This window comes from Odontesthes bonariensis, chromosome 10 (genome assembly GCF_027942865.1).
Source record: "Odontesthes bonariensis isolate fOdoBon6 chromosome 10, fOdoBon6.hap1, whole genome shotgun sequence".
NCBI classification, from domain to species: domain Eukaryota; kingdom Metazoa; phylum Chordata; class Actinopteri; order Atheriniformes; family Atherinopsidae; genus Odontesthes; species Odontesthes bonariensis.
In genome coordinates, this window is record NC_134515.1 from 38,567,164 (window position 1) to 38,639,156 (window position 71,993).

The window sequence follows — 71,993 nt, forward strand, 5'->3', positions numbered from 1 at the left end:
GCTGGATCAGGGGTTCGCTTAGTTTCTCACTCAGTGCTGCTACCAGCTGCTGGATCAGGGGTTCACTTAGTTTCTCACTCAGTGCTGCTACCAGCTGCTGGATCAGGGGTTCACTTAGTTTGTCACTCACTGCTGCTACCAGTTGCTGGATCAGGGGTTCAATTAGGTTTTCACTGCTGCTACCAGCTGCTGGATCAGGGGTTCATTCAGTTTTTTATTCACTGCTGCTACCAGCTGCTGGATCAGGGGTTCACTCAGTTTCTCACTCACTGCTGCTACTAGCTGCTGAATCAGGGGTTCACTTAGTTTCTCACACACTGCATCTTCCAGCTGCTGGATCAGGGGTTCACTTAGTTTTTCACTCACTGCTGCTACTAGCTACTGGATCAGGGGTTCATTCAGTTTTTTATTCACTGCTGCTACCAGCTGCTGGATCAGGGGTTCACTCAGTTTCTCACTCACTGCTGCTACTAGCTGCTGAATCAGGGGTTCACTTAGTTTCTCACACACTGCGTCTTCCAGCTGCTGGATCAGGGGTTCACTTAGTTTTTCACACTGCCTCTGCTACTAGCTGCTGGATCAGGGGTTCACTTAGATTCTCACTCACTGCTGCTACGAGCTGCTGGATCAGGGGTTCACTTAGTTCCTCACTCACTGCTGCTACTAGCTGCTGAATCAGGGGTTCACTTAGTTTTGTCACACACTGCTGCTTCCAGCTGCTGGATCAGGGGTTCACTTAGTTTCTCACTCACTGCTGCTACCAGCTGATGGATCAGGGGTTCACTTAGTTTCTCACTCAGTGCTGCTACCAGCTGCTGGATCAGGGGTTCACTTAGTTTGTCACTCACTGCTGCTACCAGTTGCTGGATCAGGGGTTCAATTAGGTTCTCACTGCTGCTACCAGCTGCTGGATCAGGGGTTCACTAAGTTTCTTACCCACTGCTGCTACCAGCTGCTGGATCAGGGGTTCACTCAGTTTCTTACTCAGTGCTGCTACCAGCTGCTGGATCAGGGGTTCACTCAGTTTCTTACTCAGTGCTGCTACCAGCTGCTGGATCGGGGGTTCACTCAGTTTCTTACTCACTGCTGCTACCAGCTGCTGGATCAGGGGTTCACTCAGTTTCTTACTCACTGCTGCTACTAGCTGCTGGATCAGGGGTTCGCTCAGTTTCTTACTCACTGCTGCTACTAGCTGCTGGATCAGGGGTTCACTTAGTGTCTCACTCACTGCTGCTACCATCTGCTGGATCAGGGGTTCACCTAGTTTCTCACTGATTGCTTCTACTAGCTGCTTAATCAGGGGTTCACTTAGTTTCTCACTCACTGCTTCTATCAGCTGCTGGATCAGGGGTTCACTTAGTTTCTCATTGCTGCTACCAGCTGCTGGATCAGGGGTTCACTTAGTTTCTCAATGCTGCTACCAGCTGCTGGATCCGGGGTTAACTTAGTTTCTCACTCACTGCTACTACCAGCTGCTGAATCAGGGGTTCACTTAGTTTTGTCACACACTGCTGCTACCAGCTGCTGGATCAGGGGTTCACTTAGTTTCTCACTCACTGCTGCTAACAGTTGCTGGATCAGGGGTTCGCTTAGTTTCTCACTCAGTGCTGCTACCAGCTGATGGATCAGGGGTTCACTTAGTTTCTCACTCAGTGCTGCTACCAGCTGCTGGATCAGGGGTTCACTTAGTTTGTCACTCACTGCTGCTACCAGTTGCTGGATCAGGGGTTCAATTAGGTTCTCACTGCTGCTACCAGCTGCTGGATCAGGGGTTCACTAAGTTTCTTACCCACTGCTGCTACCAGCTGCTGGATCAGGGGTTCACTCAGTTTCTTACTCAGTGCTGCTACCAGCTGCTGGATCAGGGGTTCACTAAGTTTCTTACTCACTGCTGCTACCAGCTGTTGGATCAGGGGTTCACTCAGTTTCTTACTCAGTGCTGCTACCAGCTGCTGGATCGGGGGTTCACTCAGTTTCTTACTCACTGCTGCTACCAGCTGCTGGATCAGGGGTTCACTCAGTTTCTTACTCACTGCTGCTACTAGCTGCTGGATCAGGGGTTCGCTCAGTTTCTTACTCACTGCTGCTACTAGCTGCTGGATCAGGGGTTCACTTAGTGTCTCACTCACTGCTGCTACCATCTGCTGGATCAGGGGTTCACCTAGTTTCTCACTGATTGCTTCTACTAGCTGCTTAATCAGGGGTTCACTTAGTTTCTCACTCACTGCTTCTATCAGCTGCTGGATCAGGGGTTCACTTAGTTTCTCATTGCTGCTACCAGCTGCTGGATCAGGGGTTCACTTAGTTTCTCAATGCTGCTACCAGCTGCTGGATCCGGGGTTAACTTAGTTTCTCACTCACTGCTACTACCAGCTGCTGGATCAGGGGTTCACTTAGTTTCTCACTCACTGCTGCTACCAGCTGCTGGATCAGGGGTTCACTTAGTTTCTCACTCACTGCTGCTACCAGCTGCTGGATCAGGGGTTCAGTTAGTTTCTCACACTGCTGCTGCTACTACCTGCTGGATCAGGGGTTCACTTAGTTTCTCACTCACTGCTGCTACCAGCTGCTGGATCAGGGGTTCACTTAGTTTCTCACACACTGCTGCTACTAGCTGCTGGATCAGGGGTTCACTTAATTTCTCACTGCTGCTGCCAGCTGCGGGATCAGGGGTTCACTTAGTTTCTCACTCACTGCTGCTGCCAGCTGCTGGATCAGGGGTTCACTTAGTTTCTCACTCACTGCTGCTACCAGCTGCTGGATCAGGGGTTCGCTTAGTTTCTCACTCACTGCTGCTACCAGCAGCTGGATCAGGGGTTCACTTAGTTTCTCACACACTGCTGCTACTAGCTGCTGGATCAGGGGTTCGCTTAGTTTCTCACTCAGTGCTGCTACCAGTTGCTGGATCAGGGGTTCAATTAGGTTCTCACTGCTGCTACCAGCTGCTGGATCAGGGGTTCACTTAGTTTCTCACTAACTGCTGCTACTAGCTGCTGAATCAGGGGTTCACTTAGTTTCTCACACACTGCTGCTACCAAATGCTGGATCAGGGGTTCACTTAGTTTCTCACACACTGCTGCTACCAAATGCTGGATCAGGGGTTCACTCAGTTTCTCACTGCTACTACCAGCTGCTGGATCAGGGGTTCACTTAGTTTCTCACTGCTGCTACCAGCTGCTGGATCAGGGGTTCACTTAGTTTTTCACACATTGCTGCTACCAGCTGCTGGATCAGGGGTTCGCTTAGTTTCTCACTCAGTGCTGCTACCAGCTGCTGGATCAGGGGTTCACTTAGTTTCTCACTCAGTGCTGCTACCAGCTGCTGGATCAGGGGTTCACTTAGTTTGTCACTCACTGCTGCTACCAGTTGCTGGATCAGGGGTTCAATTAGGTTCTCACTGCTGCTACCAGCTGCTGGATCAGGGGTTCATTCAGTTTTTTATTCACTGCTGCTACCAGCTGCTGGATCAGGGGTTCACTCAGTTTCTCACTCACTGCTGCTACTAGCTGCTGAATCAGGGGTTCACTTAGTTTCTCACACACTGAGTCTTCCAGCTGCTGGATCAGGGGTTCACTTAGTTTTTCACTCACTGCTGCTACTAGCTACTGGATCAGGGGTTCATTCAGTTTTTTATTCACTGCTGCTACCAGCTGCTGGATCAGGGGTTCACTTAATTTCTCACACACTGCGTCTTCCAGCTGCTGGATCAGGGGTTCACTTAGTTTTTCACACTGCCTCTGCTACTAGCTGCTGGATCAGGGGTTCACTTAGATTCTCACTCACTGCTGCTACGAGCTGCTGGATCAGGGGTTCACTTAGTTCCTCACTCACTGCTGCTACTAGCTGCTGAATCAGGGGTTCACTTAGTTTTGTCACACACTGCTGCTTCCAGCTGCTGGATCAGGGGTTCACTTAGTTTTTCACACTGCTGCTGCTGATACTAGCTACTGGTTTAGGGGTTCACTTAGTTTCTGACTGCTGCTACCAGCTGCTGGATCAGGGGTTCACTTAGTTTCTCACTGACTGCTGCTACCAGCTGCTGGATCAGGGGTTCACTTAGTTTCTCACTCACTGCTGCTACCAGCTGCTGGATCAGGGGTTCACTTAGTTTCTCACTGCTGCTACCAGCTGCTAGATCAGGCGTTCACTTAGTTTCTCACTCACTGCTGCTACCAGCTGCTGGATCAGGGGTTCACTTAGTTTCTCACACACTGCTGCTACCAGCTGCCGGATCAGGGGTTCACTTAGTTTCTCACTCACTGCTGCTACCAGCTGCTGGATCAGGGGTTCACTTAGTTTCTCACTCACTGCTGCTACCAGCTGCCGGATCAGGGGTTCACTTAGTTTTTCACTCACTGCTGCTACTAGCTGCTGGATCAGGGGTTCACTTAGTTTCTCACACACTGCTGCTACCAGCTGCTGAATCAGGGGTTCACTTAGTTTCTCACTGCTGCTACTAGCTGCTGGATCAGGGGTTCACTTAGTTTCTCACTCACTGCTGCTACCAGCTGCTGGATCAGGGGTTCGCTTAGTTTCTCACACACTGCTGCTACCAGCTTCTGGATCAGGGGTTCACTTAGTTTCTCACTCAGTGCTGCTACCAGCTGCTGGATCAGGGGTTCACTTAGTTTCTCACTCACTGCTGCTAGCAGTTGCTGGATCAGGGGTTCGCTTAGTTTCTCACTCAGTGCTGCTACCAGCTGATGGATCAGGGGTTCACTTAGTTTCTCACTCAGTGCTGCTACCAGCTGCTGGATCAGGGGTTCACTTAGTTTGTCACTCACTGCTGCTACCAGTTGCTGGATCAGGGGTTCAATTAGGTTCTCACTGCTGCTACAAGCTGCTGGATCAGGGGTTCACTAAGTTTCTTACCCACTGCTGCTACCAGCTGCTGGATCAGGGGTTCACTCAGTTTCTTACTCAGTGCTGCTACCAGCTGCTGGATCAGGGGTTCACTCAGTTTCTTACTCAGTGCTGCTACCAGCTGCTGGATCAGGGGTTCACTCAGTTTCTTACTCACTGCTGCTACTAGCTGCTGGATCAGGGGTTCACTCAGTTTCTTACTCACTGCTGCTACTAGCTGCTGGATCAGGGGTTCACTTAGTGTCTCACTCACTGCTGCTACCATCTGCTGGATCAGGGGTTCACCTAGTTTCTCACTGATTGCTTCTACTAGCTGCTTAATCAGGGGTTCACTTAGTTTCTCACTCACTGCTTCTATCAGCTGCTGGATCAGGGGTTCACTTAGTTTCTCATTGCTGCTACCAGCTGCTGGATCAGGGGTTCACTCAGTTTCTCAATGCTGCTACCAGCTATTGGATCAGGGGTTCACTTAGTTTCTCACTCACTGCTGCTACCAGCTGCTGGATCCGGGGTTAACTTAGTTTCTCACACACTGCTGCTACTAGCTGCTGGATCAGGGGTTCACTTAGTTTCTCACTCACTGCTGCTACCAGCTGCTCGATAAGGGGTTCACTTAGTTTCTCACTCACTGCTGCTACCAGCTGCTGGATCAGGGGTTCACTTAGTTTCTCACTCACTGCTGCTACCAGCTGCTGGATCAGGGGTTCACTTAGTTTCTCACACTGCTGCTGCTACTAGCTGCTGGGTCAGGGGTTCACTTAGTTTCTCACTCACTGCTGCTACCAGCTACTGGATCAGGGGTTCACTTAGTTTCTCACACACTGCTGCTACTAGCTGCTGGATCAGGGGTTCACTTAATTTCTCACTGCTGCTGCCAGCTGCTGGATCAGGGGTTCACTTAGTTTCTCACTCACTGCTGCTACCAGCTGCTGGATCAGGGGTTCGCGTAGTTTCTCACTCACTGCTGCTACCAGCAGCTGGATCAGGGGTTCACTTAGTTTCTCACACACTGCTGCTACTAGCTGCTGGATCAGGGGTTCACTTAGTTTGTCACTCACTGCTGCTACCAGCTGCTGGATCAGGGGTTCACTTAGTTTCTCACGCACTGCTGCTACCAGCTACTGGATCAGGGGTTCACTTAGTTTCTCACACACTGCTGCTACCAGCTGCTGGATCAGGGGTTCGCTTAGTTTCTCACACACTGCTGCCAGCTGCTGGATCAGGGGTTCACTTAGTTTCTCACTCACTGCTGCTACCAGCAGCTGGATCAGGGGTTCGCTTAGTTTCTCACTCACTGCTGCTACCAGCAGCTGGATCAGGGTGTGGCAGTTCTGTGCCACCGTGGGTTCGTCTCAGCCAGTAATGAGCCTTTCTTGGCATTTTTAATTATTTCATTGAACACACTTCTTTTGTGGAGTCTCCCTGCTCCAGTCCGACTCCACCTGCGTGCTCGTGTGTCCTTCCTCCTCCCCAGGTCCAGCACGCTACTGTTTTTAAAAGGGGAAAGTGATTAGACAAATGGTTTCTGGTGTACTAATCACTCACCTGATGCTGCTTCCCTGAGCCCCTTCCACACCTCTCTCCTGCAGCTGATGCACCACGCCCCCTCCACATACCTCCACCGCCCGACTTAGGCCGGGGAGCCGTCCGGCCTAACCCACTCCCCCCCCCCTCCTCCTCATGCGAGCGGGAGAGGAAGTCGGCCACAGCCATCTGGGCCCCCGGCCTATGGATCACCTTAAACTTAAACGGCTGTAGTGCGAGATACCAACGGGTGATCCGCGCGTTGGCATCCTTCATGCGGTGGAGCCACTGGAGGGGAGCGTGGTCCGAGCAGAGGGTGAAGGCGCGCCCCAGCAAGTAATACCGCAGAGTGCCAACCGCCCACCGGATGGCCAGGCACTCCCTCTCCACCGTGCTGTACCTGGTCTCCCTCTCAGAGAGTTTCCGGCTGATGTAAAGCACTGGGCGGTCGACACCCTGCACCTGCTGGGACAGGACGGCCCCCAACCCCCTGCCCGACGCATCAGTCTGCAGGACAAATGGGAGAGAAAAATTAGGTGTGTGGAGAAGAGGCTCCCCGCAGAGGGCCTGCTTTACCCTCTCAAGCGACACCTGGCACTGCTCCGTCCACTGGACCGGATCTGAGGCACCCTTTCGGGTGAGGTCGGTCAAGGGGCTGGTCAGCTCCGCGAAGCTGGGAATAAATCGCCGGTAATATCCGCCTCACCTCCTTTTTTGTCTTGGGCCTTGGGCAGGCTGCAATCGCTGCTGTCTTGTCGACCTGTGGACGCACCTGCCCGCAGCCCAAGTGGTACCCCAGATACCGTACCTCCCTCCGTCCAACTGCACACTTCTTCGGGTTGGCCGTGAGCCCCGCCTGCCTCAGTGACTCGAGCACCGCAGCCACCTGCTGCACATGCTCCGCCCAGCTGTTACTGTGGATGATAACATCATCCAGGTAGGCGGCAGTTTATGCAGCATGCGGCCGCAGCACCCGGTCCATGAGGCGTTGAAATGTGGCTGGGGCCCCGAACAACCCGAACGGAAGTGTGACGAATTGGTACAAACCGTACGGAGTGGAGAAGGCCGTTTTCTCCTTGGACTCTGGAGACAAGGGAATCTGCCAGTAGCCTTTGGTCAAATCCAGCGTCGTGAAAAAACGAGCAGTGCCCAGGCGATCCAGGAGCTCGTCGACCCGGGGCATGGGATAGGCATCAAACCGTGAAACATCATTCACCTTGCGATAATCCACACAGAACCGGATAGACCCATCCTTCTTGACCACGAGAACGATGGGGCTACTCCAGGCACTGTGGGACTCTTCTATCACCCCCATATCCAACATCACTTTCAATTCCGCCTGAACCACTTTTCTCTTGTGTTCAGGTAACCGATAGGGCCGTGAACGCACCGTCACGCCCGGGTGAGTCTCAACCTGGTGTTGAATAAGGCTTGTGCGTCCTGGCAGGGGGGAGAACACATCAGCAAAATGCTGCTGCAACTTGGCTATGTCTGCTCCCTGGGACGGTGAGAGGTGGCTTTCACAAAGGAGCGAGGCTGGATTGGCCGATTTTGGTACCTCGGGCCCCAGCTCATCTCCCTCTGTAATTGTCGTCACCAAGGAAACAGACTCCGCCTCCCTCCATGCTTTCAGGAGGTTGAGGTGATAAATCTGTGTTGCACCTCCCCTGTCAGACCGCACAAGCTCATAATCAACGTCACCCACTCGCCGTGTGACCACAAAGGGCCCTTGCCACTTCGCGAGTAATTTTGAGCTGGAAGATGGGAGCAATACAAGCACTTTATCTCCCGGTGCAAATTGTCTTAGCCGAGATCCTCTGTTATACAGCCGCTGCTGACGTTCCTGGGCCCGGAGCAAATTCTCACGTGACAACTGCCCTAGTGTGTGGAGTTTTGCTCTCAGGTCCAGGACGTACTGAACTTCATTTTTACTGGGGCTCGGACCTTCCTCCCAGCTTTCTTTAACCAGGTCCAAAACCCCACGTGGTTTTCTGCCGAACAGCAGTTCAAAGGGAGAAAATCCCGTGGAGGCCTGGGGTACCTCGCGTACTGCAAATAGCAGAGGATCTAGCCATCTGTCCCATTTACCACTATCCCCGTGCACAAACTTACGGATCATGGACTTCAAAGTCTTATTCAGGCGCTCAACGAGGCCATCAGTTTGAGGGTGGTACACACTGGTTCGAATGGACTTGATTCCCAATAATCCGTACAGTTCTCTCAGTGTTCGTGACATAAATTGTGTGCCTTGATCAGTCAGGATCTCTTTCGGGATCCCGACTCGGGAGATAACTTGAAACAGCGCGTGTGCAACACTCTTTGCAGAGATGGTGCGCAGCGGCACTGCCTCTGGATATCGTGTTGCGTAATCCACCAGGACTAACACAAAGCGATATCCGCGTGCACTTCGGTGAAATGGCCCGATGAGGTCCATCCCAATCCGCTCAAATGGGACCTCAATCAGCGGTAATGGGCGCAAAGGAGCTCTCGGGATGGCCGGTTGGTTAACCAACTGGCATTCGGGGCAGGACGCACACCAGCGGCGTACGTCTGCCCGAATGCCTGGCCAATAGAATCGGGCCATCACACGGTTTAGTGTCTTTTCATATCCCATATGTCCAGCCATCGGGTTATAATGAGCCGCCTGGAAAACCATTTCCCGGCGGCTTTTCGGGACCAACAGCTGTGTTATAATTTCCTCGGTCCGAGTGTCACGACTCACTCTATACAATCTATCCCTGCACAATGAAAAGTGCGGATATGTTAACGCCGCCTCTGGGTGCACCACGTGACCATCAATTTTCATCACTTGGTCAAAGGCACAGCGTAGAGTATCATCACGAGACTGCTCGAGTGGAAAATCTTCCATGGAGTCAAACACGGGAACCTGCGGAGCCTCCTGAGGAGGCGCCGCCGGCTCCCCCTCCCCGTCTGCAGCGTCGGACAACCTCGCGTCACCACTGAGCACGGCGCACATATCCCATGTCCCTGCCGGTCGTGAGCGCACCCCCACACACTGCCCCACTAGTTTATCAAACCCCGGCCAATCAGTACCCAGAATAAGGGGGTGCACCAGGCGGGAGCTAACCGCAGCCTTCACACTATGCTTTTTTCCCTTATAACGAATTTCCACTGGAACTACGGGGTATCTGTGAATATCCCCATGTACACACCTAATATCCACCCACCCCGCCTCTATCAAAGCCCCGGGTCGAATCAGATTCTGGTGAACTATGGACTGCGTGCAGCCTGAGTCCACCATTGCCTGATGTGTACCCCCCTGAATCCTTACCGGAACGCTGTACGTCCCTCCCAGACCGGCAGAGGGTGCTGGAGGGCCGACAACCCGGATCACTTGGCCGACCTCCATCAGTGGGCACTCGCGGTGAAAGTGACCGGGCTGCCCGCACCTCCAACAGTCCTGCACTGCTGCCTGAGGGACCCTCTGCGGGTCGGAAGCAGCACCTGCAGCGGCTGGAACCTGGGGTGGAAAGAGCGGACGGGGGGTGTTAGTGCGAGACAGGGGTAATGGTCGGGCGGGTGTGTGGTGCCCCGCTTCGGCCGTGAACGGTCTCCTTCGGGGCGCCAGTGTGGGACGACCGAGGTCTGCTGGCCGGGCCTCCGGTGTCCGGCCCCGGGAAAAGACCGCCAGGTGATCCTCAGCGAGGGTGATTGCCACCGCCAGGTCCGTGGGTCGGTGGCAGCGCACCCACTCTGCAGTACCGGCCGGCAGCCCCTCCACGAACTGCTCCAGGACCACTTTTTCCAGCATCCCCCGCTCGCCGATGGAGTCCCCTGGCTGCAGCCATCGAGTCGCCGCATCTTTTAGCTGCTGAGCGTAGGTGAACGGACGGTCAGTGGGGCTCAGTTTTGCCCCCCTAAAGCGGCGGCGATGGTCCTCCGCTGAATACCCAAGTCGATCCAGAATGGCCCTTCTGATGTCTGGGTATTCTCCCCGACAATGAGCAGGAAGACCCAGCGCCGCTGTTTGTGCGTCCCCTGACAGGAGGGGAAGCAGTCGCACTGCCCAGTCTTCCTCCGGCCACCTGCATGCCGCCGCCGTGGCCTCGAACATCTCTAAAAAAGACTGCGGGTCATCGGTCGGCGACATCTTGTGGAGGGTCACTCCGGCGGCGAGTGAGGGAGTCAGTGGCGCTGCTCCGGCTCGATCCACCATGGCTTCTAGCAGCTGGGTCTGCCTCTCCGCCTGGTCCTGGAGCGCAGCCAGCTGTTGCCTGCTGAGCACGGCCTGGTCCCGGTTCATCGTTGCGACCCCTGCCAACAGCTGAGCCAGCATGGTAATCGGCTGTTGTGGTTCGGTCATTTTTTTTATTTATTTATTTTTTTTATATCGCTGAGTCCCTTGTCAGGCGCCAAATGTGGCAGTTCTGTGCCACCGTGGGTTCGTCTCAGCCAGTAATGAGCCTTTCTTGGCAGTTTTAATTATTTTATTGAACACACTTCTTTTGTGGAGTCTCCGTGCTCCAGTCCGACTCCACCTGCGTGCTCGTGTGTCCTTCCTCCTCCCCAGGTCCAGCACGCTACTGTTTTTAAAAGGGGGAGAGAGATTAGACAAATGGTTTCTGGTATACTAATCACTCACCTGATGCTGCTTCCCTGAGCCCCTCCCACACCTCTCTCCTGCAGCTGATGCACCACGCCCCCTCCACACAGGGGTTCACTTAGTTTCTCACACACTGCTGCTACTAGCTGCTGGATCAGGGGTTCACTTAGTTTCTCACTCACTGCTGCTACCAGCTGCTGGATCAGGGGTTCACTTAGTTTCTCACGCACTGCTGCTAAAAGCTACTGGATCAGGGGTTCACTTAGTTTCTCACACACTGCTGCTATCAGCTGCTGGATCAGGGGTTCACTTAGTTTCTCACTGCTGCTACCAGCTGCTGAATCAGGGGTTCACTTAGTTTCTCACTGCTGCTACCAGCTGCTGGTTCAGGGGTTCACTTAGTTTCTCACTCACTGCTGCTACCAGCTGCTGGATCAGGGGTTCACTTAGTTTCTCACTGCTGCTACCAGCTGCTGGATCAGGGGTTCACTTAGTTTCTCACTCACTGCTGCTACCAGCTGCTGGATCAGGGGTTCGCTTAGTTTCTCACTCAGTGCTGCTACCAGCTGCTGGATCAGGGGTTCACTTAGTTTCTCACACTGCTGCTGCTACTAGCTGCTGGATCAAGGGTTCACTTAGTTTCTCACTCAGTGCTGCTACCAGCTGCTGGATCAGGGGTTCACTTAGTTTGTCACTCACTGCTGCTACCAGTTGCTGGATCAAGGGTTCAATTAGGTTCTCACTGCTGCTACCAGCTGCTGGATCAGGGGTTCACTTAGTTTCTCACTCACTGCTGCTACTAGCTACTGGATCAGGGGTTCACTCAGTTTCTCACTCACTGCTGCTACCAGCTGCTCGATCAGGGGTTCACTTAGTTTCTCACTCACTGCTGCTACCAGCTGCTGGATCAGGGGTTCACTTAGTTTCTCACACTGCTGCTGCTACTAGCTGCTGGATCAGGGGTTCACTTAGTTTCTCACTCACTGCTGCTACCAGCTACTGTATCAGGGGTTCACTTAGTTTCTCACACACTGCTGCTACTAGCTGCTGGATCAGGGGTTCACTTAGTTTCTCACTGCTGCTGCCAGCTGCTGGATCAGGGGTTCACTTAGTTTCTCACTCACTGCTGCTACCAGCTGCTGGATCAGGGGTTCGCTTAGTTTCTCACTCAGTGCTGCTACCAGCTGCTGGATCAGGGGTTCACTTAGTTTCTCACACTGCTGCTGCTAATAGCTGCTGGATCAAGGGTTCACTTAGTTTCTCACTCACTGCTGCTACCAGCAGCTGGATCAGGGGTTCACTTAGTTTCTCACACACTGCTGCTACTAGCTGCTGGATCATGGGTTCACTTAGTTTCTCACTCACTGCTGCTACCAGCTGCTGGATCAGGGGTTCACTTAGTTTCTCACTCACTGCTGCTACCAGATACTGGATCAGGGGTTCACTTAGTTTCTCACACACTGCTGCTACCAGCTGCTGGATCAGGGGTTCACTTAGTTTCTCACTGCTGCTACCAGCTGCTGGATCAGGGGTTCACTTAGTTTCTCACTGCTGCTACCAGCTGCTGGATCAGGGGTTCACTTAGTTTCTCACTCACTACTGCTACCAGCTGCTGAATCAGGGGTTCACTTAGTTTCTCACTGCTGCTACCAGCTGCTGGATCAGGGGTTCACTTAGTTTCTCACTCACTGCTGCTACCAGCTGCTGGATCAGGGGTTCGCTTAGTTTCTCACTCAGTGCTGCTACCAGCTGCTGGATCAAGGGTTCACTTAGTTTCTCACTCACTGCTGCTACCAGCAGCTGGATCAGGGGTTCACTTAGTTTCTCACACACTGCTGCTATCAGCTGCTGGATCAGGGGTTCACTTAGTTTCTCACTGCTGCTACCAGCTGCTGAATCAGGGGTTCACTTAGTTTCTCACTGCTGCTACCAGCTGCTGGTTCAGGGGTTCACTTAGTTTCTCACTCACTGCTGCTACCAGCTGCTGGATCAGGGGTTCACTTAGTTTCTCACTGCTGCTACCAGCTGCTGGATCAGGGGTTCACTTAGTTTCTCACTCACTGCTGCTACCAGCTGCTGGATCAGGGGTTCGCTTAGTTTCTCACTCAGTGCTGCTACCAGCTGCTGGATCAGGGGTTCACTTAGTTTCTCACACTGCTGCTGCTACTAGCTGCTGGATCAAGGGTTCACTTAGTTTCTCACTCACTGCTGCTACCAGCTTCTGGATCAGGGGTTCACTTAGTTTCTCACTCAGTGCTGCTACCAGCTGCTGGATCAGGGGTTCACTTAGTTTCTCACTCACTGCTGCTACTAGCTACTGGATCAGGGGTTCACTCAGTTTCTCACTCACTGCTGCTACCAGCTGCTCGATCAGGGGTTCACTTAGTTTCTCAATCACTGCTGCTACCAGCTGCTGGATCAGGGGTTCACTTAGTTTCTCGAACTGCTGCTGCTACTAGCTGCTGGATCAGGGGTTCACTTAGTTTCTCACTCACTGCTGCTACCAGCTACTGGATCAGGGGTTCACTTAGTTTCTCACACACTGCTGCTACTAGCTGCTGGATCAGGGGTTCACTTAGTTTCTCACTGCTGCTGCCAGCTGCTGGATCAGGGGTTCACTTAGTTTCTCACTCACTGCTGCTACCAGCTGCTGGATCAGGGGTTCGCTTAGTTTCTCACTCAGTGCTGCTACCAGCTGCTGGATAAGGGGTTCACTTAGTTCCTCAAACTGCTGCTGCTACTAGCTGCTGGATCAAGGGTTCACTTAGTTTCTCACTCACTGCTGCTACCAGCTGCTGGATCAGGGGTTCGCTTAGTTTCTCACTCAGTGCTGCTACCAGCTGCTGGATCAAGGGTTCACTTAGTTTCTCACTCACTGCTGCTACCAGCAGCTGGATCAGGGGTTCACTTAGTTTCTCACACACTGCTGCTATCAGCTGCTGGATCAGGGGTTCACTTAGTTTCTCACTGCTGCTACCAGCTGCTGAATCAGGGGTTCACTTAGTTTCTCACTGCTGCTACCAGCTGCTGGTTCAGGGGTTCACTTAGTTTCTCACTCACTGCTGCTACCAGCTGCTGGATCAGGGGTTCACTTAGTTTCTCACTGCTGCTACCAGCTGCTGGATCAGGGGTTCACTTAGTTTCTCACTCACTGCTGCTACCAGCTGCTGGATCAGGGGTTCGCTTAGTTTCTCACTCACTGCTGCTACCAGCAGCTGGATCAGGGGTTCACTTAGTTTCTCACACACTGCTGCTATCAGCTGCTGGATCAGGGGTTCACTTAGTTTCTCACTGCTGCTACCAGCTGCTGAATCAGGGGTTCACTTAGTTTCTCACTGCTGCTACCAGCTGCTGGTTCAGGGGTTCACTTAGTTTCTCACTCACTGCTGCTACCAGCTGCTGGATCAGGGGTTCACTTAGTTTCTCACTGCTGCTACCAGCTGCTGGATCAGGGGTTCACTTAGTTTCTCACTCACTGCTGCTACCAGCTGCTGGATCAGGGGTTCGCTTAGTTTCTCACTCAGTGCTGCTACCAGCTGCTGGATCAGGGGTTCACTTAGTTTCTCACACTGCTGCTGCTACTAGCTGCTGGATCAAGGGTTCACTTAGTTTCTCACTCACTGCTGCTACCAGCTTCTGGATCAGGGGTTCACTTAGTTTCTCACTCAGTGCTGCTACCAGCTGCTGGATCAGGGGTTCACTTAGTTTCTCACTCACTGCTGCTACTAGCTACTGGATCAGGGGTTCACTCAGTTTCTCACTCACTGCTGCTACCAGCTGCTCGATCAGGGGTTCACTTAGTTTCTCAATCACTGCTGCTACCAGCTGCTGGATCAGGGGTTCACTTAGTTTCTCGAACTGCTGCTGCTACTAGCTGCTGGATCAGGGGTTCACTTAGTTTCTCACTCACTGCTGCTACCAGCTACTGGATCAGGGGTTCACTTAGTTTCTCACACACTGCTGCTACTAGCTGCTGGATCAGGGGTTCACTTAGTTTCTCACTGCTGCTGCCAGCTGCTGGATCAGGGGTTCACTTAGTTTCTCACTCACTGCTGCTACCAGCTGCTGGATCAGGGGTTCGCTTAGTTTCTCACTCAGTGCTGCTACCAGCTGCTGGATAAGGGGTTCACTTAGTTTCTCAAACTGCTGCTGCTACTAGCTGCTGGATCAAGGGTTCACTTAGTTTCTCACTCACTGCTGCTACCAGCTGCTGGATCAGGGGTTCGCTTAGTTTCTCACTCAGTGCTGCTACCAGCTGCTGGATCAAGGGTTCACTTAGTTTCTCACTCACTGCTGCTACCAGCAGCTGGATCAGGGGTTCACTTAGTTTCTCACACACTGCTGCTATCAGCTGCTGGATCAGGGGTTCACTTAGTTTCTCACTGCTGCTACCAGCTGCTGAATCAGGGGTTCACTTAGTTTCTCACTGCTGCTACCAGCTGCTGGTTCAGGGGTTCACTTAGTTTCTCACTCACTGCTGCTACCAGCTGCTGGATCAGGGGTTCACTTAGTTTCTCACTGCTGCTACCAGCTGCTGGATCAGGGGTTCACTTAGTTTCTCACTCACTGCTGCTACCAGCTGCTGGATCAGGGGTTCGCTTAGTTTCTCACTCAGTGCTGCTACCAGCTGCTGGATCAGGGGTTCACTTAGTTTCTCACACTGCTGCTGCTACTAGCTGCTGGATCAAGGGTTCACTTAGTTTCTCACTCAATGCTGCTACCAGCTTCTGGATCAGGGGTTCACTTAGTTTCTCACTCAGTGCTGCTACCAGCTGCTGGATCAGGGGTTCACTTAGTTTCTCACTCACTGCTGCTACTAGCTACTGGATCAGGGGTTCACTCAGTTTCTCACTCACTGCTGCTACCAGCTGCTCGATCAGGGGTTCACTTAGTTTCTCAATCACTGCTGCTACCAGCTGCTGGATCAGGGGTTCACTTAGTTTCTCGAACTGCTGCTGCTACTAGCTGCTGGATCAGGGGTTCACTTAGTTTCTCACTCACTGCTGCTACCAGCTACTGGATCAGGGGTTCACTTAGTTTCTCACACACTGCTGCTACTAGCTGCTGGATCAGGGGTTCACTTAGTTTCTCACTGCTGCTGCCAGCTGCTGGATCAGGGGTTCACTTAGTTTCTCACTCACTGCTGCTACCAGCTGCTGGATCAGGGGTTCGCTTAGTTTCTCACTCAGTGCTGCTACCAGCTGCTGGATAAGGGGTTCACTTAGTTTCTCAAACTGCTGCTGCTACTAGCTGCTGGATCAAGGGTTCACTTAGTTTCTCACTCACTGCTGCTACCAGCAGCTGGATCAAGAGTTCACTTAGTTTCTCACACACTGCTGCTACTAGCTGCTGGATCATGGGTTCACTTAGTTTCTCACTCACTGCTGCTACCAGCTGCTGGATCAGGGGTTCACTTAGTTTCTCACTCACTGCTGCTACCAGATACTGGATCAGGGGTTCACTTAGTTTCTCACACACTGCTGCTACCAGCTGCTGGATCAGGGGTTCACTTAGTTTCTCACTGCTGCTACCAGCTGCTGGGTCAGGGGTTCACTTAGTTTCTCACTGCTGCTACCAGCTGCTGGATCAGGGGTTCACTTAGTTTCTCACTCACTACTGCTACCAGCTGCTGAATCGGGGGTTCACTTAGTTTCTCACTGCTGCTACCAGCTGCTGGATCAGGGGTTCACTTAGTTTCTCACTCAGTGCTGCTACCAGCTGCTGGATCAGGGGTTCGCTTAGTTTCTCACTCAGTGCTGCTACCAGCTGCTGGATCAGGGGTTCACTTAGTTTCTCACACTGCTGCTGCTACTAGCTGCTGGATCAAGGGTTCACTTAGTTTCTCACTCACTGCTGCTACCAGCAGCTGGATCAGGGGTTCACTTAGTTTCTCACACACTGCTGCTACCAGTTGCTGGATCAGGGGTTCACTTAGTTTCTCACTCACTGCTGCTACTAGCTGCTGGATCAGGGGTTCACTCAGTTTCTTACTCACTGCTGCTACCAGCTGCTGGATCAGGGGTTCACTCAGTTTCTTACTCACTGCTGCTACCAGCTGATGGATCAGGGGTTCACTCAGTTTCTTACTCACTGCTGCTACTAGCTGCTGGATCAGGGGTTCACTTAGTGTCTCACTCACTGCTGCTACCAGCTGCTGGATCAGGGGTTCACTTAGTTTCTCACTGATTGCTTCTACTAGCTGCTTAATCAGGGGTTCACTTAGTTTCTCACTCACTGCTGTTATCAGCTGCTGGATCAGGGGTTCACTTAGTTTCTCACTGCTGCTACCAGCTGCTGGATCAGGGGTTCACTTAGTTTCTCAATGCTGCTACCAGCTATTGGATCAGGGGTTCACTTAGTTTCTCACTCACTGCTGCTACCAGCTGCTGGATCCGGGGTTAACTTAGTTTCTCACACACTGCTGCTACTAGCTGCTGGATCAGGGGTTGACTTAGTTTCTCACTCACTGCTGCTACCAGCTGCTGGATCAGGGGTTAACTTAGTTTCTCACTCACTGCTGCTACCAGCTGCTGGATCAGGGGTTCACTTAGTTTCTCACTCACTGCTGCTACCAGCTGCTGGATCAGGGGTTCACTTAGTTTCTCACACTGCTGCTTCTACTAGCTGCTGGATCAGGGGTTCACTTAGTTTCTCACTCACTGCTGCTACCAGCTACTGGATCAGGGGTTCACTTAGTTTCTCACTCACTGCTGCTACCAGCTACTGGATCAGGGGTTCACTTAGTTTCTCACTGCTGCTGCCAGCTGCTGGATCAGGGGTTCACTTAGTTTCTCACTCACTGCTGCTACCAGCTACTGGATCAGGGGTTCACTTAGTTTCTCACACACTGCTCCTACTAGCTGCTGGATCAGGGGTTCACTTAGTTTCTCACTGCTGCTGCCAGCTGCTGGATCAGGGGTTCACTTAGTTTCTCACTGCTGCTGCCAGCTGCTGGATCAGGGGTTCACTTAGTTTCTCACTCACTGCTGCTACCAGCTGCTGGATCAGGGGTTCGCTTAGTTTCTCACTGCTGCTACCAGCTGCTGGATCAGGGGTTTACTTAGTTTCTCACACTGCTGCTGCTACTAGCTGCTGGATCAAGGGTTCACTTAGTTTCTCACTCACTGCTGCTACCAGCTGCTGGATCAGGGGTTCACTTAGTTTCTCACGCACTGCTGCTACTAGCTACTGGATCAGGGGTTCACTTAGTTTCTCACACACTGCTGCTACCAGCTGCTGGATCAGGGGTTCGCTTAGTTTCTCACTCAGTGCTGCTACCAGCTGCTGGATCAGGGGTTCACTTAGTTTCTCACACTGCTGCTGCTACTAGCTGCTGGATCAAGGGTTCACTTAGTTTCTCACTCACTGCTGCTACCAGCAGCTGGATCAGGGGTTCACTTAGTTTCTCACACACTACTTCTACTAGCTGCTCGATCAGGGGTTCACTTAGTTTCTCACTCACTGCTGCTACCAGCTGCTGGATCAGGGGTTCACTTAGTTTCTCACGCACTGCTGCTACCAGCTACTGGATCAGGGGTTCACTTAGTTTCTCACACACTGCTGCTATCAGCTGCTGGATCAGGGGTTCACTTAGTATCCCACACTACTGCTGCTACTAGCTGCTGGATCAGGGGTTCACTTAGTTTCTCACTTACTGCTGCTTTCAGCTGCTGGATCAGGGGTTCACTTAGTTTCTCACTGCTGCTACCAGCTACTGGATCAGGGGTTCACTTAGTTTCTCACACACTGCTGCTACCAGCTGCTGGATCAGGGGTTTACTTAGTTTCTCACACTGCTACTGTTACTAGATGCTGGATCAGGGGTTCACTCAGTTTCTCACTGCTGCTATCAGCTGCTGGATCAGGGGTTCAATTAGTTTCTCACTGCTGCTACCAGCTGCTGAATCAGGGGTTCACTTAGTTTCTCACTGCTGCTACCAGCTGCTGGATCAGGGGTTCACTTAGTTTCTCACTCACTGCTGCTACCAGCAGCTGGATCAGGGGTTCACTTAGTTTCTCACACACTGCTGCTACCAGTTGCTGGATCAGGGGTTCACTTAGTTTCTCACTCACTGCTGCTACTAGCTGCTGGATCAGGGGTTCACTCAGTTTCTTACTCACTGCTGCTACCAGCTGCTGGATCAGGGGTTCACTCAGTTTCTTACTCACTGCTGCTACCAGCTGATGGATCAGGGGTTCACTCAGTTTCTTACTCACTGCTGCTACTAGCTGCTGGATCAGGGGTTCACTTAGTGTCTCACTCACTGCTGCTACCAGCTGCTGGATCAGGGGTTCACTTAGTTTCTCACTGATTGCTTCTACTAGCTGCTTAATCAGGGGTTCACTTAGTTTCTCACTCACTGCTGTTATCAGCTGCTGGATCAGGGGTTCACTTAGTTTCTCACTGCTGCTACCAGCTGCTGGATCAGGGGTTCACTTAGTTTCTCAATGCTGCTACCAGCTATTGGATCAGGGGTTCACTTAGTTTCTCACTCACTGCTGCTACCAGCTGCTGGATCCGGGGTTAACTTAGTTTCTCACACACTGCTGCTACTAGCTGCTGGATCAGGGGTTCACTTAGTTTCTCACTCACTGCTGCTACCAGCTGCTGGATCAGGGGTTAACTTAGTTTCTCACTCACTGCTGCTACCAGCTGCTGGATCAGGGGTTCACTTAGTTTCTCACTCACTGCTGCTACCAGCTGCTGGATCAGGGGTTCACTTAGTTTCTCACACTGCTGCTTCTACTAGCTGCTGGATCAGGGGTTCACTTAGTTTCTCACTCACTGCTGCTACCAGCTACTGGATCAGGGGTTCACTTAGTTTCTCACTCACTGCTGCTACCAGCTACTGGATCAGGGGTTCACTTAGTTTCTCACTGCTGCTGCCAGCTGCTGGATCAGGGGTTCACTTAGTTTCTCACTCACTGCTGCTACCAGCTACTGTATCAGGGGTTCACTTAGTTTCTCACACACTGCTCCTACTAGCTGCTGGATCAGGGGTTCACTTAGTTTCTCACTGCTGCTGCCAGCTGCTGGATCAGGGGTTCACTTAGTTTCTCACTGCTGCTGCCAGCTGCTGGATCAGGGGTTCACTTAGTTTCTCACTCACTGCTGCTACCAGCTGCTGGATCAGGGGTTCGCTTAGTTTCTCACTGCTGCTACCAGCTGCTGGATCAGGGGTTTACTTAGTTTCTCACACTGCTGCTGCTACTAGCTGCTGGATCAAGGGTTCACTTAGTTTCTCACTCACTGCTGCTACCAGCTGCTGGATCAGGGGTTCACTTAGTTTCTCACGCACTGCTGCTACTAGCTACTGGATCAGGGGTTCACTTAGTTTCTCACACACTGCTGCTACCAGCTGCTGGATCAGGGGTTCGCTTAGTTTCTCACTCAGTGCTGCTACCAGCTGCTGGATCAGGGGTTCACTTAGTTTCTCACACTGCTGCTGCTACTAGCTGCTGGATCAAGGGTTCACTTAGTTTCTCACTCACTGCTGCTACCAGCAGCTGGATCAGGGGTTCACTTAGTTTCTCACACACTACTTCTACTAGCTGCTCGATCAGGGGTTCACTTAGTTTCTCACTCACTGCTGCTACCAGCTGCTGGATCAGGGGTTCACTTAGTTTCTCACGCACTGCTGCTACCAGCTACTGGATCAGGGGTTCACTTAGTTTCTCACACACTGCTGCTATCAGCTGCTGGATCAGGGGTTCACTTAGTATCCCACACTACTGCTGCTACTAGCTGCTGGATCAGGGGTTCACTTAGTTTCTCACTTACTGCTGCTTTCAGCTGCTGGATCAGGGGTTCACTTAGTTTCTCACTGCTGCTACCAGCTACTGGATCAGGGGTTCACTTAGTTTCTCACACACTGCTGCTACCAGCTGCTGGATCAGGGGTTTACTTAGTTTCTCACACTGCTACTGTTACTAGATGCTGGATCAGGGGTTCACTCAGTTTCTCACTGCTGCTATCAGCTGCTGGATCAGGGGTTCAATTAGTTTCTCACTGCTGCTACCAGCTGCTGAATCAGGGGTTCACTTAGTTTCTCACTGCTGCTACCAGCTGCTGGATCAGGGGTTCACTTAGTTTCTCACTCACTGCTGCTACCAGCAGCTGGATCAGGGGTTCACTTAGTTTCTCACACACTGCTGCTACCAGTTGCTGGATCAGGGGTTCACTTAGTTTCTCACTCACTGCTGCTACTAGCTGCTGGATCAGGGGTTCACTCAGTTTCTTACTCACTGCTGCTACCAGCTGCTGGATCAGGGGTTCACTCAGTTTCTTACTCACTGCTGCTACCAGCTGATGGATCAGGGGTTCACTCAGTTTCTTACTCACTGCTGCTACTAGCTGCTGGATCAGGGGTTCACTTAGTGTCTCACTCACTGCTGCTACCAGCTGCTGGATCAGGGGTTCACTTAGTTTCTCACTGATTGCTTCTACTAGCTGCTTAATCAGGGGTTCACTTAGTTTCTCACTCACTGCTGTTATCAGCTGCTGGATCAGGGGTTCACTTAGTTTCTCACTGCTGCTACCAGCTGCTGGATCAGGGGTTCACTTAGTTTCTCAATGCTGCTACCAGCTATTGGATCAGGGGTTCACTTAGTTTCTCACTCACTGCTGCTACCAGCTGCTGGATCCGGGGTTAACTTAGTTTCTCACACACTGCTGCTACTAGCTGCTGGATCAGGGGTTCACTTAGTTTCTCACTCACTGCTGCTACCAGCTGCTGGATCAGGGGTTAACTTAGTTTCTCACTCACTGCTGCTACCAGCTGCTGGATCAGGGGTTCACTTAGTTTCTCACTCACTGCTGCTACCAGCTGCTGGATCAGGGGTTCACTTAGTTTCTCACACTGCTGCTTCTACTAGCTGCTGGATCAGGGGTTCACTTAGTTTCTCACTCACTGCTGCTACCAGCTACTGGATCAGGGGTTCACTTAGTTTCTCACTCACTGCTGCTACCAGCTACTGGATCAGGGGTTCACTTAGTTTCTCACTGCTGCTGCCAGCTGCTGGATCAGGGGTTCACTTAGTTTCTCACTCACTGCTGCTACCAGCTACTGTATCAGGGGTTCACTTAGTTTCTCACACACTGCTCCTACTAGCTGCTGGATCAGGGGTTCACTTAGTTTCTCACTGCTGCTGCCAGCTGCTGGATCAGGGGTTCACTTAGTTTCTCACTGCTGCTGCCAGCTGCTGGATCAGGGGTTCACTTAGTTTCTCACTCACTGCTGCTACCAGCTGCTGGATCAGGGGTTCGCTTAGTTTCTCACTGCTGCTACCAGCTGCTGGATCAGGGGTTTACTTAGTTTCTCACACTGCTGCTGCTACTAGCTGCTGGATCAAGGGTTCACTTAGTTTCTCACTCACTGCTGCTACCAGCTGCTGGATCAGGGGTTCACTTAGTTTCTCACGCACTGCTGCTACTAGCTACTGGATCAGGGGTTCACTTAGTTTCTCACACACTGCTGCTATCAGCTGCTGGATCAGGGGTTCACTTAGTTTCTCACTGCTGCTACCAGCTGCTGGATCAGGGGTTCACTTAGTTTCTCACTGCTGCTACCAGCTGCTGGATCAGGGGTTCGCTTAGTTTCTCACTCAGTGCTGCTACCAGCTGCTGGATCAGGGGTTCACTTAGTTTCTCACACTGCTGCTGCTACTAGCTGCTGGATCAAGGGTTCACTTAGTTTCTCACTCACTGCTGCTACCAGCAGCTGGATCAGGGGTTCACTTAGTTTCTCACACACTACTTCTACTAGCTGCTCGATCAGGGGTTCACTTAGTTTCTCACTCACTGCTGCTACCAGCTGCTGGATCAGGGGTTCACTTAGTTTCTCACGCACTGCTGCTACCAGCTACTGGATCAGGGGTTCACTTAGTTTCTCACACACTGCTGCTATCAGCTGCTGGATCAGGGGTTCACTTAGTATCCCACACTACTGCTGCTACTAGCTGCTGGATCAGGGGTTCACTTAGTTTCTCACTTACTGCTGCTTTCAGCTGCTGGATCAGGGGTTCACTTAGTTTCTCACTGCTGCTACCAGCTACTGGATCAGGGGTTCACTTAGTTTCTCACACACTGCTGCTACCAGCTGCTGGATCAGGGGTTTAATTAGTTTCTCACACTGCTACTGTTACTAGATGCTGGATCAGGGGTTCACTCAGTTTCTCACTGCTGCTACCAGCTGCTGGATCAGGGGTTCACTTAGTTTCTCACTGCTGCTACCAGCTGCTGAATCAGGGGTTCACTTAGTTTCTCACTGCTGCTACCAGCTGCTGGATCAGGGGTTCACTTAGTTTCTCACTCACTGCTGCTACCAGCTGCTGGATCAGGGGTTCGCTTAGTTTCTCACTCAGTGCTGCTACCAGCTGCTGGATCAGGGGTTCACTTAGTTTCTCACACTGCTGCTGCTACTAGCTGCTGGATCAAGGGTTCACTTAGTTTCTCACTCACTGCTGCTACCAGCAGCTGGATCAGGGGTTCACTTAGTTTCTCACACACTGCTGCTACCAGTTGCTGGATCAGGGGTTCACTTAGTTTCTCACTCACTGCTGCTACTAGCTGCTGGATCAGGGGTTCACTCAGTTTCTTACTCACTGCTGCTACCAGCTGCTGGATCAGGGGTTCACTCAGTTTCTTACTCAATGCTGCTACCAGCTGATGGATCAGGGGTTCACTCAGTTTCTTACTCACTGCTGCTACTAGCTGCTGGATCAGGGGTTCACTTAGTGTCTCACTCACTGCTGCTACCAGCTGCTGGATCAGGGGTTCACTTAGTTTCTCACTGATTGCTTCTACTAGCTGCTTAATCAAGGGTTCACTTAGTTTCTCACTCACTGCTGTTATCAGCTGCTGGATCAGGGGTTCACTTAGTTTCTCACTGCTGCTACCAGCTGCTGGATCAGGGGTTCACTTAGTTTCTCAATGCTGCTACCAGCTATTGGATCAGGGGTTCACTTAGTTTCTCACTCACTGCTGCTACCAGCTGCTGGATCCGGGGTTAACTTAGTTTCTCACACACTGCTGCTACTAGCTGCTGGATCAGGGGTTCACTTAGTTTCTCACTCACTGCTGCTACCAGCTGCTGGATCAGGGGTTAACTTAGTTTCTCACTCACTGCTGCTACCAGCTGCTGGATCAGGGGTTCACTTAGTTTCTCACTCACTGCTGCTACCAGCTGCTGGATCAGGGGTTCACTTAGTTTCTCACACTGCTGCTTCTACTAGCTGCTGGATCAGGGGTTCACTTAGTTTCTCACTCACTGCTGCTACCAGCTACTGGATCAGGGGTTCACTTAGTTTCTCACTCACTGCTGCTACCAGCTACTGGATCAGGGGTTCACTTAGTTTCTCACTGCTGCTGCCAGCTGCTGGATCAGGGGTTCACTTAGTTTCTCACTCACTGCTGCTACCAGCTACTGGATCAGGGGTTCACTTAGTTTCTCACACACTGCTCCTACTAGCTGCTGGATCAGGGGTTCACTTAGTTTCTCACTGCTGCTGCCAGCTGCTGGATCAGGGGTTCACTTAGTTTCTCACTGCTGCTGCCAGCTGCTGGATCAGGGGTTCACTTAGTTTCTCACTCACTGCTGCTACCAGCTGCTGGATCAGGGGTTCGCTTAGTTTCTCACTGCTGCTACCAGCTGCTGGATCAGGGGTTTACTTAGTTTCTCACACTGCTGCTGCTACTAGCTGCTGGATCAAGGGTTCACTTAGTTTCTCACTCACTGCTGCTACCAGCTGCTGGATCAGGGGTTCACTTAGTTTCTCACGCACTGCTGCTACTAGCTACTGGATCAGGGGTTCACTTAGTTTCTCACACACTGCTGCTATCAGCTGCTGGATCAGGGGTTCACTTAGTTTCTCACTGCTGCTACCAGCTGCTGGATCAGGGGTTCACTTAGTTTCTCACTGCTGCTACCAGCTGCTGGATCAGGGGTTCGCTTAGTTTCTCACTCAGTGCTGCTACCAGCTGCTGGATCAGGGGTTCACTTAGTTTCTCACACTGCTGCTGCTACTAGCTGCTGGATCAAGGGTTCACTTAGTTTCTCACTCACTGCTGCTACCAGCAGCTGGATCAGGGGTTCACTTAGTTTCTCACACACTACTTCTACTAGCTGCTCGATCAGGGGTTCACTTAGTTTCTCACTCACTGCTGCTACCAGCTGCTGGATCAGGGGTTCACTTAGTTTCTCACGCACTGCTGCTACCAGCTACTGGATCAGGGGTTCACTTAGTTTCTCACACACTGCTGCTATCAGCTGCTGGATCAGGGGTTCACTTAGTATCCCACACTACTGCTGCTACTAGCTGCTGGATCAGGGGTTCACTTAGTTTCTCACTTACTGCTGCTTTCAGCTGCTGGATCAGGGGTTCACTTAGTTTCTCACTGCTGCTACCAGCTACTGGATCAGGGGTTCACTTAGTTTCTCACACACTGCTGCTACCAGCTGCTGGATCAGGGGTTTACTTAGTTTCTCACACTGCTACTGTTACTAGATGCTGGATCAGGGGTTCACTCAGTTTCTCACTGCTGTTACCAGCTGCTGGATCAGGGGTTCAATTAGTTTCTCACTGCTGCTACCAGCTGCTGGATCAGGGGTTCACTTAGTTTTTCACACATTGCTGCTACCAGCTGCTGGATCAGGGGTTCACTTAGTTTCTCACTCACTGCTGCTACCAGCTGCTGGATCAGGGGTTCACTTAGTTTCTCACTGCTGCTACCAGCTGCTGGATCAAGGGTTCACTTAGTTTCTCACTCACTGCTGCTACCAGCTGCTGGATCACGGGTTCACTTAGTTTCTCACTCACTGCTGCTACCAGCTGCTGGATCAGGGGTTCACTTAGTTTCTCTCACACTGCTGCTGCTACTAGCTGCTGGATCAGGGGTTCACTTAGTTTCTCACTCACTGCTGCTACCAGCTGCAGTAGGTCCGGACCAAACAAGCGGACCTAGACCAAGCTGAAAGCTCGGACTCGGTCCGGATCAAACGAACCCTGGTGCGGATCTTTTGGAGGTGTGAAAGCAGACCGGACCTAATCCCAGACTTTTTGCTTTTTTGTACCTCGGGATCATCCGTCGTTTGTCTGCTGCTAGGTAACAGAACAGAGCGTCGTTCTTCTAATTACTAGACCGGCTGTGGTAAAGCTAACGAAAGACCGAATCAGCATTATCCTCCGTAGCCGCCTTGCCCTTTGTCGTCGTTATTGATAAATTACTTGTACAGCAGCATAGTAATTACACAGTTGTGAAAATAGCAAAACGTTGAAAAAACATATAGTTTTGATTATATTAAAAGAAATAACGGCACAGAAAGCGTCCATGATTACATTCACTTTTGAACTTAGCACTTTTTATTGCGCGTGTCGATTCTGACCAATAGCCGAACGACTTCAGGGCACGTGGCTTTGTTGACATATTTTGGTCCGTTTACTGAAATGTAGTCTGAAAGCGAACCGCACCAAAATGAAAAAAAAAAGGTTCGGACCAAAGCAAGTGAACTATCATACTTTCCTGGTCTGAATACGCCCTTAGTTTCTCACTCACTGCTTCTGTGTTTGGTCTCAGTTTTTGTTCCATAAAGGCTGATTCATGGTCGTCTCCGTCGATGGAGACCCTCCTGGAGACGCTCTCCGTCGCTTGCGTGCGTCGGCCAGCATTCCGATCTATCCGTCGAGGAGACGGAGACTCGCGGAGACTGCAAGGGTTGTGATTGGTCGGCTAACAACATCCTTTCCAGAATCACTTTTCTGGTTTAGTGCCTTATTCAAAATTATTTGCATTTCAAAATCAACAATTTCCAACTCCAAAAACAGTCTTTCTCTCTCGGTCGCCATCGTTCACTGTGAGTAGTGGAACGGAGCCGGAAGGTGAACAATCAATCAACCACTTTCACCGTAGACGTCAGCAGATTGGGTCGTCTAACGTAGCGCCGCCTGCTGATTGGGAGGGGAACTGCCTTGGGTAGCCGACATCCTGACGGAGAACTTTGAAAGGACGGAGAGGCTCTCCGTAGTCACGGAGACGGACTGACGGAGAGCGACGGAGAAGCATACTGAGGCCTTTAATCATGACGCACTGTAATATGTCATGTGTTGTTCCATTTTAACCCCTGAAAAGGAACAGAGGATTTCTTTATCCTCATGTGATGCGTAAAACCTTCGATTTGAAAGAGGGTGTAATTTCTTGATAAGTACCCATGAACTTTGTGTTGGATTTCGAATCAGACGTACCTGAGAGTCCCAGTTCAGTCACTAAATCCTTTTAGTTTACTCGGTTCTGTACCAAAGGTGTTAAGTTAGTTCTTGTGATGCACCAGTTCTTAAGATCATGTTTTTTTGTGCTGATTTACAGTTTCTTAATCATTAGGGACAGAGTTCTTCAGTATCATGTAATGTTACCTGACATCATAGAGAAAGTGTGTGTTAGTACCCAAGATGCACTGCTGGGTCAATGGGCAGACCTGAAGCCTGGAATCTATTTCATTGAATGGTTATGGGCCAGGTTTTAAATTTTCATTATTGCCGAGCAGAATGAAACTGTCTGAAGATGAGTCAGAACATTGTTCCTCAGTCTCATGTCTACACATGCTGACATTTGCTTTGCAGTTTCCCTCCCCTGTTATACTTTGGTTCATTATTCTACCAACCAAAAGCAGCGAGTCTGCAGTGCTCCTCCACCCCTGGACAGACTGACATCCACCCTTTTTCTGTGCATTGTGCTCCTCCTCTCTGTTCTGCTTTTCATTGCACACAGCATGCCCTCATCCCAGACTTTCAGAACACAGGTATTCAACGTCTTTTCAGTGACCATCACAAGTTTGTGCTCTGCCTCAGTCAGCAAAGAAGAGCCGACCCGTACAGTCAGGTTCTCCTGTTCTAATGGAGCCGTCCATGTGTCCTCAGCAAACGAGGGACATTCATTTCTTCAGCCCACAGATTGGTAAAGGATTTCTCTTTTCAGAAAACAAAGAAGTGTGCCAGCACATGTATGACATCAACCATAATGTGGTTGATGTTCCCTCAGGTAAGGCCTTTCCTTGACCAATCAGTGGTCTGCAGTGTAAACGTGTCACAGTTGAGTATCAGCTTAGCTCACCTGGCGCCTCAGCTGAGGCAGAAGTAAAAATGCCAAAGGTACAGCGTGAAATAAAACAGGAAAAAAGGGGTTTCAGTCCGAGCTCCACTTGTGTTCGGACGGAGACGGTGACCAGCACTGACAGGAGCACTGAGCCTCAGAACAGTTTCTCAGAACAGAGACTCATTCCCACAAATACACAAGAAACGGAGCAGAAAGAGCTGCAAACACTGAGCTGAAATGACCTGAGTGCACTGGGAATATGAGCCCCACAGTGGAGTGAAGAAATGAAGTCATCCAGCTGAAGCAGTCAAGACTTAGACTTAGACTTAGACTTTCTTTTATTGTCATTGCACAAAAAACACAAGTGAGTTTTGACAAGGAAATGTCGTTCCTCGACTACCGGTCAACATCGCTAGATATCCAAGCTATACAGACTGTACAATAAAACGGTGTGGAAGTGCTGTGTGCCAGCACTCGGAATAAAGAATATAAAAAAATATAGAAATAAATAAAATGCACTTAGTGCAAAAGTGTTACTAAAATATTGCACTCAGCCTAAGGGAAATTGCACAGACAGAAGTGTGTAAAGTAAAGTGGGAGTAATTGTCCATGTCAATGGGGGGGGGGGGGGGGGGGGGGGGTTGTTGTTATGTGGGGGAGATGGATGGATGTGCGTTGAGCAGTCTTATGGCCAGGGGGAAGAAGCTGTTCCTCAATCTGGTTGTCCTGCAGAAGATGCTTCGGAACCTTCTGCCGGACGCCAGCAGGGAGAATAGTCCATGGTTGGGGTGGGTGGGGTCTGTGAGGATCTGGTGAGCTCTGGACAGGCAGCGCCTGTCTGCTATGTCTTTGATGGGTGTGAGCGGAGTCCCGATGACCTTCTCCCCTGTCCTCACCACCCTCTGCAGAGACTTCCAGTCGGAGGCCTTACAGCTCCCAGACCAGAGGGAGATGCAGCTGGTCAGCAGGCTCTCAATTGTCCCTTTGTAGAAGGTCAGGAGAATGTGGGGAGGGAGGGAAGCTCTCCTCATCCTACGCAGGAAGTGCAGGCGCTGTTGTCCCTTCTTCACCAGTGATGTGATGTGGAGTGACCAGCTGAGGTTGTCTGTGATGTGCACCCCCAGAAACCTGCTGACGACCTCCACAGCTGAGTTGTTGATGAGGAGTGGTGAGTGGCCGGGTCTGGATCTCCTGAAGTCAACGATGATCTCCTTGGTCTTGTTGACGTTCAGGATCAGGTTGTTCCCTCTGCACCGGTCCACCAGATGACGCACCTCCTCCCTGTAGGCCACCTCGTTGTTGTCCCGGATGAGGCCCACTACTGTAGTGTTGTCTGCGTACTTCAGGAAGTGGTTGGATCTGAAGCGTGGACGACAGTCGTGGGTCATCAGGGTGAACAGCAGGGGGCTCAGGACGCAGCCCTGAGGGGTACCAGTGTTCAGGGTGATGACACTGGAGGTGTTGTTCCCCACTCTGACAGACTGGGTTCTGTCGGTGAGGAAGTCCAGCAGCCAGTTGCACAGGGGGGTGTTCAGTCCCAAGGGGCCCAATTTGCATACCAGGTCCTGGGGGATTATCGTGTTGAATGCTGAGCTGAAGTCCAGAAACAGCATCCGCACGTGGGTGTTCTTCTCCTCCAGGTGCTCCAGGCAGGTGTAGAGCAGTGGAGACTGCATCCTCAGTGCAACGCTTGGGCTGGTATGCAAACTGGAACGTGTGAAAGTGATGTGGTCCTTAACTAGCCTTTCGAAACACTTCATGATGGAAGATGTGAGTGCGACGGGTCGGTAGTCGTTAAGGCACGTGACTGTGGACGTTTTCGGGACCGGGACGATGGTGGCGGACTTGAAGCACCGGGGGACGACGGCCTGGTTCAGGGACGTGTTGAAGATGTCCGTGAGCACGTGGGCCAGCTGGTCTGAGCATTCCTTCATCAGCCGACCTGGAATGTTGTCAGGGCCTGCAGCTTTCCGTGCGCTAACCTTCCTCAGAGCTCTCCGCACAGCCGTGGTTTCCAGTCTGAGTGCCTGTTCGTCGGGGTGTGGAGTCGCTTTCCTCGCAGGGGTGTTGTTCAGCTCTTCGAATCTTCCGAAGAAGTTGTTGAGCTTGTTGAGGAAGCCGGTATCGTTCTGACAGGATGGGGGTGTGGGTTTATAATCCGTGACGGTCTGGATGCCCTGCCACAGTTGTTTTGTGTTGATGGAGTCTTGGAAGAGACCTTGGATTTTCCGACTGTGGGCTCGCTTGGCGTCTCTGATGGCACGGTTCAGATTGGCTCTCGCCGATCTGAGAGCCACCGCATCACCAGATTTGAACGCAGCATTGCGTTCTGTCAGCTTCGCTCGCACCACTTTGGTCATCCAGGGTTTCTGGTTGGCCCAAGTGACTATAGTTTTAGTTACAGTCTCTTTCTCCATACACCAGCTGATATAGTCCGACACAGATGCAGCATACTCCTCCACGTTGGTGAGCTGGTTGTCTGTTGCAGCCTCTTTGAATACGCTCCATTCAGTGCACTCAAAACAGTCCTGCAGTGCAGACATCGCTCCCTCAGGGCATACTCTCACCTTCTTCACCGCAGGTTTTTCTCTGGTGAGCCGGGGCTGGTATGCAGGAATTAGCATCACAGAGAGATGGTCTGAGGAGCCCAGGTGGGGGCAGGGGGCTGCTCTGTAGGCCTTCTTTATGTTGGTGTAAACAAGGTCCAAAGTGTTCTCCCCTCTGGTAGCAAAGTCCACATGTTGGTGAAAATTGGGAAGCACAGTCTTCATGTTGGCTTGGTTGAAATCCCCATCAACAATAAAAACGCCTTCCGGGTGTGTGGTTTGCATGTCCGTGATGTTGTTGTAGAGAACACATTCAGAGCTTGCTTCGTGTTGGCGCTGGGTGGAATGTAAACAGCAACAATGGTGACGCAGGTGAATTCCTGTGGCAGGTAAAAGGGTCGGCATTTTACAGTCAAAAGTTCAATGTCCTCAGAGCAATGACTGGAGACCCGGGTCGCGTTGTTACACCAGTTATTTTTGGTGTAGATGCAGACACCCCCCCCTCGGGTTTTACCTGTGAGCGCGCAGCTCCTGTCGGCTCGGAATGTTGTTAGCCCGTCCAGGCTAACTGCGCTCTCGGGGACTGATTCACTGAGCCACGTTTCAGTGAGAACAATGGCACAGCAGTTTCTTGTCTCCAGTTTGGAGTGTAAATCCAGCTTGAGATCGTCCATTTTATTTTCCAGGGAGCGTACGTTGGCGAGCAATATTGAAGGAAGCGGCGATCTGTACGGGTTAGCTTTTAGCTTGGCCGTAAGTCCTCCCCGGCAGCCGCGCCTCTGCTTCCTGTTGCGCCGCCTCCGGCGTCTCCATGGGCGGCCTTTGTTTGTGGGGGACTCCGCCGCGTCCACTGGATCTACCTGGCTTAGCAGTCCGAAGCTAAGTAGTGTGGTCCGCGTCTCCGTGCAAATGGAGTCAAAATGCCCTAATTTTCTTAGACTGAGTATAAATTTACGGCTATACACTGTTCCTACACTGTACCGCTGAGCTGTAGATGCAGGAGATATTCTTTTAACCGGTGAATCTAGCGTAGAATTAGCGATGTTGTCGGGAGCCGAAGTAGCCGCAGCCGAGCAGGGCGCCGCCATGGCAACGTAATCAAAGTCAAAGAGATACTCTTAATTCTAGCCCATAATTATGTGGTCATTATGGGATACTGATTCTAGCCCATAACAACGTCCTGTGAAGCCCGCCCCTCCAAGCAGCAGAAGGTGAATATGACTCATGATCGTTTCCACATCAGCAGATATCATTCAAGTCTTTAATCAAGAAAAAGGGGGTGGATGCAGCACCTGAGTGCTGTGCCGTGGTGTACAAAAACACAACCTTTTTTAAAACACTTGTCACTTCCTGCTTGGGTTTCCATGACAACATTACTTGAACAGGATTATAAATCATCATGGTTAGGTCTAAAATACGCTCACCCCCGACCACTGCAGGTCACACACTCCTTTCACAGAACTACAGGCCCTCCCAGGCCGTTCCAGGCCGTTCCAGGCCCTCCCAGACCCTCCCAGACCCTCCCAGACCCTCCCTGGGCCCTCCCAGGCCGTTTGGGTGACTGAAGCAGCCATGGGCTCATATCTGGCAGCAGGACAGTCTCCCATGGACCTTTTCCTGATGCTCAGCTCTGACAAGTTACACCCAGCTTTGAAGTGACAAGATTGGTTTCATAGCTTTATTACATTTGAAACGGTGACATGGAGAGGATGACATGTTCAGTCATGGTACTGGCCTTCACCCATCATATCTTCCAGAAAACAACAACAGATGAACAAGATTAAAAACTTGAGACTCACCAGAGGCTGACTTTCACAAAGGGGAGAGCAGGCACTTATCATGTCACAGCCCACATTCAGGATCATTTCAAATGTAGCTTTTCTCATATACATTATTGTTCAGGAAAAAGAAAACAGGAAGGTCTGATGGTCACAGTACATGGATTCTTTTCATGTCTCCAGGTTCACATCGGGATCTGGAATAAAGTCCAGACTAAAATGTGGATTGTTCCTACAACTTATCACAGAAAATTCACTCCAAGCAGGCAGATGCTGTACTTCCAGCACCGCATATTCCACTGAGTAGAAACTAACTGAACCTTTCTCAAAGTCCTAAGACATATGTGAAGACTTGTAGAGGTTTGGAGTGGTTTGGATCCTGGTTGGATCCCAGCTCAGGTGTGTCTGTGTGTCTGGGTGGAGCCTGGGTGTTGGGCCCTGTCCTGCCACAGTGCACACACATGCATAGTAAACCTGGGACAGAGCTCCACCCATCCAGGCTGTGTCAGTATCTAATCATTTGTATTTTATTTCAGTTCACCAGATGACTTCATTCCAGGGTTAGGGTTAGGGTTGGGGTTAGGGTTAGGGCTGGGGTTAGGGTTAGGGTTGGGGTTAGGGTTAGGGCTGGGGTTAGGGTTAGGGTTGGGGCTGGAGTTAGGGTTAGGGTTGGGGCTGGGGTTAGGGTTAGGGTTGGGGCTGGAGTTAGGGTTAGGGTTGGGGTTAGGGTCTGGGCTGGAGTTAGGGTTAGGGTTTGCCCTGTATGACTCCCTCTTGTCTTTATGTACATTTAAGTGTCAATAAGAACAGTATTTTGTTGCTATTTGATCCACACAATAAAATGACTCACAGACTCTGCTGTCAAGTGTCACTGATGTTTTAAATGCACAGGCATTTATATACATTCACACGCAGTACAGTTTTTGCTGATTCATCACTTTAAATGGACAGGAATCAGTTGAACAGTGAGGGAACATCTCTGTCTTTCCTCTGTTTCTTCTTGATTCTCAACTGGTGCTGAACAAATAATTTGGGGGCTTTGTAAACTTTTAGCATAAACTTTTAGACTAAAAGCCACTTCGTCCTTTATAGATTATTTTGACCGTGTCCAGGACTTATTTAACTGACCATTTTCAATGTCCTTCTTGAGCAGCACTTGTGTTTGTTGGTGGCTATTTGTCTGGCTGATGACGTTATTAGTTCTATGTTTAAATATTAAAATATTTTTTTCCTGTTATGAAAAGTCAAGTATGCTCCAAGAATACTTTGGAGTGAAAATGTGTTGGCAGATTTAAGTACATTCTTTGCATTGTAGTATTTTTACCACCACACTCACTGGTTTACATCAAATGCCACAGTACCTTAAGAAAAGACAAAATGCATCTGTTGGCTGTCCCTTTGTTTTCCTCTCGGTCTGTAGACCATCATTTCTGCTTACATGACACAATAAGGCTCTCGTGGCAGATGAGGTTTAGTCCTGCAGCAGGCTGGTAGGTGTGAAAGGAGCCCTTTTCTCAAGTCTTTGTTAAGGAAGAAACAGACAATAGGATTGACCCCTGCTTGGGCAAAGCTCATCCACACAGTGGTAGAGAGGTACCGGTGGGGTATTGTGCAAGCCTTGACAAACACCCTCCAATAGCAAGCCACTATGTAAGGAGACCAGAGCACCAGGAACAGCAATGTGATAACGTAGAACATCCTACCAAGCTGTTTCTCTGCTTTGAACTCCTCCATGCCCAATAGGCGCCGGTTCTGGTTGTGCAAGTTCTGCCGAATTCCCAGCAGAGTCGGTGGCATTGGGCCCCTCCCAAAACCCGCAATCCAGTTAGCTGCTGCTTGGCCTGTGGCTCCTGGCCCGTGGAAGGTCCAGTTCTGACTTATGGCTGGTACCATTTGGACGGGCTTCATCTTGCGGTGCTTGTACTCAAAGAGGAGCAGCTTCATGTAGACAACATGTGTCGCTAAAATAAGCACAGCCAGCATTAGCATGAAGCCTAATGTATCATTAGCCTTGAAGTAGCGATGCTCAAAGATGCACTGGTCCTCCTCTCGGATGAATTTGTAGGTGCCCACGTCAAAAACTGGTGGGAAAGCCATTGCCACAGATAATGTCCACACCATGCACACCACTGCCACACATGTCCAGAATGTCATGCGTTTAGAGTAAAACCGATGGTGTGCAATAGCCATGTAGCGTGTTACACTGATACAGAAGAGCATGAAGGCAGCATGGAAGCAGAAGAGCACTGCCATGAAGGCTACCACTTTACAGCTCAGCACACTGTAGGTCCAGGCTGAGCCATTCTTTATGGACACCAGTACAAAGGGAAAGCAGATGGCTGAGCGGATGGTGTCTGCCAGGCACAGGTCCAGCAGGAAGTAGTACGGTGCCTTGTGAAGGGCCCGGTCCCGCAGTACGAGCAGCGACACCAGCAGGTTCCCCGCCAGGCTGATGCAGATGATCAGCCCCAACAGCACCAGTTTAATGTAGGTAGATACAGCTGAGGAGGAACTCTCCACCACCATACCTGCAGCAGTGGCCACCGCAGCAGCCATGGGCCCTGCAGGCCCTTCACTGCTCTCACTTCCATTTGCCATCCCGAATGGGCTCCCGCTGATACCACCTTATCTTTAAACAACAAAGCCACTGCTTCTCCAACTGCCCTCTGTTCCTTCCCTCTCAGAGTTCACAGGGAACAGGAACACCTCAGTCCACATTGCCCCATCTCAAGCAGGTTCCTATTGCTGATGTCGTTTTTTTCAATGATGCTCTCCAGGAACCTGAAAGCAATTGGAAAAGATCAACGATAAGAGATTTAATACGTCTTGTACAGACATGTCTTAAAAAAAAACTCACCCAAGTGTTACAACACCAGATTAAAAACATGCACAGAAACTTTTACTGTCAGTTGTCCTGCTTCTTTCTCTGATAAACTATCTTATAAAAACATCCTTATGTTGACAGATGCAAACCGTCTGCAGTATTTCGAAAAATTGTGACCACATGTAGTTTTTTCTGTTTGAGTTCTTTGTGACATGATTTGTTGTCAGGATGTGATACTGAACTGTGGCTTGATGAACAACTCAACAAAGTCTAATAAAACCGCACTTACTCTAGCACTAGTTATGCTCTTAGCTGTTTGGTTTTGGAAGGAAATGCACTTATGATTTCTTGTGACCTGAAGTTCTTTTGCCTACCGATGTGGAACACACTTATTGTAAGTTGCTTTGGATAAAAGCGTCTGCAGAATGACTGTAATGTAATGTAATGTAAAACATTGAAACACATTAGTGATAAAATATTGAAATGAATTTGACAGAACCACAGTGGACATTGTTTGGACTGTGTGAGGAAAGCAAAGCCATGCAGTTAGTTAGTTTTAATAACAGCTAATAAATTTCAGAGTAACTCAACTGTGTATTCTCTGGTAAAAGTTTCCAAGCTTTGGGAAAGACGATAGTGACAGAATAACCATAAAATTTAAAGAACAATGACCAAGGTTATTTTTGTATAGGGATGTTAGAACATATCACATTGAGTTGAAATAGTGCTGGGCGGTATACCGGTTCACACCGAATACCGGTTTATAATTTCATTATGATATGAATTTTTAATATACCGCCATACCGGTGTATTTGATTACACAACGGGGGGAACGCTGCGTCGCGCAACATTGTTTGAGACGGGACCCTTTTCAGTGTTGCGCTTCTAAACACGCATGTTAACTGTCTATTTTTAACGCTATTTAAAAAATACTCATATTCGTTAAGCTGCATTTCCTTTCCCTGCTCTCCCTCCGTCTCTGTCAGTCACTCGTCTCTCTCACATAGCCTACTCACACACACACACACACACACACACACACAGCCCCTCCCCTCCATGCACACCGCGTGTGTCTCCATCAGCGAGATCATCCCTGGAAGCTTGCTAGCTTCAGCGTCGTGTCATTAGCTCAACCGAAAGAAGACGGCTGGCGAAATTCCCAAAAGGTTGGCATCACGTGCAACTTTATAAAATCACACATTAAAAAGTCCTATAAAAATATTTTATATTTTTAATACAATGTTGTTCCGTCCCGACCCGACCTATAGCAAACAAGCGATTACGGTTACATGCTGCCATTCCGACATAACGACATTGACGTTCAATTGTCGGAATGGTGACATTTTTTTAAGAAATGAAACGTCTCGTCATTCCGAATTTCATTTTTTCTTTTGTCGGAATGGCGGTATGATTTTTTCTTTTCAACATACCACCATTCCGACACGCGATTTCAGCACCACACGCGTGGACAGCTCGCCATGCAATAATAGGGCTGCACATGCCCGAGAGAGAGACATTCCAACACGCAAGTCAAGCAAGACTGATCGCACCCACTCAGAAATTTACTGATGATGAGGGCTGACGAGGGGCTCGTTGTGTAGCCAATATTTCATTTGGCAGTGTAAAACGGATGCTATTTGTTTTTGTGACAATTGCCTCAATTTATTTTACCTTAAACCACTGAGAATGCTGTCAAAGTGAAGCGGAGATACGCATCGCAAAGACAGCACAGCACCAGAAAACCAGCAAATGCAATGTTTAGCCTATGTTACCGTGGGAGTTAAGATGCAAAAAAAGATCAAATCTTGTGCAAGTTTTTCGATATTAGGCCTATACAAATCAAATGTAATTCAACGAAAAGCTTCATGACGTATTTAAGTCATTAACAAGATCGCGACCCACACAGAATCGGAGATGACTTCAATTAATTCATGCATGCCTTGTGCTTGTGGAGGGGACAGCAGGTTAGATAAATGCACGTGGCTGCAAAAGGAATACCAAATTTAAATGTTGGTTTCAGTTTTCAATTGGGGTGCGCAGAGTTACAATCTTCATCGCGCATTCAAGGCTGTGACAACTGTCGGAAGACACGCAACCTGCTGTTGTTAAAAATATTGCCCGTCGACATCTCCACAAAGGAAGGTGAGCCCCGATCTTAAGGGATAAACTCACACAGAACTTCCTCCCTGCTCGTAAAAAGAGCAACGGTTAAAGAAACCAGTGGGCACCTTAAAGTGCAATCCTCATACAATCACTATGCAAACAAACAACACAACAACAAGATCCACATCAACAACAGCATTTTATTAACTTTTCATTCAAAATGAGGTAAATACAACTAAAATTAGCAACAAAAAAACAATAATAATAATTAATTTCGCCTAAACTGTAGGCTTTCTTTTGTCCCTATATAAACATCTACAAACATCAGGGACATAAAACCCAACGATTTTAAAACAAGGCCTACTATTCCAAATTTACGATGCAGCACTGGGCAGCGCTCCAGTACTGCTCCAGCGTCCCTCCTCCCCGCCTGTACTGTCTGCGCAGCCGCTGAAGGCGCTCCTCCAGCTGTCTCCACTTGCGCCGCTGTGGTGGAGGTGGGTCCCCACCGGCCGCCCTGTGGCACTGGGACTCCACCAGCCGCTGTTCGTCTTTAAGGCGGCGGATGAATACCCATAGCCGATTTTTAATTAATTAATTTAATTAGATTGGAGATACTAATTAATACTGGGAGGGGTGGGGGGGACGATTTTTTTTTTTCCCAGTCCGACCCTGACAGCTCCCAACAAGTGTCGGAATGGTGGTATCAAAGTGTCGGAATGGTGGTATCAAAGTGTCGGAATGGCGGGATGTCGCAGTGCCGTCATGTCTGAGTGACGGGATGTCGGAATGCCGGTTGCATACCAGCGATTACGCCTTCGTTATAAAGTTAACTAGTCGCAAGTTTTCCGTAAAAAAAAAAAAAAAAATGTAGTTGGGTTGTCGAGGTCTAAACACTAGCAGCTGTGAATCAAATAAAGTAGTTTTTTTAAACTCTTACACTGAATGTTTGCTGCTTCAATCCAGATGAGTATTGAAAAATATTTTCCGCGATTGAAAAAGAGACGTGCGTGTTGAGGATGAGGACCAGCCTGAACCGGAGGTATCAGTCTGAAACAGAGCTGAACAGTCCGACCAGTGTAATTAGCTATGTTATTCATTTGTTTACAATGAAGATGTGAATATTAATACAATAAAGTTCTGTGTGACCAATTATTAACGAAGGAATTATTTTGAAGAATTTTTATTTTAATTTTTAATTCTGTTCTCAATCTGTAGAAAATGCTGTGAACACCTAATTATGCATGAAAAAAAAATACCGTGATATACCGTGAAACTGTGATACCGTGAAAAAATACCGTGATATGTATTTTTGGTCATACCGCCCAGCACTAAGTTGAAATAAACATATTCACCAGTGTGTGCATTACTTATATGCTAATGAACTTGTGTACAACTAGCAACATAAGTAAAGAACCAAAAGATACTCATTATAGTACTGAATGCATTCTGAAACATCTACAGATTAAGCCTGGTGACTGGTTTACACGCTCGTCCCGATCTAGTCACGGTCTGACTTGAAGAAGGGGGTGTAAGAGTGATTTCCCTCTACGCTGAGGGGCTGACCTGCTGGTCCCGTTGAACCTGACGGCTGCTCCAACTCAGCTCCCTCCTTGCTGTGTCCTGATGATGAAGGATCTTGGGGTTGTGGTCTCACTGGAGATCCCTGCTGGCAGAGACTGCTGCTTTTCATGATCCAATTTGGAAAGTACAGTGACTCCAGCACTCCTCCATCACTCCTCCGGCACTCCTCCATCACTCCTCAGGCACTCCTCCGGCACTCCTCCATCACTCCTCCGGCACTCCTCCATCACTCCTCCATCACTCCTCCGGCACTCCACCGGCACTCCTCCATCACTCCTCCATCACTCCTCCGGCACTCCTCCATCACTCCTCCATCACTCCTCCGGCACTCCTCCGGCACTCCTCCATCACTTCTCCATCACTCCTCTGGCACTCCTCCGGCACTCCTCCATCACTCCTCCGGCACTCCTCCATCACTCCTCCGGCACTCCTCCAGCACTCCTCCGGCACTCCTCCATCACTCCTCCATCACTCCTCCGGCACTCCTCCATCACTCCTCCATCACTCCTCCGGCACTCCTCCATCACTCCTCCATCACTCCTCTGGCACATAGGACAGGCAGTGACCTGGCTCCTTGCCTGATGTTGTAGTTGAAGCCTCTTTACATTTCTCCCTCCGGTCCTTTTCTCTCACAACAGATCTCTTCGGCCATTTTGGGAGGAGGTTATTCTCGAGTGTTGGGATTGGGGTTTTTATTTTCCTCCCCATCAACAACTCATCCGGGCTGAATCCAGACGTGGAACAAGGTTTGGACCTATGGGCCATCAGAGCCACTACCGGGTCCGGTTGCTTGAGGATTTTCTTTGCTGTTTGCACGGCCCTCTCTGCATGGCCATTTCCTTGCAGGTGATGAGTATGTTTAAAATACTGAGATTGAGAACTGTGGGCCATTATCGCTCGATCTGGCAAAGACAATTTTCTGTCTGTGAATGACTTGGGCACACGTCATTGTTGGCAGATGTAAAATCTCAGTGAATCTGGAATGATAGTATGAGATTCCAAGATAGTTTTGGTCCATTGCAATCCTCTTCCCTGTTCTCTCTGAGAGAGGAATATGAGAGATAAGAGGTTCCTTCAGCTGCATTCTTTTCACTTCACAGCACACCTGGCATGATGTCACAAGCCTTTTTCTATCCAGGCCACCACACCCATGAGCATGCTCTCTCCCTATATTTACTAGGCCTTGGTGTTTTTCATGAATTTTCTGCAGAGTTTCTGCTCTCATTGTCTGCGGCACCACAATCTAGCTGCCCCTGAGAACAAGCCAGCTCTGTTTTCACTTGGACATACGCTCTTGCATCCACTGGTACGCAGCTTAAATGTTCGGGGAATCCTGTCTGTATTAACTTCATCACAGACTGCAGCTCTGTACCACTTGATATGTCCTGATCCGTCACCAGTTTGAACTGCTCCAGTCCAGTCACATGTCCACACGCTGACCAGACCCCCCTTTTCTATAGTGTGTCTCTGCCTCCGAGAGACGTCTGGAGCAGTATTCCACTGGATTCCACTGGTTTCCACTGGTTTCCACTGGTTTCCACTGGTCTCCACTGGATTCCACTGGTTTCCACTGGATTCCACTGGTTTCCACTGGTTTCCACTGGTTTTCCACTGGATTCCACTGGTTTCCACTGGATTCCACTGGATTCCACTGGTTTCCACTGGATTCCACTGGTTTCCACTGGATTCTCTCGGTGAAGGAGGACGCATTTTCTCTGTCTCCCCACCCTCCCTTTTTTTGCCCTGCTTCAGCGTGTCTGAGTTTTGTCTTTTGGAGCCTCTCTTTACATATCGTACGAATTCAAGAATTATGGATCTGGTCAGCTGGTCTCTCAACGCAATTGATCAAATTTTTTCTAATGCAAAATTGGGAGAAGGAGAACCCTCATGCCCTGGCGGTACATTCTTCGTTGGATACTCAATGGACTCCTGGGGGAAGTGGAGGATTGTGTGTTTGTCGATGTTGTCAGTCGAGGATGTTGAAGATTTATACACATTTGGATTTATGATTACTGGTTTCCTGCTGTTTGGAGTTGGAGGTTACCTGGCATATCAAGAAATTAAGAAAACGTGGGCAGTGTTTGAGGGGGTCGGCAGAGCAATCAACACTCAGACTGAGATGTTACGTGAGCAGAATCGGAAGCTGGATGCGACCCTTACACAGGTTCGCAGGCTGGCTGAGGTTCCTGGACTCAGAGAAATGGAATAAATCTGGGAGAAAGCTGATCGCTCGGACCGGCAGAAAGGTCCTGGATTTGGCTTTACATTCCACAATTTGGCTGTTTGGATTCGCCATTGAGACGCACCAGCAAAGACTTCAAGGCAGGCGGAAAAATTAAGAGTCTGCCTGACCCAAACAATTTTGTTATCTCAATCTGGCTCCCCTGTGCTGGCCTTGGCTGCCAGCTGCAACTTCTCCTGGATGTTATGTAAATAAGACGCTCTGCCCTATGTGCTCCCTCCCCTTCCTGAGGACAACTGTGGAAACTGTTTAGGCTGGCTGATAAACTTTCCATCGCATTATCAAGGACAATGGCCTCTGAGACAGTGCTTCATGGACTTACTTGCACACAGTCACACGCACCCACACACATGCTCAATGATTAACATACGCAATTCCCACACCTCCTCACCGGTCCCAATGCTTGATGTTGTGTGTATGTGTTGCTTTTTCTTTTTTGTGCTGAGGTTTTTTTTGCAATCTCAAACTGTATCCTGGTAAGGGTAAAGTGTGAAATATGATTTTTCTCCTCCTCTCACCTAATGTGGTATTTCTCCTATCTGGCAGCGCTCATCACTGAGCTGCATGGCCACGGTCACCCATCTCCCTTGTTTGTTTTTTATGTTGTCTGTCTGGATGGGTGTACTGGAACTTACTTTTTGTTATGCTATACTTGTATATGTGTAATGACAATAAATTTGAATCTCATCATCTCATCTCATCTCATTCCACTGGTTTCCACAGGTTTCCATTGGTTTCCAGTGGTTTCCACTGGATTCCACTGGTTTCCACTGGTTTCAACTAGTTTCCACTGGTTTCCACTGGATTCCACTGGTTTCCACTGGTTTCCACTGGATTCCACTGTTCTTCGTGGTTGCTGTGATCTCATCTACAGTTGGTAGGATATACTGTTCTTTCTTCACAGCTTCATTCTACCTTTTAAGATCCACACAAATGCAGGCTTTATCTGTGCTCTTCTTCAAGAGCGGCACCGGTGCGCAGCAGTCTGTGGGTGTCACCTTTTTAATGATGTCATTGTTCGCCATCCTCTGAAGCTCCTCCTTTACCTTTTGCGGCATGGGGAGGGGTACACGCCGGGCTGTGGACACAGTTTTTGCACTGTCTTTCAGCTGTATCCTCACATCCTCTTTGGCATTCCACGCTCCCCATATGCCTGTAGATGTTCTCTGCCATGCACATTTCGTCTACTTGCCTCACTAGATTAATTTCAACTGACAGTGGGCTGCTGAGAAGGTTGTTTACTGCATTTCCTCTGATGATGTATGCAGTGAGTAGGTAAGTTACTCTGGATTTGGCCCAGACATTGTGACTCTCTACCTGTAGGAGGACTATCCAGAGGAATGTCTGCAGGCTTGAGGGTTTTTTCTGGAGTCTTCTCACTAATAATGTTCACATCAGCCCCAGTGTTCATTTGAAACTCAACTGGCGTGGAGGTCACCAGCAGCTCCACAGACCACTGTCCTGATGACCCGTCAGCTCCCAGAAATATGACTGCAGGTGCTCAGGTTGTTCAGTGAGCTCCCCCTCACCTTTCCTTTTTGGATACTCTGCTCCAATGTCCAATCCTTTCACATATGTTCCACATTTATTTTTAGCTGGGCACTTTTCATCTTTCTTATGTCTCGTTTTGCCATATTTCCACAGTTTCCTCCCTACTTTTGGCTTACTTTGTGCACTGCCGCTGCTGCTTCTCCTTGCTTGGTCATTTGTGAGACAACCTCCACTGATTGGCTGACAGGCTCAACGGTCAGCGGCAGCGTTACGTCCTGTGTGAGTTGCAGCTTCCGTGAAACATCTTTGTCTAATACTCCCAGGACAATGCGGTCACGATGTTCTCGTCACGTGTAACCCCGGCGCATAAATCAGACTGCTCACCTGCACCTTCTTTAGTCAGTCCTGAATCTCACGAAGCGTTGCCTCCAGTCTGCTCACTCTCCAGCCTTGTCAAAAGAAAAGGCAATTAGTGGATTAAACTTCACCATTCAATCCGTTTTACTTCTATCCCCATGTATAACGATGTTCAGGAGGTTTATCTTTGTTTTTTAACAACTTTAATAAAACTTGGAACACAAACAAACAACTCAGTCGTAATGCCTATAATAGAGGGGCAGGGCAATTTCTAAGGCACTATATATGACGGTATGTGTCGGGAGTGTCCCACTGAGCGCAGCGGCTGACCACCACAGGATGGGCATATGCCAATGCAGCAAGACGGCCACCTTTCAGCCTCAGGACTGCTGAGTTGATCTGAAGTCCAGAGATGGAGATATAAAGAAGGCATCCCTGCAGCTTTGACCAGCCTGTGAGAGTGTAGTGTTAGGGAAACAGAGACTGGAGGAGAGGGGGAGCTGAAACATACAACAGCAGGTAACTGGTGGAGTCACAGAGTCTTTCTTTGAGTCAAGCTGCTAAGAGTTTAGAATGATGTGAGGAGATGGATGATTGGACCAGGAGAACCAGGGCTTTCAGGTGAGTGTGGAACTGTTAGAATGAAACTCAAGCCTCACTTTGCAGCTCGCACAAATGCTACCTTTCAAAGATCTAAGTTTAATCAAACACAGCAAGAACCAAACAAGTCTTTCAAGCTTTCATACAGCGCCATATTGTTTTATGGAGCTCTTCATAATGAGAAAATAAGAAAAAGAGGGAGAATTTTGAGCAATAAGGGTTAGGGTTAGTTTTATCTTAATCAAAATCAAATCAAATCAAATTTATTTGTATAGCACATTTCATGTACAAACAGTTCAAAGTGCTTTACATAAAATAAAAGCACTGCAGCAGGGAGTGCAAGAAGCATTAAAAATACATAAAAGAATATAAAGAGAAACAAATAAAATCATTTAAATGAATTTAAAAACAGGCAACAGTCTAGATAAGTTAAAAGATATTTCATGCATAGACACATGAGAAAAGAAATGTCTTTAACCTGGATTTAAAAATGTCTCCATTTGGTGAAAGTTTAATCTCCACTGGCAGTTTGTTCCACTTGTTTGCAGCATAACAGCTAAATGCTGCTTCTCCATGTTTAGTCTGGACTCTGGACTTAACAAAAATGTAATTATTCTAAATTCACAGTATCACTTTAACTTATCTCACATAATGCTGGCTGATACGAGTGGCTTCTAGGGGTGGGCGATATGGGCAAAAAAAAATATCTCGATATTTTTTAGGATTTTCACGATAAAGATATTTTGACGATATTTAAAAAAATAAAATAAAACTTGCATTAAGATCACAATAAAATGAACACAAGCATGCAAGTCTAAGCACACACGGCCGGTACAGTGAAACTGCGAATGGCTCATTAAATCAGTTATGGTTCCTTTGATCGCTCTACCGTTACTTGGATAACTGTGGCAATTCTAGAGCTAATACATGCAAAACGAGCGCTGACCTTCGGGGATGCGTGCATTTATTAGACCCAAAACCCATGCGGGGTGCCTCTCGGGGTGCCCCGGTCGCTTTGGTGACTCTAGATAACCTCGAGCCGTTTCTCAGGCTACTTCTCCCTCCGGAGATAGGAGCCTGAGAAACGGCTACCACATCCAAGGAAGGCAGCAGGCGCGCAAATTACCCACTCGGGGAGGTAGTGACGAAAAATAACAATACAGGACACTTTAAATCCTTTAACGAGGATCAATTGAAGGGCAAGTCTGTTGCCAGCAGCCGCGGTAATTCCAGCTCCAATAGCGTATCTTAAAGTTGCTGCAGTTAAAAAGCTCGTTGTTGGATCTCGGGATCGAGCTGACGGTCCGCCGCGAGGCGAGCTACCGTCTGTCCCAGCCCCTGCCTCTCGCTGTCCCAGCCCCTGCCTCTCGGCGCCCCCTCGATGCTCTTAGCTGAGTGTCCCGCGGGGTCCGAAGCGTTTACTTTGAAAAAATTAGAGCGTTCAAAGCAGGGCGTGGCACCGTGGTAAGGGCAGAGGACCACTGGCGCCGCACTTTATTGATTTTTGGCGATTGAAAAAAAAAAAAATAATTTTTTTTTTTTTTGCCTATATCTCGATATTGCAAAATTACTCATCGTCAAAACAACATTCACGATAATTTCGCAAACGATACATATCGCCCACCCCTAGTGGCTTCCAATCAGCAGCAAGAACTCTACCCTGACTACCAATGCAGAGGTGCAGGCTACATTTGAAACCTACCTCTGCCCATTTCCTCAGCCAATGCCAACTTGGCACAGCATGAATTCTTGTTTTGTACTTTGTAGGTGAGATGTTGTGTTTGCTACATGTGCTTTATGTCTATTGTGTCTTTTTATTTATCTTATTTATTTCCTATCTTTTTTTGTGATGCTTTCAAACTGCAAAGGATGGAATAAAATGGAATTCAAAAACAAACATCGAATGAGTTAAACTTGAATCCTTTAGAACTTTTCCCCCAGCGTGAACAGATATTTTCACCAACTGTTTACACGTCACTGTATATAAAAGGTCTTATATTTGAGCCATGCTTTCCAACCTGTGGTCCCTGCATCCTAGAGGGGACATTAAAAATCACATGGGGTGTGTGTGAAGATTCAACTGGATACATTTGTGAGGTTGTCAAAATTCATATTTGCTCATGTTGGATAAAATCATAGCACATTTACTGGATTATCAAAACTTCTGCGTGAGGATGAAGTGCATCGAACGCTACTGTTACACATTGAGCCAAGGAGGAATAACATAGGCACAATTTTCTCTATTTCAATCACGTAACCTACATAGGCCTACCAAAGAGTGTAGAGGTTGTATTCGCAGGCATTGGGTGCGTCTGTGCATGTTCAGCGAATGGACTGTGTGAGACGCGTAGCGCGCAACATCAGAGTTGGAAGGTAAGATACTGCGGCCCGCACGTCATATTTATCAGGAGATAGTAGCCCACACATTCTGCCGATTGAAGCGTAGTCGGCTATATGAACCACTGCACACTGATGGATTGCTGTCATCGTGGTCATGGACATAAGGAAATTCTTACAGTCAGAAGCAACAAGGAGAACTGAGAATGGAGGGGAGGGAGGTGAGAGATTTGTTTTCTCTGTTGTGTCGACGCCCACACCTACCTATATGCCAGTGTCATTTCTTACACCAAATACACAACGTTTGCATTTAGGCTGAAACAGTGTCTGCTTCCATGGCAGATGAAAAACGCCAGACAATATCCTATTCTGCCTATTATTGCCTATTTACTAAACTATCTTAGGCATTAGGAAATTGAAACAGGAAAACTTCCTTGTGATATTTTTAAAGACTGAAAAGGTTATAGAAGCTGGAATGCATGCAGAGTAAATAGTGTTTTTTTATGTTGCTGTAACAGAGAATGAGGAGCAGAGTGTTGGAGGAGGAGAAGGAATTGAAAAGCTAAATGGCTGAATTCAAAAGTGTTTTTATTTGCTTAGATAGCCTATAGCTCTGTTAAACCTGTTGAGGTCCATGCACATTGGAATAAATGTTCTTACACATCCAGTACAGGCTGATTTTCTGTATACAGTAAGGCAGTGTTGGTGGTGGGGTTCTGGCTGGGGGCCTGTGCCCCTGTACAGCTGTATGCCCAGCAACGTCCCTGGAACAAGGACTTGTGTGTTTGATGGGATTCTAGGAATTAAAATATTTTTCATAAAGAACACAATCTACAACTATGTCAACAGGTGACTGATGTGTTCTGGTTTAAAACACCAGGGGCCTCATGTACAAAGCGTGCCTACGCACAAAATAGTGGCGTACGCACCTTTTCACGTCAACGATCAGATGTATCAAGAACGAAAAGACCGTGGAAATGTGCGGTGACTCACGCCAGCTTCAGGGCTGGCGTACGCACTTTTCTACAGCTGTTGATTCTTTGGCAACACCTAAGGTGATGTTGGGAAACTGTTATAATAAATAAATGTGAAAACAATTTGTCCTCAGACAGTGATGTGCACATCTGAGACACATGAACAATTAATACTGATGAACAATTAACACACCCATGTGTCTGCAGTTACACGAGTGGATATAAAAGCAGCGCAAAGTGGTGCAATGCATACCATTAAAAACAACGGCTGTTTTAGCAGTATTAGAAGACTTTGCAAATGGTGCAATTCGAAGAGAGCGTGTGTTCAGAGTAGGGCTGTCGCGATAACCGCAAAATGCAATCACCGCGGTGCTGAGAGGACCTCCGCGGTGCGTGTCCAGGCCACCGCCACCACCGCACGCCCGCTTGCACGCGCAGAACAACTCGAGAAACTAAAAGAGTTTTTAAGACTGCACAGTAGATACAAAGCGACTGACAGAACTGATACTTTTTTTAAGCCAGCACAGTAATAATGATACATTGTATATTCCCCGCAAGGCAGGAGAAACACATTAACACAGCTTGGTGCCGCGTTTCTGTCGTCATCTTTGCATATAGGCACCGCACACGCACACACGTCTGCATGCTACTCGTTGTGGTCTCATTCTCCCTCAGCAGCTGATATTACAAGAATATGCCTACTCAGTGTCATAGCAATAGAAGTTAAAATAAAATGCAGTGGCCTACCTTTATCTCGGCTTTACTCCTCTGCCTAGTCCGGACACTTTATGGCTTTGAATCTTCCCTTATTATCCATGTTTAACGTTGTAAATGCGACCGTCTAATATCAACAATAAACCACAGAACCACAGCTTGGTGTGCACATTTGCTGTTGGGAAATACCTGATCATTTCAACAAAACTCTGTAGGTGAAACTATTTAAATAAAAAAATTAAAAAAACGTTTAAAAAATGTGCCGGGCCAGAAATAAGCTCTAACAACTTCGCGGAAACAGTTAAAGTTCAGCTTGGGTTGGTTGGTCGGCGGCAGTCTGTTAAAAAAAAAAACTGTATCCCGGACACGTGAGCTCAACTGCTGCGCTGATCTGCTTAGTTTTTCTCCGTCATTACTAAACGAAACGTGCGCAGGTCTGCAACAATGTTGATATTTGCCATGTGGCACTGGCAACAATGTTGCAGAACTGGGGTATGCGCTGCTTGATCTCCGCTATGTTGGTCTGTGAGCGAGTAAATGACACACAAAGCAAAGTGAAATGTCAGAATCGCTGGGGAAAAAAGCCGGATTATGCGCTCGATTTTCATCTAACATTGCGTGTCGTGGAAAGTAGCCTAATGACCAAAAATGCGATATCACCGCATACTGCGCTGTTGAGTGGCTATGAGTCACCGCGGTGGGAATTCCCTCACCGCGACAGCCCTAGTTCAGAGACAGAGAGGATTTGCTGGCACATGATGGCGACTGACTCATTAGCCGTTTTGAGGGAAATCCTCCTGAACTGTGCGCAGAGCTGCGGCCGGCGTTGGAGCGCAACACAGCGAGGAGCCATGCGCTGCCTGTGCTCACAGGTGATGTGCACACTGGGGTTCCAACCGGGGCATTCCAGGGGCAGGTGGCCAACCGATTGGGACTGTGCCAGTCTACCCTGAGCCGAGCCATGCCAGCCGTGTGGGACAGAATTATCCGCATCTGAGCCACGTATATCAAATTCCCACAATGCAGTTGAACAGGACAACATTAAAGCTCAATTTGAAGCGAGAGCCGGTTTTGTAATCGGAGCTATCGACTGTACACACATTGCTATAAAAGCGCCATCACATGATGAATTTGTATGTTAACAGGAAACATTTTCATTCATCTTATGTATTTTCATACATATTTTCATCAGATCATTTGTGATGCGTAAATGCAATTAACCAACATTGTGGCGAGGTGGCCTGGTTCAACGCACGATTCATACATTCTGAGTAACAGCATGTTGGGAACAGACTACAGGCTGGCACTGTGCGTGATGGGTGGCTTCTTGGTGAGTAACTTTATTCTTGTAATGGTCCTAATATTATTCCCGTGACGTGCATTGAGTATGTGCGACCCCAATTTCTATCCCGTCTTCACAGCATCATTATTATATTATATATATTAGTCGGTGGTTGAAGTTAGTTTCTTGCGGTTTTTTGCTGGTTAAGCTTCAGTTTAAGATCTTTCTATGTCTCTGTGGGCATATATTAATAACCCTGTGCGTAAAGTGTGAAATGTCTCAATCAGCCTCACCTTTTCCCCGGCGCACTTCTGCACGTTACTGTATGAACACATTGTTGTGAGTTACACAAAAACATGGGTATTTACCGTGGGGGTAATCAGAGTCACCCACATTAGCTCCCACCACCCCAGAGAGAGCAGTGTCACCTATTGTTGCCCCGACTCTCTGTTCAAACAGAGTCGGTCACCCCCCCACCCGCCTGTTTTGGCCACACTGCAGTGGTGGGCAGCCAGTCTCCGCTTCACATCCACCTTAATGTGGGACCACTTCTTCTTCACCTCCACCTTAATGTGGGACCACTTCTTCTTCACCTCCACCTTAATGTTGGACCACTTCTTCTTCACATCCACCTTAATGTTGGACCACTTCTTCTTCACCTCTGCTTGTGAGGCTTCTCAGACCCCTCAGCATTAACAGCCTCAGGCTCTCCCACCCACTTCTCTTGCGTTTACTGCTTATGCCGGAGGACAGCGTGCCAAAGAACACATTTTTGCGGGCCTTCACTTCAGAAAGTAGCACCGACATCTCGCTTTCCGTGAAGTTCTTCTTTTTTCCCGTCTTATTCATTCTTTTTTCTTTATTTTCTGACCGTACACAGAGGGAAATCTCAGGTGCAGGGCTCATTTGAATATGATTTGCGTATTTAAGTAGGGGCGTGGACAGGGAGGAGTCGGGTGCTCCGACATGTGCGCTCAATTCCACGTTGATTGGGATGTACAAACGAAATGTGCTTGGATTAATGCGTGCGCACAGATTCGTACATCCGACGTTGGAGGGCATTTGGGTTTGAGCGTACGCCATGTTTCAGTAGGAAATCCACGCAAGTCTTTGTACATGAGGCCCCAGGTCCAGTGGACACATTCGCTCTTTACAGTGAGACCGACAAGCAGATGTAGGGTCCACTCGTTACAAGCCCAGTCAGCCAAAAATACAACAGGTGTACATACATATCTCCACAGGTATGGACCCTAGAAATTCAGATCTACTGACTCCATCATGTGGTTAGGAGTGGCAGGAGGAAAGTTCGGAACCCTAAAACTCAGCATAGCCATGGACAGCATACGTGATCTGGTAAGGCCTGCGTTAATTATGAACCTAATCCAGTCCATGGTACTGGGCAACCTGCTGACACATATGATCCTGTTAGCAGGCACTACAACATATTCCAGTTACCACAACAACAAATAAATATCTGAGCTATTGCCACAAACTGTCATCAATCACAAGAACCTCCAAAAAGTTATCCTCCAATGCAACAGTCTGGAAATGCTTTCAGTGAGCTGAAAACATAGTCTTAATGGGCTGATTTTCAGTCCCAGTTTCTGACAAAAGAAACAGAAAAATATGTGAATGAGAGCAGCTTTATCAGGAATTCAGCTGGATTAATATACACTTTACTGTTTTTACTGAAAGATGCAGAAAGATGGAGGTTTGGAGTATATGCAGAGCACCTAGGCCCATCTGAGTCCAGTTAAGTGTATAAATACGGGAGTGATTAAAACTTCAATTGTTTCAATTTCATTATGGATCCAAGCTCAGAACCCTGAGGAACTCCATGACTTACTCTGGTGTGTGAGGAAGATTCTTCATTTACAAGAACAAACTGAAATCTATCAGATAAATATGACTTAAACCAGCCTAATGCAGTTCCTTTAATCCCAATAACATGTTCAAGTCTCTGTAATAAGATACTGTGATCGACCGTATCAAATGCAGCACTGAGATCCAACAGGACAAGCACAGACACAAGTCCGCTATCAGAGGCTAAGAGGAGATCATTGGTAACTTTCAGCAGTGCAGTTTCTGTGCTATGATGCACTCTGAATCCTGACTGAAACTCTTCAAACAGATTATTTCTGTGTAAATGATCACAAAGCTGAGCTGCAACTATTTTTTCAAGAACTTTAGACATAAAAGGGAGATTGGATATAGGTCTATAATGAGCCAACACTTCTGAATCAAGAGTAGGTTTTTTAAGTAAAGGTTTAATTACAGCAACCTTAAAAGGCTGAGGTACATATCCTGTCAACAAAGACAGATTGATCAAATCCAATATGGAAGTATTGATTAAGGAGAAAACCTCCTTGAACAGTCTGGTTGGGATTGGGTCTAAAACACAAGTTGATGGTTTAGAAGAGACTATTGCTGTCGTTAGTTCAGAGAGATCAACTGGGCAGAAGCCGTCTAAATACAAATCAGGTTCTAAAGATACTTCTAAAGCTGCTGTACTTGATGATACATCACTGATAATAGTGGGAAGGATTCCATCACTACTTTCCGTTCCTCGTACCAGACTGAAAACATATGGAGATAGGGCCTTTTGTTCAACTGCCCCTACCCTATGGAACAATCTGCCACTTCACATCCGTTCTGCCCCCTCTCTACTACAGTTCAAAAATAATCTAAAAACACATCTCTTCTCCATGTCCTACTCTTCTTAAACCCACCCCTCCGGCCCTACCCTTTCCACCTTCTTTTCTTTTGTTAAGCGACCTTGGGAACCTTGAAAGGCGCTATATAAGTCCAAGTTATTATTATTATTATTATTAATCTTCTCTCTGATAGAAACAATTTTACTGATAAAGAAGCTCAGGAAATCATCACTGCTGATGGATGGTGGAAGATTTCCACAGGAACAGACACTCACTCCCAACACCAGTGAACATCCAAGGAATGGACATTGAGGTGGAAAAATCTTCTAAGTACCTGGGTGGCCACCTGAACAATAGACTGCACTGGACTAATAACACCACTGCACTTTATAAAAAAAAGGGCTAAGTAGACTCTATCTCAGAAGACTCAGGGCCTTGACTGCAGGGGCCACTGCTAAGGACCTTTTACGACACTGTAGGGGCATCAGCAATTTTCTTTGGGGTGGTCTGCTGGGGCAGCAGCATTTCAGCTGCAGACAGGAAGAAACTGTCTCTGTCCAGGGATGCCCCCTTGACTCGGTTGAGATGGTGACTGAGAGGAGGATGAGAACAAAAGCTCCACCCTCTGAAGGACAGTCTGAGATTACTGACCAGCTGCTTCAGTGATTGGCTCATTTACCCTAAGTGTGTGAAGGAGAGGTATCACAAGTCCTTTGTTCCAGCCGCTGTCTGACTGTACAACCAGCTCCGCTCCCAGTAGCCCCTCCCACAAAGCTCAAACTCATTCTCTAACTGCACTTTACAGAGTTACATAATGCTTATATGTATTGTATATACTATTTATATGTACAATGTTTATACAACATATTGCTGTCACTCATACTGTTGTTGTTCATCAGTACTGCCCAACCAGTCGATCGATCGACCTGGTCCCAAGTCGACTGCGAGGGGTGTAGGAAAAAAATGAAAAGAATCATTCTCACGCTGAAAAGAAATTATAATATAAATTTCTCTGGCGCACCACTATAGCTAAGGAACCGGTAGGAAACAAGCACATCTCCCATGAGTCTGAGCAGAGCAGTTATTGATAACAACAACACTAATGATAATATCATTAATGAAAGACACCCATTCCCGCGACCCGTCCAACCGGCCCGCCCAACGGGGTGGGGGTGGGTGTGTGTCTCACTCTTATCTGCATTTAAAACTTAAGAGCCCTGAGCTAGCAGCTAGCGCTCAGAGCGGTTAGCACTCCTAAAGGTAAACATGGCTGAGGTGAAACGCGCCAAGACCTACCATTTTCACTCAGAATGGGAAGAAGATTATTTTTTTGTTTATTCTCATTCAAAGCCAGTGCGTTTGATCTGCAATGTAATGTGGCATTGGCAAAGAAAGGGAATTTGGAGCGGCATTTGAAAACAGTACACGGGAGCTACGAGAAAGATTTCCCCACAAAAACGCCTTTACGCGCCACAAAAGTGCGGATTAGAAAGCACAGCTTGCAGCACGGCAGTCAGTCTTCACCAAACCGAAGACCCAGGGTAAGGCCGCAACTATTGCTTCCTATCGAGTCAGTCACGTTCTTGCTAAACACAAGAAGCCATTCAAACATGGCGAAATTGTGAAGGAAGCCTTTCTCGAGGCAGCGGATAGCCTTTTTGACGACTTTAGAAATAAAACAGAGATCTTGAAGGTCATTAAAGAAGTGCAACTCTCCTGCAATACTACCACAGGGCGATGTGAGGGAGTGGCTGTGGGTGTGGAGGAGCAACTGAGGAAGGATATGGGCGCGTGTGAGTCCTTTTCCCTCCAATTTGACGAGTCGACTGATATGGTGGATGTGGCACAATTGATTGATTGAATGATTGGTCAGATTCCTGGAGGCAGGGGAGCAGATGTCGATGACTCATTAGTGCGCACTACTCAAGGTTGCACCGGACAGGAAGCTACGACACGTAAATAAAGCAGAATATTTGACAAACACAACATTTTTGAGGCATTCAAACATCTCAAATCCAGCCGTATATGTTTGGGCCAGACTCAGACCCAAAGACAAAAATGAGCAGCACGAAGAACCGCTGGATTACAGAAGGACGTCTCTGTATGGTAAAAGTAGAATGGGAGGCAGAGCCTTCAGTTATCAGGCCCCTCTCTGTGGAACCAGCTGCCAGTTTGGGTTCAGGATCAGACACCCTCTCCACCTTTAAGACCAGGCTTAAAACTTTCCTTTCTGATAAAGCTTTTAGTTAGGGATGTTTCAGGTGATCCTGAAACATCCCATAGTTAAGCTGCTATCGGCAGCTTATGTTATATGTTTGTATGTCTATATGTTTGTTGTCCCCTCTTTTCTGTCCTCACAAACCCCAGCTGGTGGAGGCGGATGGCCACCCTTCCTGAGTCTGGTTCTGCCAGAGGTTTCTTCCTGTTAAAAGGGAGTCGTTTCTCTCCACATCTTAAAACACACGTCTGAATCAATGACTACATAACTCACAAATTCAACACCGAACTCATTAAAAACTGTTTTTGCACTCATCTCTGTACAAATCTGAACATTCAATTTGCACTACTCCAAATCCACTGCATACCATAATTTTAGTCGTAGAATACATCAAGGACCTTTACATTTACTTTGCACACATATATTTGCACATAAACATATTTATTTTACTTACTTCTGCATATGCCACTTTACTTCTGATGTCAATATCAGAGACTTTGTATATATATATATATACACATTGTGCTGTCACTCTGTTTACCGGTTACCATAGTTTATTTCTGCCTTGTATTAAAGTGTTAAGTTAAGTTAAATGCTACCGCTGCGCTGCACTATTGAGTTTGAGAGAAACGTAATTTGAATCCTGTGTATGTCCTGTACGTATACAGATTTGACAATAAAGTTGACTTTGACTTTGACTTTGATATATATATATTCTGTATACTCCCATGTTAATAGGTGCAGAGGGGAAGTGTTTTAAAATGCCAAATAAGGCAGAAAACATCTGCTCCAAGAAGTAGAAAAGGTAATGTTGCTATACATTCCTTCATTGTTGCTAATAGTTGTTCTATGTACCCGATACGTATCTGTTCAGTTGACCCAGGACCTGATTATTAATAACTTATTAATACAATACTAAGATACAAGCCCCCCCACCCCCACCCGATAGCTACTGCTTAGCTGCTTTGCACTTACTGTTCCCATGGTGGGCTAAAATTCACCCAGAAGCCTAAAACCAACACAGCACAGACCTTTGAAACAGTTTCACTTGCCGCTTGAGGTTCAGACTCGTGTTCTTCTAGCACTGAAACATTCTGGACTTTTAGCCTCAGTTTCTCTGCAAAGCCAGCCTGGGCCTTGTTTATGAAAGGGTCTTCTGTAAAGTGTAGGGAACAAGTCCAAACATGTTCACAACTGTGTTGCTGGCATGGAAAGCTTCAACAAAACACACATTCTGAGAATATCTCCAACACAAGTAGTCAGTCCTGCAGTCAGACACGTAGTGCTGGATAAGAGTGATCCTTGGAGCAGATAAACTTCCAAAGTTACAATGGTTCTGCTGGATGACGTGCACGCTCCAGGTGGGTTGCACTGTGTGGAGAATTCCAGCATAAAAGGAAATCCTGCCTTTCACTCACTGTGACGTGTGTGAAAAGGTTGTAAAAAAAAAAGCCTTTGAGTTTGAGACTACCAGAAGAGTTCCTTCCTAAAACATGCAAAACCTCTTGGGTTTTTGTTTTCTTTCAGCCCTGGTCGACATTTACATTAACTCTGCAGATAATCCAGGAAACCTTTAAATGGCCCACTGTTGCCAAGGTGCAGAATCCTGGCATTTTCCTTAATGTGACAGGCCGGGTGGAAATATTACTTTCAACAAAGAGAAAAAGGTGACAGTAAAGAGGATGAACGCTGGTTTCTTTAGAGATAAAATAGAGAAATACTGACAGAATGATTAAGTTGACAATGTACTACAGTACAGATGGAGCTCCTTTCAAGGACAAGCATTAATGCAAAAAGATTATTGTGCTGTAGACGTTTAGCTATTTAAGATCAAACTGATGAAATCAAACATTTTCATTATGTGTCACTTTTTAAGTTGGCTCCCTTGTTCCTCTTCAGGCTGGGGGCTGTGGGGGGCTGTGAGGAAGGCTTTGTGTCTTGAAGGAGGGGCTTTGTGATGCTGGGAGTTGGTTGGCAGTGGAGGGCAGAGTCACTGTCAGGAACTGGGTAGCAACAGCAACCCAATACCTCTGACTTTTTGTTGGTAGGAGGAAGTGACAAAGCTCACTGGATGAGAAGTGGATAGAGCTGCTCTCTGTCTGTGGGGCCCTGCATCAGGCCTCCCAACATGGAGCCCACTGCTCTGATAAGTACAGGGGAGCCACCAGCTACTGCACTTCAGCTGTAAGGAGTGTGGATTACCTAAAACCTCACACCAGATCCATTATTTTCCTTCAGGGGGCACATACACCAAACCATCAGAGGCTCAGTGAGGCCCCATAGTCCCTGGAAATCCTTTTTTCTCACCAACACAACACAGTGGTGTAATGTATACTACAGTGATACATGCAAACACGAGGATTTACTTTGTACTGAACTGATTAAATGATCCCCGTGGGGAGGCTGGGTAGACAAAGCTTTGAGAGAGCTGCATAGTCAGGGCCTACAGGCAGAAACACGCCAAGGCTCCCCTGCACTTAAACACAAATGTGGAGGCTGACAGCTGGAGGACCGAGAGGGCCATGCAAAATGCTCGTCCTGCTTGGAGCCTTACCTGCTGAGGGCTGTCTGTGTTCTGCAGCCTGGGCGTCTGATGCAGTCAGATCCACCTGCCTGTTGCCAAAGAAAAGCGGAAGAGGGACAGGAGCGCAGCACCGGGCGCTGTCAGCCGGACAAATACAAGCTGTCAGCCGGACAAATACAAGCTGTCAGCCGTGCAAATGTTTGTCAAAAATGTTCACAGGTTGCAGACTTCGTTCACGAGAGAATGGATTTAAAGAATCCATCTTTTTTCTTGGACAAGCCATGTCTGCTGCTCTCCTGAAGCAGCCCCGGTAACAGCTCGGAACGAGGCTTCATCGTCATCCTGTGTTTCTGCGTCTCCATTCCACTCGCATCTCCAGTCCGGACACGAGCCTCTGCCTCTGAGACAGTGAGAACATGTCTCAGTAAGCCATGTTCTCTTGGAGCGGACAGACACCAGCAGCCGCCCGGTGAGGCTTCTCCTCCTCGCAGTGGTCGGAAACCGTGAGGATCCGCAGCCGCACTTCCTTTCGCATTGCTCCAGTCAAACCGAAGGAAACCTCGTGTGTGTTCATCAAATATTTTCGCATGCCTAAAGCGATCCAAAGAGTCTACTCAAGAAATGACGAATAGATCAAGAAAATAAGAACAGAACGACTTATAGAATAATCTATTTGGCTGCCCCTCGCAGCTGAATGCACGCGGGCAGCAGAGATGGGGGTAGCATGGAGATGGCAGCATCCTGTGGGCCATCCTCTCCAGACTGGAGAAGGGCTACGGCTGGACATGTCGCGGGAACTGCTGCAGCATCTATTTGTTACGACAGACAGCTGTGGTGTCGGCGGCTATTAACACCGTGCACTACACAGTGTGCAGACAGGGGCGGAGCCGAGCTTTCTGGGGGGACGCGGGCTGAGCCTCAAGGCTCTAGCATGGTTGCCGCGTCTGCTCGCGCGAGCGGTGTTGATGACGTCACGAGTTCGTGCCCGCCATAGGACCCTATATAGTGGCGCAAGTCGTTGCGCCAGTAGTTGCAATTTTCTCCGTCACAGAGGTGGCGCTGCTACGTGAAGGTTACCTCTACTCTACAACCACGAAAGTGGAGAAGAAAACAATGCCGCTGTCAAGAGCAAGAATACTGTAATTAATGATACTGCTGCAGTATTCGGATCATTTTAATTTTTTAATTCAGTTAAAAGAGGTAAAGGTTTGAAGCCCCCGGCATCAACAGAGTGTCTGCCCTCTTCTTTGCCTTCACGTATCTGTCCCGTAGCTTCCTCCACACATTCTTACAGAACTCTCCCTCTTTCCCCAAAGTTCTGCCAATCTCTGTGCACCAGTTTTGGGAGTTTACGTGCTCCCTGTGCTGTTTCACTGCAGTTTCGTACAGCTGCCTGTACAAACGCACCTCCTGACTGAGCCGGTCTCACATCGGTCCATCCGGTTCGTTGTGCTCGGCGCCGCCAAGTTACAAAAATCGACTGGTGCACGACAACGCGCTGCGCCGTCTTTTCAAGGGAAGCGCCAGGCCTGAAACGTCATTTTGACGTCACGGTGCGACACCGCCGTGACAGACGCGGCAACCATGCTACCGCCTTCAGACTCTTTGCTGACAGCCTGGCTCTCAGACTGCAGAAAATCTGGAGAACAGATCCTGTCAACTCTCTCAGCTTCTGTAAGGCTGATCTAACATTACAGACCCATCACTCTTTCATATTGTTGTCAAGCAATTCACAAAAGGGTGGAATGCTCTCTCCGGGTCGGGAATGAGATCCTTCCCCAAGTGGAGGAGTTCACGTATCTCGGGGTCTTGTTCACGAGTGGGGGACGAATGGAGCAGGAGGTTGACAGACGGATCGGTGCGGCGTCTGCAGTGATGCGGGCTCTGCACCGGCCCGTCGTGGTGAAGAAGGAGCTGAGCCAGAAGGCCAAGCTCTCGATTTACCGGTCAATCTATGTTCCTACCCTCACCTATGGTCACGAGCTGTGGGCAGGGACCGAAAGAACGAGATCGCGAATACAAGCGGCCGAAATGAGTTTCCTCCGCAGGGTGTCTGGGCTCTCCCTTAGAGATAGGGTGAGAAGCTCGGTCATCCGGGAGGGGCTCGGAGTAGAACCGCTGCTCCTCCGCATCCAGAGGAGTCAGATGAGGTGGCTCGGGCATCTGGTTAGGATGCCTCCTGGACGCCTCCCCGGTGAGGTGTTCCGGGCCCGTCCCACTGGGAGGAGACCCTGGGGAAGACCCAGGACACGTTGGAGAGACTATGTCTCTCGGCTGGCCTGGGAACGCCTCGGGGTCCCCCCAGAAGAGCTGGAGGAAGTGGCCGGGGACAGGGACGTCTGGGTCTCTCTGCTCAAGCTGCTGCCCCCGCGACCCGACCGCACGGACAAGCGGAAGATGATGGATGGATGGATGGATGGATGGATGGATGGATGGAATTCACATTCAGTCTAATATCTCTGACAAGCATTCATATCCATTCTCATCCAGCAGCTTGTAGATCCATTGATTTTTTTTTGCCTCTAAATTTGTTTCTGGGGTGGCTAGTCTTCAGCTCACAATATGCTTTGCACATTTCCACCCTCCCGAATCATCGCTAGATAAATCTAAATGTTTGGGACAAAGTTTGAAATTCACTTTGAGGACACAGAAAGGTTTAAAAGTGCTTTCTGGCAGAAAATAACATTGGCCAGGTTTCCTTCCACTGTCAAAGGAAATCTAAAGTGACCATTACAGAAAAACCAGAAACAGGAATCAGACACATCTCCATTGATGGGTTGAAGTCAATAAACTCAGCTGTGCAGTGTCACCAGAGGGTGGCGGTATAGGCTCCAATGCACGTTGTTGTAATTCATGAGAAAAAGAAAAAAATAATTTAAAAGATGAACAACAACTGTGGTGGACATCCACAAGAGGATAATAGTGCGAGCTCTTCTTCAGGAATTACTTTCATCTTTGTGTAACCTGGTAGTTTTGTTGTATTGCTGCTGATTACAAGAAGAGCTGATAAAAAGCTAGAGGTGGTGCCAAATGGAGAACATTTCAAAGACTTTTCAGAGCATTTTACACAACGAAAGACTGCAAATCTGAATACCAATATACTGCACAGGACTGTATTCAGCGAGGGACAGTTTTATGCTCACTCCTATTCAGAGGACAATTATCATCACTGAGTCACAGCCATGCATGGCGACAGAATAAGCCATTCAGATTTTATAAACACACATTCACACAATCATTTCACTTTAACTTAACGATGCTGAACAGGGCTTTGGCAGTGCTTCACAAAAACAAACTAACAAAAAAAAATTTAGAATTCTTTTTTAAGAAGCTCTCAAAATGCAAATCCACATGTGATGCAAAGACCTGTTGCTCTCAGTCAGGTTCCATAGCTGTCAACTATCACCATAATCCCATGTTTAAAACACACAAAGCTCCTGAAACTCATAATGTCAAAACTACTGGGTCAACTATTTTCTTAAAATGAAATTAACTAATTTAACCACCAAAGTACTTTGGTAGGCTGAGCAAAGACGTAAGGCTACAATTTCAAAATGCTCACAAACAGCAAACAATGCTGTCTATGGTCTATCCTTTCATTATTGTTGGTTGAAAAACTCACAAATCCTCCTAAACAGTCAAACCCAGACCTCCTCTCCACTGAGAAATGCAACGAATTTGCCAGAAAATCAAAACAATTAGACAAACAAGAAAACTAATCTGTGTCTAAAACCTAGAAATAACTCTGAGGTTATGTCAAAATTTAATATTGTTGATTTAAAAATCCTAGAGGAAACAGTTCGGCATCTGAAATCAACAACTTGTTCTCTGGACATAATACCATCCGACTTTTTAAAAACTGTTTTTCCCTCAGTAGAAAGTGATCTCCTACGAATAGTTAACAGCTCACTGGATTCAGGCATTTTTCCCAAGTCATTAAAGAATGCTGCCATTAAAGGGACAGTTTGCCTCTTTTGACATGAAGCTGTATGACATCCCATATCAGCAACATCATTTATGAACATGTTCTTACCCCCTGCTGCGTCCTGTGAGCAGAGTTCCAGCCTTGTTTTGGTGTTGATGAAGGTAGTCCGGCTAGTTTGCTAGGGTCCCAAAAATAAAGCGTTTTGCTTCTCAAAACAATATGCGTTCAAAAGAGTAATGATCACAAAGCTGAGCTGCAACTATTTTTTCGAGAACTTTAGACATAAAAGGGAGATTGGATATAGGTCTATGATGAGCTAACACTTCTGAATCAAGAGTAGGTTTTTTTAAGTAAAGGTTTAATTACAGCAACCTTAAAAGGTACATATCCTGTCAACAAAGACAGATTGATCAAATCCAATATGGAAGTGTCAATTAATGGGAAAACCTCCTTGAACAGTCTGGTTGGGATTGGGTCTAAAACACAAGTTGATGGTTTAGAAGAGACTATTGCTGTTGTTAGTTCAGAGAGATCAACTGGGCAGAAGCCGTCTAAATACAAATCAGGTTCTAAAGATACTTCTAAAGCTGCTGTACTTGATGATACATCACTGATAATAATGGGAAGGACTCCATCAATCTTCTCTCTGATAGAAACAATTTTATTAATAAAGGCAAGGCAAGGCAATTTTATTTATAGAGCACAATTCATACACAGGGCAATTCAAAGTGCTTTACAGCTACATAAAATCACAAGAAGGCAATAAAACCATTAAAAAGGAATAAAAAAAATAAAAGAAAGAAATTAAAAAAGAAAGAAATTTAAAACCCAGTAAAATAATCCTTAAGTAATTAAAAAGTGAAGACTTCAGATAAAATACTTTCAGGTGTCATATGCACAGCTAAATAGAACTGTTTTCAGCCAGGATTTAAACATTGTCAGAGCTGAGGCCTGTCTCACATCTTCTGGAAGACTGTTCCAGATTTTAGGGGCATAAAACTGAAACGCAGCCTCACCTTGTTTAGTCCTGACTCTGGGGCCCAGCAGGAGACCCCTCCCTGAGGCAGGAGACCCCTCCCTGAGGTTCTCAGAGCCCGAGTTGGTTCATATGGCTCTAACATGTCAGAGATGTACTTTGGCGCTTGACCATGAAGAGACTTGTACACAAGCAGAGCTGTTTTAAAGTCTATTCTCTGAGCGACAGGAAGCCAGTGCAGAGACCTGAGCACTGGACTAATATGGTGGTATTTCCTGGTTCTAGTCAGGACTCGAGAAGCTCATGAAATCATCACTGCTGAGAGTTAAAGGAATAACTGGCTCAGCAGAGCTCGGACTCTTAGTCAGACTGGCTACAGCGCTGAACAGAAACCTGGGATTATTCTTATTCTCTTCTATCAATGATGAATAATAAGCAGTTCTAGCTTTACGAAGGGCTTTCTTATACGTTATTAAACTATCTTTCCAGACTAACTGAGACTCTTCTAAATTAGAGGAACGCCACTGTCTCTCCAGCTTTCTTGCAGTCTGCTTTAAAGCACGCAGCTGTGAATTATACCAAGGAGCCAACCTCTTCTGACTGATTACCTTCCTTTTCAGAGGGGCAACATTGTCCAGTGCTGTACGCATTGAAACTATGGTGCTGTCAACAAGAGAGTCAAGTGCTGCTGGAGTAAAGTTTAGGTAGTCGTCCTCTGTCATATCTGCACATGGCAGTGAAGAAAAGGATGATGGAATTAATTCTTTAAATCTGGTTACAGCATCCTCTGATAGACACCTTCTATATGTACATTTCTTCTCCGAAACTGTATAGTCAGGTAATGTAAAGTCAAAGGTTATCAAAAAATGGTCAGATAAGACCGGGTTATGAGGGAACACTGTTAATCTCTTTGGTTCAAAACATAGAAATAATGCATATGACCTTAACAGATCACCATGCATATGTATGTCAGTTAATGATCTCCAATTTGTCTAAAAGAGCCACTAGGTGGCAGTTTAATCTAACTTTGTTGCAAAATCAAGATTTCTGTGAATAATTTGAACTGGAACTTGCAAAATTCTTGGAGATTAATTGTCACTGTGGATGATGCTAGATATTTTTGGGATTCAATACAGTGGAAACCGCTTATGGTGATCACGTTGGTCCAGAGCCAATTTGAACACTATAAGCGGTTGATTACTAAAACCGAAGTTGTATTACAGTACAGGTATTTCACTTATTTTTTATGGAGAATATCATCTAAATGCCATTTGTATCGTTTTTCAATGAGAAAAATGAAATAAAACGGATAGCTTCAGCATTTACTGAATTTTATTATCATGCAAGTTTAATTACAGTACTGCGCAGTGCGCAGATCTACTGTAGGCTAACTCAAATACAGTACGTTACTTATTCTCTGCTGTGCCGCCGGTGCATTTTTTTTCTTACAAGTCAGAAAAAAAAGTTTGAATTCAATCCGCCTTTCAGCACCCCTGCTCGGATCTATGCTCCTCCGTGCCGGTGTTCTGTCGATTTGTGCTACTTGGTGTGAAAACGAAACTTAGAAAATCGGCTTGGCGCATGCGCAAAACCACAAAGTAGCAATTCTCGACAAGTAGGAGAAATCGAATGAACACCGGCCTCCCATCTTACAAGAACCAGCCTGGAGCTTCCAGCGGCCACACGCGCATTCAATCCGCTCTCCAGCACCCATCCTCGGACACATGCTCCTCCATGACTTCCTTTTTCCAGCCATGATTCGCGCGCTTGCTGCCCGGTGTCAACTCGTTACGTTAGCTAGCGAGGCAGAAGCAGACGTCCAGAAAGGAATCAAGGGAGTAAAAAATAAAATAGCTACACGTAGTTTTAAAATTATTTTTGCACGTTTACATTCATAAAATGGCCAAAAAAGAACATTATAAGCGGATTTCTTGATCACTATAAACGAATTATTTAAACAGCATTTGTATAGAAATGATTCCGTCCCAAGCCTTTTGATCCATATAAGCGGTTGATTACTATATCCGTGACCACTATAAGCGGTTTCCACTGTAAAAGGCTTCATAAGGAATTATGCCAGTTCATATTCTTCTAGACTCAATAAAGCACAGCTTCAAAGAATTAGGGTATTTTAAAACCTTAATTTCTGACAACATGTACATTACTCTTTACAAACAGCAAAGTCCTTAACCAAAATAAAAGCAAAACTTAACTTATTATTAACGCAGAGAGCTGAGTTTGTTATACATAAAATAGAATGAATCACTTCTTTCATGGTAACCGTCCCAGTCGGCTCTTAGCTAATAAATTAAAAGCAGATGATCAATTTAAAAATATAGCAATCATTGCATCAGAAACTGGGTGTATGATATCTGACCCTGATCTGATCAATCAAAGATTCTCTAACTTCTATAAAGAGCTGTACACTTCAGATAACATTTTATCAACATCAGAGAAGGACAACTATCTTCAGAAATGAAAGTTAGCATCAATGAAGTTAGCTTCAATATTAGGGGCTCCTATATCACTTGATGAACTTGAACAGTCTTAAGAACAGTGGTCCTGTTAGGACCACCACAGCTATTCAGAAAGCTGTTCTGGAGGATATGTAAACACGAGTGTTAACACAAAATGACCCCTCCGCATTTAACCCATCCAGGTTGGCACCTGTTGAACACACGTGCACTTGCACACGGTCAAACACTCATTGAGACAGATGCCATACACTGGATTGGTGGGCAGCCAATAACAGTACCCGGGGAGCATGGGGGAAAGGATGCCTTGCTCAAGGGCCCCTCAGCTGTGGTAAGGAGGCGGACTGCCACCCCTCAGTCTATCAATCTTTTTTGAGCAGCGAGTGTGGGAATCGGCCACCAGTTATTGGACAACCCACTCTAACCACATTTATTTGAAAAACAGGCAAGGACCCGACTAGTTGTACTAACTATCGGCCCCTGTCTTTATTGAACGCAGATATCAAATTATTTTCAAACACTTGCTCGTTGATTGGCCTTAATTGAATCATCCAGACCAGAGTGGATTTGTAAAAAAGCCAGTCTCAGACAATTTGCGTCACTTATTACACATACTTGATAATTCTGATAATCTATCATCAAAAGCTTTTTTGTCAGTTGATGCAGAAAAGGCCTTTGATTTGACTTGAGTGGTCTTTTTTATGCTCTGTAATGAGTCACATGGGCTTGGGGTTTAACCCTTAAACAGTTGGGCTATTTTTGCCTGAAACGCATAAAAAAAGCAAACCCAAAGTAAATTGAAAGCTGTTCTTGAACCACTTGGAGTAGAGGGCTGGTTGAGGTCTCTTTTGAAAGAGAACACTCTGAATTGTTTACTACAATTTCTTACATTTATATTAGCATCATTCCATAATGACACCCCAACAACAGATATGCATCTCCTTTTAATTTCTTTTTTGGCCTTTGGTAGAGTAAATTTGCATGTCTTTTAAATTATAATTTGTTTCTTGAGATGAGAAAAACCTTTGTATTCTGACTGGGAGTAACTTTGATTTAGCTCTATACACTATTTGCATTATTTTGTAATATACCAGATCATTGAATTTCATAACATGTGATTTTATAAACAGTGGGGGAGTATGTGCATAGCAATCAACATTATTAATAATCCGTATGGCTAACTCCATGACTTACTCTGGTGTTTGAGGAAGATTCTTCATTTACAAGAACAAACTGAAATCTATCAGATAAATATGATTTAAACCAGCCTAATGCAGTTCCTTTAATCCCAATAACATGTTCAAGTCTGTGTAATAAGATACTGTGATCGACCGTATCAAATGCAGCACTGAGATCCAACAGGACAAGCACAGACGCAAGTCCGCTATCAGAGGCTAAGAGGAGATCATTGGTAACTTTCAGCAGTGCAGTTTCTGTGCTATGATGCACTCTGAATCCTGACTGAAACTCTTCAAACAGATTATTTCTGTGTAAGTGATCACAAAGCTGAGCTGCAACTATTTTTTCAAGAACTTTAGACATAAAAGGGAGATTGGATATAGGTCTATAATGAGCCAACACTTCTGAATCAAGAGTAGGTTTTTTAAGTAAAGGTTTAATTACAGCAACCTTAAAAGTCTGAGGTACATATCCTGTCAACAAAGACAGATTGATCAAATCCAATATGGAAGTGTCAATTAATGGGAAAACCTCCTTGAACAGTCTGGTTGGGATTGGGTCTAAATTAGATCTCAATGTGGCTAACTAGATTCACTGTCTTTGAAGACGATTTTTTCAGACACTCTCATCATTGTTTTCTTTTCTTTTTAAAGAATTGCAGCCAAGTCTCGCCAGAAATAGTCCAATTTGAATATTTGCCTAAATGTCCAATACTTGATCATTTTACAATTGTAGCGTTATTGGGCATTTATATATGTATCAAATATAAGGATTTATAAGACGTTCTCATTGTCTCAAATAAACCTTAAACCTCGAATTTAGGGCACCACCTTCCTTTATTTTAACTTGCTTTAAGTTACAGTCAGGGAGGACGACTGTTAAAATCTTACGATCCTGGTATGTTAAATTAATAATCAATTAATAATCAGTCTCATATCTCGCTACTTTCGTGAAGTTCTCGTTTGGTTGGACAGACATTACGTAAAGAAAGCATACGACACAATCTGTGATTATAACATATATATAGATATATGAGCTGTTTATTACAATGATATGATCTTAGACATGAACCTTTAAACAAACAGGAGATGCATGGAATATGGGTGATTATATAAAACACTTAGTGAATGGAAAATAAAATATGGGGAATGGAGAGATACTGGATGTATTCAAATAGTTCAGGTTGGCTTACTATTTGACGCTAAATACTGACATTTCGGATTAATTTATCATTCTGTGAAAGCCTCGAGACATCCATCAAACCCACTTTAAGGTGAAAACGGGTCGGTCTTACTGTGCTGAAGTTCTGCTTAGTCAGCTCGGAACACGGCAGCGGCCACGCGGGGTCCCAGGGGACTTCTCTTCCGCTCTCTGGGCCTTCCTGGTTGTGGTGGCTGACTTTAGCGGACTTCTCAGTTGCTTCTTTCACTGGGAAACGGGAACGATGGTGCCGAGGGCTGTGGTTAGATGATCAAATCCTCCGAGTGTCAGAGTTGGTCCGTTGCTTCTCTGATGAAGTGAACTTAAGTTCACAGAAGATTAATAAAAGGTTGCTTGGAGTTGGCTTCTTGGTAGGAAAAGGTGATGGTGGCGTGTAACGGCGGAGGATAGAGCGTGTGACGTAAAAAGGACAGGGATGACGATGGACGAACAAAAACACGAAAAACGTGCATCTTCAGACTTCATTCTGTTTCTTTCTTCGAGTCTTTCTTCCTTGGGTCTTTCTGCTCTCTCCTGAGATTATGGGAAAACTCCCAAAACTCTGGTGAGCTCTTCTTTTCTTCTCAAGTCATCTCCAAATCTCTCTGAGCAACTGTGATCTGCGTCCTGTTCTCTGCTCTGCTCTTTGTTCAAATCTCCTTCTTCTCTGTCCTCTTTCTTCTTTTTTCTGCTCTCCGTTCTTCTTGATCTTCTCAAGTCATCTCCAACTCTCTCTTCTCTTCCTTCTTCTTTCTTTTTCTTTGTTCTTCTGAGTTTTTCTGAGTTTTTCTGAGTTTGGATTCGCGGGTTTCGGGTTTTGACTCTCGGAGGCGGGTGCATGACGCAAGCTTACACTACTCTTTCAGCCAATGATATGCCTGAACTGTGGTGAATGTCTGCCTGGGTGTCTGTGTAAGATGATCTGTTTTTATATGGGGATTTCTGGATGAGACAAAGAAACTCTTATATCTCCATTACTCTGTCTCATAGAACATTTGTCTCGGTGATTCTGAAAACACCACAACTTGTTAAGATATGCAGGTTAAAGATATAACATAGACTTGCAATATAAAGACATCAAATAACACACAACGTAATAGAGACGATTTTGAGTTTCAAAATTCAGATGGATATCTATGAAATCGTGACATATGAATAGTGAACCACACAATGTTGATTTTCTGTGTTAACAATGGGGATACCAAACAAATACCAAATAGATACCGAAGGGACATCGTTAAAAGTTAATAGTTGCATATATCTTGTCCATTTTACTGAGTCCTCGGGGATTTAAATGTTCAACTAATCAACACTGCAGACCACTAGGGGGCAATGTGGTTCCATCAGGCAGGTTGGGTATTTTCCACCAAGATCAGTTCTTTGTCAATATTTAAGCCAGAATCGTACAAATTGTCTCTATATGCGTCTTGTGATCAAGCTGGAAACCTGAAAGAAATTGTATACGGTTATCAAACACATTTAATATAGTTTTAAGGTTCGACTAAAAGTGAGTCTTAGTGAAGTCTTCTCAGTTCGTGTGTAGCCATCTGGTCGGTTCTCTGGTGGGAAAGGGTGTTAAAGTGTCAACTTCGATTTATGGTGAAGATAAGATATTGAGGTCTCCCACTTTTCCAACAGAAAGATCCTTTGTTCATTTTAGTTTATCCCAATTTATGGCAAGCGTCTGTTGGAGTTCCCCTCCACGAAAACTTTCAAAGGGCCGAAGGTTGTCGAAAATTAGGCAGTTTCTGTCTCTTTTTCCTTTGTGGAAAGAAAATTAAGATCTGTTTTTTATCCACATACGTAAACATCCCCCACAGGAATGTTGGTTTTGTCAAAGTTTGAAAAACTCTTAATCCACACGGCACTGTGACTGCTACATTCCCCCATTCGAATCGGATCTGAACTCGTGGCTGATCCGAATTGCAGGTGAAGAAGTCCAGTGTGTCCGAGCCTGGTGGTTGCTAGGACTCTCAAGAGGGTTATGGTGGGTGTCTCGAGACAGGCTAATACAATTCTGACACAACAATGGCTATAAACGTAATTTGGTTAAGCTTACTTAACCTACGTAGTAAATGTCTAATAGCTTAAGATAATGTTCATAAGTAAAGGTTTCTAAGCCTATATAATTTCAAATGGAAAATCCTAGTAAAAGCATGCAGATTTCTTTTGGAAGAAGATCAATGTTAGGGGAGAATTTTACTCATTGTTAGAGTCATGATCTAGGATGTGGTATTTCTTAATAGTTGGGAAATGAGCAGGTTTACTACCTGAGTGTGAGCATATTCGCAGGACTTTATACAGACAGTAATGTGTAACATAACATGCTTAGCTGTTCTTTCAACAGCTGCATTTGTTCCTGCTCAACATTAAGATGCTTGTCATCAGTTGGCACTTTGACTGTTAAATCCTGCATTTTCTGCAGAACCACGTGTAGAGATTGCTGGGACTGTTTTTGTGCTTGGTCCACCTTCTTCAGTTGGACTTGGGTTGAAATCAACTCTTGTTGGCAGTTTTGAAGTAGCTGTTCAAGCTTTTTGTTGTTTTCATTGAGTTGAATAATTTGTTGGTTTGAGTTCTCAACCTGTGTTGTTAACTCTGTTACTTGGGCATTAGCTTGGCTGGATGCCCTCTCAGTGGCTTTAAGTTGGTGTTGGAGGTATTTGGTTTCCTCCTGAAACTGTGGCTTTTTCTGTGACCGAGTTTCAAGTTTGTCAGCGGCTTGTTCCATCACTTGGTGTGCATGTTTAACGAACACCACGGCTAGACTACTTAACATTTTGGTCAGAGATTCTTCTTTGGGCTTTTTAGCTTTTGTCTCAGCCGATGGCTTTAAACTGATTTGCTCTGTTTCAGGTGTTTTAATGCATCTTTTCTTTAAAGCATAACCCAGTATCAACTTTTTTGTTAAGTCCATCATCTTGGTTTTTCACTTGTCTCAGAAAGGGTTCTTTCTGAATATAATTTTGAGTTTGGAACAAGGGAAAATAGTTGGGTTAATGTGAAGGTAGTTGGGAATAAGGATTGTTCTCCTGAAATTAATTTATTCCTTTTGAATTTGTTTACTTGAGAAACAAATAAGGAAGGTTGTTGAAATAAACACGACTGTTATTTTACTCAAAAATGGAAGAAATGCATTTAATTTAGAAGCTTATCATTAACCGTTATGGTACAAAGAGGGAAAACATTAATGCTAACACAAAAGGGAACATACAAGCTCTTGGCTGTTGTTTTCTTTAAGCCTTAGTGTCTTATAATCAGTTCCTGTTAAGGTAATCTGATTTGGTGAAAGACACACATTTTTAGATAAATTAGCTTCAATTAATGTTTCCAAATAACAAAGTTGGTATTGTTTATGTCAAACAATTGATTCAAATGCATTTAAAGAATATTCAAATAAAGCTGGTATTCGTTAGTACCAAGCAAAATGATCAGCTTTCTTTGTGATCCTATTTACTGTGATCCGAAGCGGCTCACATGTCAAAAGCTTCAAGTGGGCGGGTTTGAGAGAAGGGAGTGAGGAGTTGACGTCACTGGTGACGATTCCTAGCACCGCCCACCAATAGTCCTTCAAGGATTCAGTGAATTTGTCTCATTTCCCCTGGGGAATGAGAGGGTTAACTTCTCTCACAGACAGTGCACAAGCGACGTTGTAGTTTGCTCACAAACTTTTAAACACAGCTTTGCGAAACTCACAATGCTTGAGACACGGTTCAGTTCAGAATTCTTCTAAAAGTCACCAACTTTGATAATAACAACACATAGAGTCACCAACTCAATTTTTCTGCAGCAAAATTGGTCTGTCCACTACTGCCGTATATTATTTTAGTTAGGGCTTGTAAGCATTTTAAAAACAAACCCACCCTCAGTTTTTTCTTTCAACTGGGTTCAACAGACACGGCGTTCCAGTTGTTTATTTAATACAGTGGAAACCGCTTATAGTGATCACGTTGGTCCAGAGCCAATTTGAACACTATAAGCGGTTGATTACTAAAAGCGAAGTTGTATTACAGTACAGGTATTTCACTTATTTTTTATGGAGAATATCATCTAAATGCCATTTGTATCGTTTTTCAATGAGAAAAATTAAATAAAACGGATAGCTTCAGCATTTACTGAATTTTATTATCATGCAAATTTAATTAGCCTACAGTACTGCGCAGTGCGCAGACATACTGTAGGCTAACTCAAATACAGTACGTTACTTATTCTCTGCTGTGCCGCCGGTGCATTTTTTTTTCTTACAAGTCAGAAAATAAAGTTTGAATTCAATCCGCCTTTCAGCACCCCTGCTCGGATCTATGCTCCTCCGTGCCGCTGTTCTGTCGATTTGTGCTACTTGGCGTGAAAACGAAACTTAGAAAATCGGCTTGGCGCATGCGCAAAACCACAAAGTAGCAATTCTCGACAAGTAGGAGAAATCGAATGAACACCGGCCTCCCATCTAGAACCAGCCTGGAGCTTCCAGCGGTCACACGCGCATTCAATCCGCTCTCCAGCACCCATCCTCGGACACATGCTCCTCCATGACTTCCTTTTTCCAGCCATGATTCGCGCGCTTGCTGCCCGGTGTCAACTCGTTACGTTAGCTAGCGAGGCAGAAGCAGACGTCCAGAAAGGAATCAAGGGAGTAAAAAATAAAATAGCTACACGTAGTTTTAAAATTATTTTTGCATGTTTACATTCATAAAATGGCCAAAAATGAACATTATAAGCGGATTTCTTGATCACTATAAACGAATTATTTAAACAGCATTTGTATAGAAATGATTCCGTCCCAAGCCTTTTGATCTATATAAGCGGTTGATTACTATATCCGTGACCACTATAAGCGGTTTCCACTGTAATACAAAAACAATTGACTGTTTAAGTCATTCATGCGATCACGTTTTGTGACCGTGTGTATTTTATTTATTTATTTTATTCATTTATTTTATCAGGAGCGACGGCTCTGATTCATTGAGTTAAGCTCAGCAGCTTTAACTTTCAATAAGTAATCTGTATTACTTTATTTTAGGCGTCACAACGCTCCGTTAAACAATGTTTAAACTCGCTCCCCCACTTCATGGGGTTTCAATATGGCACGTTAATGCTTATTTTTATGTCCGGCTGCAAGATTACAGCGGGTCTCAACTCCTGTGTTTGAGGAGGCTCTGAGTTGACTAAATTCGCCGGGGCTCGCGGCAGAATTTGTGATACTCATAAAATCAAATCAACCGTGTTGGAAACTCGCAACTACGGCCAGGCCTTTAAATTCAGCGTTCTTGCGCTGTGCATGCAATCTTTATTCTGGGAGGAGACAGCGACAGCGGGGCTGGCGTTTCTGCTTCTGCGGTGTACAATTAATATTACGCACCCACGGATTTGGAGAGTTATCATGCGTCCACGATTACTCTGATAAAGTGCTTTTAAGTCATTCTAAGTTTTATAAAGACAGACACAGCCACTGCTTGCATTGCTCACACACAGATAATAAACCAGCTAATATCATGTTTATGCTTTCTTTCACGTAAGTCAGTCTACCGTAAAACGCCTCGCACGGCGCTCCAAAAATATGTAGCGTTATTGGGCATTTATATATGCATCAAATATAAGGATTTATAAGACGTTCTCATTGTCTCAAATAAACCTTAAACCTCGAATTTAGGGCACCACCTCGCTGATATTTTAACTTGCTCTAAGTTACAGTCCAGGGAGGACGACTGTTAAAATCTTACGATCCTGGTATGTTAAATTAATAATCAAATATAGCTGCAAGCAGCAATGTGGGGGTCCTAGCAGAATGGAACAATAGGGAAGGCTTGGGCCGCTCAGGAAGGCGTCGTGAGTCCATGCACTAAGTTTGGCATCGATACATCAATGCATCACAGAGATACGGCCAAATGTCCCATTTGCGCGTCGGCATGGAGTTTGATTGGCTGCCGCAGTTACACGGAAGTTAAATAAAAAAATCCACCTAATATCTTATGTGCGGC

The 71,993-nt window shown here is 47.0% G+C and overlaps 1 protein-coding gene across 3 annotated transcripts; it reads right to left on the reverse strand.

Annotated features, from left to right (window-relative positions):
* Nucleotides 1–32,246: 32,246 nt before the first annotated feature.
* gpr173 (G protein-coupled receptor 173) lies at nt 32,247–57,424 on the reverse strand. Of its 3 annotated transcripts, XM_075475422.1 has the most exons (3): nt 56,295–57,424; nt 42,989–43,053; nt 32,247–35,141 (listed from the first exon to the last, which is right to left on the reverse strand). In XM_075475422.1, exon 3 carries the CDS (start codon nt 34,956–34,958, stop codon nt 33,795–33,797), a length of 1,164 nt encoding a protein of 387 aa, XP_075331537.1. In that variant the 5' UTR covers nt 34,959–35,141; nt 42,989–43,053; nt 56,295–57,424; the 3' UTR covers nt 32,247–33,794. The 3 variants fall into 3 exon arrangements, with proteins under 3 accessions (XP_075331537.1, XP_075331539.1, XP_075331538.1); XM_075475424.1 differs by lacking the exon at nt 42,989–43,053; XM_075475423.1 differs by lacking the exons at nt 42,989–43,053; nt 56,295–57,424 and adding an exon at nt 38,854–40,395.
* Between the last annotated feature and the right edge of the window lie 14,569 nt (nt 57,425–71,993).

Bases quoted from the DNA above. Each gene is read 5' to 3' on its own strand.
- gpr173 (XM_075475424.1), bottom strand. From the start codon at position 34,958: ATGGCAAATGGAAGTGAGAGCAGTGAAGGGCCTGCAGGGCCCATGGCT.